This window comes from Gossypium arboreum, chromosome 6 (genome assembly GCF_025698485.1).
Source record: "Gossypium arboreum isolate Shixiya-1 chromosome 6, ASM2569848v2, whole genome shotgun sequence".
NCBI classification, from domain to species: Eukaryota; Viridiplantae; Streptophyta; class Magnoliopsida; order Malvales; family Malvaceae; genus Gossypium; species Gossypium arboreum.
In genome coordinates, this window is record NC_069075.1 from 122,693,364 (window position 1) to 122,765,452 (window position 72,089).

Consider the following 72,089-nt stretch of genomic DNA (forward strand, 5'->3'; position numbering starts at 1 on the left):
TATATACGATAAAATGAGGTTAGCATAAAGAATGTGTGAAAGAGTGAAATTAGTATTAAAACTGTTTTTAGATGGCAGCAGTGACGTGATTTTGAAAAATCACCAAAAATAGGAGGAATATAATTAGAGGTTGAATGAGATGTGAAATTAAAGCTTAATGAGTCTACTTTCATATAAAAGAAGCAGGGCAAGCAAAGGAATTCTATATTTTGAGATATTTACAATTGTAACTGACTTGCTCAGGATGAATACGTGATCCCTATTTCCACTTTGAAAAATCATTAAAATTGTACAAAGCAAACTAAGAAATATAGTTTACATGCCTAAATTCCTTATTGAGACTAGTTTTAAATACAACAGACTTCAGGGTTGTTTGAGTTATGTACTGAGAGAAATTCAATTCGTAGTGGACGAGAGGTCAGGCCGGTCGAAATGTAATATGGGGAGACTTTAACTAATAAACTGTACTAATCTGCTGAACCAAAATTAAAAAAATTTAGCAAGAAGCTTTATGAGTCTAGATTCAGGAAATTTTACGGATATGAATTTCGAGTTTTGTAACTCGAGTTATGATTTATTTAGTGAATATGACACAGCAGAGACAGCTTAATCAAGTGGAATAAGTAGTGAAGTTAAAGTAGACATACTTGAATTGTTGTGTAAACATGTTAGATTCTTAAATTAGTATTTACATACTACTTACTAAGCTATAAGCTTACTTCGTTTTCTCTCTTTTGTCTTATAGTGTTCTCCACTTGCTCAGAGTCAAGGATCGTGAAGATCTACCCGCACTATCATACTTTGGGGTATTTGAACTAAATGTTTTGAATTATGGCATGTATAGTAGGCAAAAATTATTTTGTTATGTGTCATATTTGTCTAGGTTTAAAATATTAGTTACTGAGACTCGACCGACGATTACTTTGTACAAGCCATAAAAGTTGGCTAATATTGTTCAAGATATATGTTATCGATGCATTATCAAATGGGATGACATATTTCTATCTTGGTATATGTTATGTTCTGGTAATACCTTGTATCCTGTTCCGGCGACGGTAACGGGTAAGGGGTGTTACAGAGTCGAATTTGTGCTTAGAAACTGGAAGACTTCTAGCCTTCGACTTGTACACTGCCAAATCAAAACTAACCCGGATCTGATTTTCACGAACACGGTTCTAACTTTTCAAAACACGCATCTAAAGAGAACCTCTCTTCAACGAAACAGTCATACCTTTTTCCCTCCTATGACCAAGTTGCCTCCGCTCCAAACAAGTTGACTTCAACTCCATAACGGACGAGGGACGTCTGATTTCACCGGTTACTGTATAACCTTCCAGAATATAAAGACTGCCGATTCTTTTACCTTTTAACAAAACGAGAGCTCCACGAGATACTTTAATACCGCTCGACTCGATGTTGATTTTGCATCCTTTCAAGTCTAAAATACTTAAGGAGATGAGATTCTTTCAGTAAATCGGTACATATCGACATCCGAGAGTGTCCTAATCATCCCATCGTGCATCTTAATTTTAACAAGTACCAATACCAATTACCTTACTAGATGAATCGTTTCCTATGCGCACAACTCCACCTTCAATTGAACTGTATGTGGAGAACCATTCTCTATTGGGACACATGTGGAAAGAACATCTGAATCTAGGATCCACTCGGACGTGAGCTTGGTGTTATCACTTGTTGACACTAACAAGAAATCATCCCCATTTTCATCGGCCAAATTAGCACCCACTACATCTTCCTCGTTACTCTCGTGACTTTTTTATTTCGCAGATTTATAACAATCGCTTTGGCGTGACCTAACTTTTTACAATAGCGACACCTTTTATCTCTTTTCTTTAATGCTACCAAAACGAAAGCTTGCCTATCTGTCTTGCTATCCAAATGAAGCTCATTGTCGAGTTTGTCTCTACTCAACAAATAACCCTTCACATCTTCGAACGAGAGTTTGTCTCTGCCATAAATCAGGGTCTCCCTGAAAGACTTGTATGAAGGGGGTAAAGAGCACAATAATAGCATAGCCTGATCTTCATCGTCAATATGAACCTCAACATTCTTTAAATCATTTAAAAGAGTAATGAATTGACTGATGTGATCTCTAACAAGCTCACCTTCGTTCATGCGAAACGTAAATAGACGTTGTTTCAACACTAAACGGTTAGCCAGAGACTTAGTCGCATAAAGAGGTTTTAACCTTTTCCACAAGGCAGATGAGGTCTTCTCCATCAATACCTCCTGCAATACCGTATTTGTGAGGCACAACTGGATTGCAGATAAAGCCTTTTCATCAAGCTCTTCCCATTCTGTTTTATTTAGATTCTCAGGCTTTTTCCCGATAACAACCTTTTTCAAACCTGATTGAACTAGAATTGCCATCATCCGAACTTGCCACAGATTGAAATTTGTCTCACCATCGAACTTCTCAATTTCAAACCTTGTTGTTTCCATCTCTGAATGGGCTGATCTATGAAAATTGAACTAGCTCTTGATACCACTTGAACTAGGATTTCGACCCGATTAAGCAACGAACAAGAAAATAGCGGAATAAATTGAGAAATTGAACACACAAATTTAACGTGGAAAAACCCCTCCAAAGAGGATAAAAAACCACGGGCAAAGATAATTTTACTATAATGGCAAAAGAACGAAGAGTACAAAAGATGGAGATAAAAACTAAACCCTGAAAACCCGAAAACAATGAACCCACAAAACGTAAACACAAAATTCTCTAAATGTGTTATGAGTTCTAATCTCTAATGGGTGTAATTTTCTAAGGTTGTAAAAGAGCCTATTTATAGGCTAAATTCATAAGTCAAATAATAGTAAAATAATCTAAACTAATCAGTGTTTGATTGAAACAAGTAAACAGAGTTTAACTGAAAGACTATTTTTCAAATTTGACTGAAAATAGGAGTCATATTTAACATCATCTTTTCTTTCCTCCTCATTGTGGCATCCCCTCTTTTAGCTTTCCCTCCTTATTTTGTTTTCTCCTTTATTTTGTTTTTGCCACCTTGCACCACTGTCATTGTTACCCCTTCTTTCTCTTTCTTTCTTCTTTGACCGCCGCTCCTCTTCTCCCCTCTCATCCATTTATTTTTTTTCCTTCACTACCGTTGTCCCCTTTGGTATTATCAGCATTCCCTTTTTGTGCCACCATTTTGCCACTATCGTCGATCTCTTCTCTTCTTCTCTTTTCCTCTCTTCTTGTCCTTCATCTTAGTCTTGATCACTCTTTTTTCTCCGTTTATTTTCTTTTTAGCCAAAACTCACAATACTTTTCTTCATTACTATTGTGGCAGAATTGTTTGCTAAAGTTTCTATTGATTTACCATTCTCGATCTATTTTTCATTGTTGTGTAAGTACTATTTCAAACCTAGATCTCACTATGTTTTTTTTTCAGTCTTATTATTGATCAATTTTTATGAACACTTTTTACATGATCAATGTTCAAGGTTTGAATCTGAAAAAGATTAGTCTAGATCCGATGGGTAGGAATACAACCAATTCTAGTCTATAGTTAGATAAGGGAGCAAGTGTTTCTCATCTGTGTTGCAATCGGATCTTTTAATTACTTTATCAGATCTAGCATTGATTAGTCCTAATATGATGATTTATGTGTTTAAGACACAGATTTGAACGAAATCTGTCGAGATCTAAATTTAGAGAATGCTACTATTTTCGATTGGAAGTTTGTGGAAAAAGATCTATAGTGAGAGGGGGTTGCATATTAGATATAACATTTCCAGATGTACTACTTAAAGGTGTGTGTCTTAATTAGGTCTCCATGTGTGTTTGGTAATATTTGAATGATTAAACATATATTAATTATGACTGGGCAATGGCATAATTACCTTTGGAGTAATAATTGAATGGAATCTATGCCCTTATCTAAGGATGATTGAATGTAAGCGCCTCTAACTAAAATTTGTTGAAACCGTTGAAATGGTGTGTACTGTTGTAGTATGTTTTGCTCCAAATAACATGTTTTGTGATATTAAAATGTGATATAATTACTGATATTCTGGTTACATGTTTATACATGGTTACTAACACTGTTCTACAACTCTTACTGATAGCATGTTTAAATTTAATAAATCTAAATGCATGTTGAAAACATGCCCACTGTTTATGATAAATCTAATCGTATGTTAAAATCATGCCTATTGTACTAATTCTATTTTTGTAATTGTATGTCATATGACATTGCATTAGGATTGGGATGATTATGTAAGGAGGAAGATCTGATAGTTTATATGCAATACTGATGGCTTGTCTGCGATACTGTCAATTTATTCACAATACTGATGGCTTGTCCATAATACTGACAATTTATCTGTAATACTCGTGACTTGTCCACATATTTTTGGCAACTTGACTGCAAAGACTGGCGGCTTGTCCACATATTTGTGGTAGTATATCTATAATTACTAGTGACTTGTCCACAAACTGGTTTGTTTTTAGATGAATAAGTCCTGGAAAAACTCTTACCATGGTGTATAGCGGTGATAGGTTGGAAATTGTTCCTGAAATTCCAAAACTGCACAGTTAAATATGAGCATGCACATTTTTGACATAATCTGTGCTATCTATGATATTATGATTCTGAATTACTATTATACTGTATCTATTTTGATTATGTGTTAAGAGTCACACTAGGCTCTATAGCTCACTCCTTAGTTTATTGTTTTTTTTACAGATAACCCTCGAGGTTAGGGCTTGGACTCAACATTCGGAGGATTCATCTCGGATAAATTTTAAATAAAAAGAACTTCAAACTTATTTTTGTGATTTCGTTATTCGGGATTGTATTAATTTTGTTGGTCTATGGCATCAGGTTTTTATATTGGGATTATTTTGATTTCATGACATTAAAGTTTTAAAATTGCTTAAATTGGTATTTGGAATGATTATGCATGAAACTTGGTTTTAATAAAAAAATGTCAATATCACACTTTTCCGCTACAATACTAAAAACAAGTTTTTAATAAACATTTGAGTTAGTTTTCAAAATAATTAATAATTACATATGCAATACTAAAATCATCGATCTTAAAAATTAACATATTTTTGAGAAAATAAGAGAAATATTCGATTTCACTAGTTTGAATAAATAAGAAAATGATTTAAAAAATTATATTTGAAATACAAAAGTTTAATTAGGCCATTTTAGTGACCAATGTAGCCTTCAGAATTCGGCCAGAACGTCTAGGTTGGGTTAGGGAGGTTACACCCAAACTTAGTAGTGATGGAAGGGACTTTCCACCATCATTCCCATGCATTGCAGAAAAAGTACTTGAATTTTTTAATGAGTGAATGAATGTAGTTTTCGTCTACCTAATGTTTATTGTCAACCTACTAATGAAGAAAAATCTAGTCCTATGTTTTGTCATTTTCATAGGATCGTTGGACATCCTACACAGGAGCACGATTCTTTAAGAAAAATTTACCATAGTAAGATGAAGAACAATTAAGTGATGACAAAAATATGTGTATTTCATTTTAGTGAATTATACCTTACTTATTGTTTTACATGTGTTTGAGGGTTATTCTATAATGATATGTAAGCATATCTTTTACAAGCTTGAATTGTTAGTTTGCTTTTTTTATTTTTCATATTTGGCCAACTCAACTAATTATTTGACATAAGTAGATTTAATAGTGAAGTCAGTCATTGTGGTCAAAGCACCAATTCTGTTACTATCCCAAATACAAATTCTTTCATAGAGAAGTCACTTGTTGTGGTTATGCCTCACTTTTATTTCTCTCACAAAATACAAGTTATCTTAATGCATAAATTGATTGTTGTAGTCAAGATGCCACTTCCATCACTTTTTCATAGAGAGGTCGATTGTTGTGGTCAATGCACCACTTTCATTACACTCCTAAATGAAATTTATCTTAAAAGAGAAATTGATCATTATGGTCAAGGCTCCACTTTCATGTAGAAGTCAACCGTTATAGTCAATGCACCACTTCTATTACTTTCTCAAAATAAGAATTATTTTAATGGAGAAATTGGTCATTATGGTCAAAGTGGTTATTTTTACCTTACATACAACCTCGCAAGATTAGAAGATATTCCTACCTTACATTCTACCTCACGGGATATATCCTATTAATATTCTTCTTACCTTGCGAGAATGTTCCTCTTTGGATGTAATAATGCGTATATCTAGAGACATACTTAATACTTTATATTCTTTTTATTTTTTATAATAATATATGAAGATAAACCTATCATGCTTGGTTTTCTTTGAAATAGGTATCATTGGGGGATTAACCCATATAAACAATGAGATAGTAAAAGTGAAGAAGAACGAACACAAATTTTTACGTAGAAAACCCTTAAAGAGGGAAAAACCACTAGAAAAGGAGGCTTTGAATTTTCACTAAATGAGTAATAAAATGAGAGTACAATATGGAGAAAATAACCTAATTTTATAACATGTACATTACCCAAAACCCTGAATACAAAGCTCAAAATCCCAAAGAGCAAATCGATAAACAAAACCTTAAATCTTATAAGGCACTCGCGAAAAGGGTACAAAATACTCTCCATAATTACCACAAAACTCTCACCAAAGCTCATATGCGACTACATCTTTTCTCCATCAAAGAAAAAGCCTACGGTTACATCTTGATTGGCTTGTTAAAATAGGGATACAATAGCTCCTTTAAATAGGCTAAGATTAGAGTTCTAATCATACTAAAATATCTCTAGAATAATCAGAGTCTAACTAGGAGAAGAACTCGTGCTTGAAGTCTAAAATGGAGTTGCCAAATAGAAAACATTGTGACGTCACAATGTCCCATTCTCCTCATCACGACATTGTCCATTGTGTCATTTTGATGAGCTGACTCTTCTCATCTCGACGTCGGGCCAAATTCATTTATATATCATCATAGCTCATCTCAGTCTGATTTTAAATTTAAAATTTATTTCAACATTCAACATTTTCACATATACTCGATTTGATCCTCAACAATATCATTCAATTCAAATCAATCTAACACCATTCATTTCTAACAAGATGTCTCACCTTACAATCTTACCATGAAAAATCAACTCATTATACGACAATGCAAAGTAATTCATCTAAAAATACAAATTGTAAATTGTGAGCTATTCATTGACGATTTTGTCTTTTCCTTTCTTTTCGAGGATTTCGGGTCGACGTTAGCTACGAATTAAGACAAAAAAATTTTATCAATACACAAATAATTTCACATTCAATTATTAATTTAAGCAACTTTTGCATTTGATCCAATTTAGTCCCTAAACCAGGACTGATAAACTGTAATTTATACATATTTTTATAAATATTTTTATTTGCGACACGGACGTGGGGCGAATGTCAGACGCGCCTAAATTTCAAAATCCTGAAACACACGGGCAAAAATTAGGGCACACATGCATGCCCCACGATCGTGTGCCTCAGAGTCTATATAAACCCCTTACTATTCATCATCCCCCTCTCCAAAAATCCCTAACCCTAGCCGCTGCAAGTCCACACGCCCTACCTGCCACGCCCATGCGCCGCCTACAACACTATTTTTGACGACCCAAGCTTCTCCCTTTTGCGTATACAATGTCATCCTTACGTGGTAAGAAAACTGTTGTCCCTGCCTCGAAAAAATAGGAAAGGAGCAGCGTCATCCTCGAGTCTTACCGCAGAGATTAGGCACCCTTTCCTCGAGTTCCCCTTGGGACCTCAGGAGGAGCTATTTCATATATTACGGGCCCGAGCCCTAGGTGTGGGCCGCTGCATTGATTGGGCTGTACTTGAACAAATTTAGATGGTTGACGCGGTGCGAGCCCTCCTGACGACTGAATCTTGGGGGCTCTTCTTTGAGATCATCGAGCTGATATTCCTTGAGCTCACGATGGAACTATGCTCGACCTTTGATCTCCAAGTCGTCATGACAAACTTCGACGATCCTGGAACGGTCCAGTTCTACCTTGGTGGTCTAGTGCGCCAGTTGAGCGTACCTGAGTTCAGGATTGCACTAGGGCTGTACAAGGAGGAGTTCATGGACGGCAATGAACTCGACATCCTCCACCGCCACATCCACTACTCTCCCTCAAAGTGTTAGAAGGACCTTGTCCCTGCCTCGGCCTCCTATGATCCTAGTCGCTCTAGGGCATCAGCCCTCGCCCCATCCCTGCGATACCTACACGCCATCTTGGCTCACACTCTGACGGGACGGCGAGAGAGCACTGGCATCGTCAAAACTCATGACACCTATTTCCTATGGAGCATTGCGAACGGGCATGTCTTCGACCTTGCTTACTTCATCGCCCTTGCCATCCGCCATCAGACTTAGCGACATAGGAGAAGAGTTATCTCTGTCGGGCCCTATGTGACTTGATTAGCACAGCACTTCGTGCTCCTCCACACAGCGGCACAATCATCCTCCCTCACTCTCATCATTCAGATGTCCCTACAGGGCATCTCGAGCATGCTAAACATGAGGATGATCAAGAAACGACGTGGCACCTACCCTCCTCAGTACTGCCTCGTCCAGTCCACCGAGAAGGAGAACCCAGAGGTCATTAATGATGATGTCCCTCTACGTCATGAGGACCCACCATCTCAGCCACCACCCATCCATCGTCCAGTTCATGCGACAGCTTCATACTCTGACATCTCTGAGCGCCTTACTCGATTTGAGCAGCAGTGTTTTCAGCGTTTTGATCACATTGATGCTACACTTCATCAGATTTGTCAGCACCTTCACATCTCATCGCCACCACCACCTCGCGAACCATCCGGCGATGACGATGTTTAAAAACTTTTTATTTATTATATTTATTTTCACTTTTATCTTGAATTATCTTATTTAAGTACTTTTTTATTTCATTTTCCTTTATCATTATTATTATTTTAATTTTAGTTTTTATAATTTTTATTGAATAATTTATAGTTTCGGCTATTTCATTACGAGTAATTATGCTTCCTTATATTTCCTAAAAAGTTCCTGATTCTATCATAGTTATAAAGAGCTCTAAAGCTCATCATCGCATAGGAACTAAAAACTCCACTGGCAAAGGTTCTCCACGACTGCCATGTCCTGCTCGACCACGACCATAGCTACCACCAGATATAATATTATTTTGGTGCAGGACTTATGGACTAATGAACCTCTACCACCACCGAAGTATCCACCTCCACTCTCATCATTGCCGTGGCCGATTATTCTCTATAACTCCAAATCAAAGAGTTTATTCATCATTTAGGAAGTTTCACTTCTCTCCATATCTTATGATTATTTATTTATATTTTTCAATAAATCTATCTTTGTACATTGAGGGCAATATACATCTTAAGGGTAGGGGGTATTTCATATCATCATTAGAAATCCCTGAATTTTGTCTTATTCTCACGTGAATCACTCATATCACTATTAGAATGAATTTTAATTAATTTATGATTTTCATTGATATGTCTTGAATTAAAACATAGGCATTTATGCATTGATTGTTTAAACTTTAAGACATTAGGGAATCAAGCATGATAAGTTGATTTTTGAAGAATTAAAAACTTTTAGGTTGCTTCCCTAAGTTTAAGTATTATCTTGAGTTGAAATTCACAAGTTTAAACATCAAAATGCCATAATTTTTTGTGAGATCTTGAACCTTTAAAGCATATTTTATTTCTTTCATGCTCACTTTTATTATGAGTGCATCAGTATTGATTTGTTATTCTAGAACTTGCTTGATTTTGCATGTCCAGACCACACCATTTTATTTGATATGTCAAGATGATAAAGGCACTTAGGCTTAACCCACTCAATCCACAAAAGCCTACCTTCATAATTAACCCTTAGTGAACCCTTTTGAGCCTAACAAGCCATGAATTGATTTACCCTCAATATTAACCCATAACCTATTATTGTTGAAATCCCCTAATTTGATCCCTATTTTTGTCGAGATTTAATTTGAACAAATTGCTTAGCTATGATTTGTTCTTCTATGTATTTGAATTGTTCTTAAAAAAAAATTACTTCAATACATATTAGTAGTAATTCGTCGTTTCTAAGTTTGAGTGTTAATTCCATATTCTGAGAAGAAGCGCATTTGTATTCCACTGATGACTAGTTATTTTTCTAGCTAGGTAAATTTTCAATTCAATCTCGATTCTAACCTTTTCCTTCAGTTTGTGACAACATCCCCTAGCCAAAGCGACTACAACCCTCTAAAGACCTTTTTGATTGATGTATCAACTCAATATATAGTGGTGGAGATTTGATTTTCAAGCAAGCCTATGGTAATAACTTTTCATATTGAATAATGAGTGCTTTAATTGATGTCCTTAAACACCAAGAGTGATTTGAGTGAATCTTTAGTGAGGATGTTAAAATTTGTGATTTTTTGATCAAAGGTAATCACTTAGATAAGGGGAGACACTTATGTTTTCGTGATAAAATGCTCAACTTGGAATGTTTGAAACTTGGATGTACTTAGTTGAATTTTCAATGTATGAATCCGTATAGATTATTTTGAGATATTATTGATAGGGATTATAAATTGAGAAGAATTTATTTTGATTGTGAGTTGAGGATTTTGCTTGAGGACAAGCAAACGCTTAAGTGTGGGGGTATTTGATAAACCGTAATTTATACATATTTTTATCCCATGCTGAGCACATTTATGGATGGTTTCTCCTTAGATTTGGTGAATTTGATGCCCCTAATCCTTTAATTTCATGTCTTATACTTAGGTGAGCATAGAAGAGTAAAAAGAGCGAGAAACAGGCCGAAAACGGAGAAAATAGACCCACATGGGAAATCAACACGGCCTGGACTTCCTCAAATGGACGTGTCACACGGCTGTATCCTTTTGGCAGGATAGAAGCACGACTTACACGGGTAGACTACACGCCTGTGCCTATTCAACAGCCTTGACCATGGGCTGGAGTAATCACACACGGGCGTGTCACACGGGCATGTCCCTGCCGAGCCCAAGTATAACCCTATTCGAAAAAGGCTAATTTTAAGGGCTCTTAGGCATTCTAAAGCCTATTTAAACACTTGATAAGGCTCTTAGAAAGGGAACGAAGAGTAGGAGGAAAGGAATTACTCAAGGGAAGCTGATTGGTCCATCTCAGAAGCTGGATTCATCATTAAGACTGAAGATCTCCTTTTAATTTCCATTCAGGGGTTTTGGGTTTTCTTTATGTTTTGTATTCATTATTCTTCTGAGATGTTTTCTTCTATAATTATGAACTAAACCCCCTAAATACCTAAGGGGAATGAAACTTAAGACGGATCTTGTTATTATTATCTGAATTATATGATAAAGATTTGACTTGTTCTTAATTATGTGTTCTTAATTCTTGTTTTAATATTCCAGGGTATTGATTCGAGTTAATGCTCTTATTTAGAGGAGGAATAGACCCTGTTTAAGAGTCAATTTGTCATAATTAAGCGGAGTTGATTGTACACCTAGATATAGGGTGATAAGATTTAGCCGGATTAGGGTGAACCTAATAAGGGGATCCATAGATCGAGTTAATGCAACACTAGGTGTTAATTAGAAAGAGATTTCAATTAATCAACCTAGGGTTAGACATTATTAGTCTCGAGAGAAATAATAATATAACTTAGGGATTTCTACGGATTAAGTCAAATGAATAAATTGTCTGATTCAGAGTCAAATAACAAGTGAAGTCTAGGTGGATTTTTCCTTAGGTATTGTCTTCATCAATCGAATTTTCCCAAAAGCTTTTCCCTAATTTCTCTCTGTGCACTCTTAGTTTAGTTAATTAATTTAGATAAACAAATCCCTTAATTTTTAGGCTAGATAATAAAAAGAACATAATTACTAGTACTCTTGGTTCCTTTGGGTTTGAGAATTCGGTCTTGCTAAATCTATACTACTATTCGATAGGTACACTTACCTTTATCGTGATAATAGTTAGTTTCAAGAACGCTTAATTATAAATTTTTAAAACCTGTCGCGAATATCACGTATCAAGTTTTTGGCGCCGTTGCCAGGGAACTAGGATATTAGGAACACTCGATTTTTATTACTTTAGCCATTTTACTTTTATTGCAATTTAAAATTTTTTTTCTTTTCTAATTTTTCATTTATTTTCTTCTAACAAGTTTTTCTAGTTTATGACCAGAAGAAACCCGTCAGGACCATTACTGTTTGATAGTGAGATCGATTGCACAGTTCGCAGAAACCGAAGAGAAATAAGGAAAAGCTTAAGATACACAGAGGAAGAGTAAGAGGACGATAATGGCTGAAAACCAAGAAAATCCGCTACCTCCTGCGATTGCTGCTAATCAAAATCCTACTTCACGTACTCTGTATGATTATGCTAAACCTTCTTTAACAGGAACTGAATCAAGCATAGTTAGGCCTACTATTGCTGTAAATAATTTTGAACTGAAACTTAACACCATTCAAATGATCCAACAGTTTGTTCAGTTTGATGGTTTGCAGGACGAGGATCCCAACGCTCACTTGGCAAATTTCTTAGAGTTTTGCGACACTTTTAAAATCAATGGTATTTTTGATGATGCCATTCGCCTTCGGTTGTTTCCTTTTTCGTTGAGGAATAAGGCTAAACAATGGTTGAACGCATTGCCACAAGGGTCAATCACTACATGGGAACAAATGACCGAAAAGTTTTTATTCAAATATTTTCCGCCTGCTAAAACAACCAAATTACGTAATGATATCTCTTCTTTTGTGCAGATGGATTTAAAAACACTCTACGATGCATAGGAGAGATACAAGGACCTTTTGAGAAGGTGCCCTCACCATGGGTTACCACTTTGGCTACAGGTTCAAACGTTTCATAATGGCCTGAATCCTTTGACTCAACAGATGATTGACGCAGCCGCTGGTAGAACCATCAATAATAAGACACCCGAATATGCTTATGAATTTATAGAAGGGATGTCACTGAATAATTATCAGTGGCAAGTCATGAGGACAAAGCCAACGAAAAAAGTTGGCATTTTTAACGTCGATTCGGTCACCATGCTCTCTAATCAGGTAGAAATTTTGAACAGAAAAATTGACGGTTTTCTTGGTTCTTCACAGGTTCACCCAGTAATGCAGTGCGAAGCAAGTGGAGGTGGATCAAGCAATTCAGATTACCCACCTTATGGCCACAACATGGAGAACGAGCAGTTAAATTACATGGGTAATAATTATCGATCTCAAAATAATCCTTATAGTAATACTTACAATGCAGGTTGGAGGAACCACTCAAATTTCTCATGGGGAGGCCAAGGGAATCAGCGACCACCACCACCTCTAGGCTTCCAACAACCACCCTACCAACAAGAGAAAAAGTTGAACCTTGAGGAGACTTGAGGAGAAGCTAACAAAATTCAGCTTAGTGTTAGAAACTCATATTCAGAATATCGAGACAGTACTTAAAAGTCAACAAACGTCGATCCAAGGGCTCGAAACTCAGATAGGTTAGCTCGCTAAATTGATATCTAATCGACCACAAGGTAGTCTACCGAGTAACACTGAATCTAACCTAAGGGAGAAAATCAATGCAATTACCATTCAAGATGAGGAAGGGTTAGTTGCACCTGAACCAGAACAGAGGCAAGAAAATGTGGTAAGAAAAGGTAAGGGTGAGGTGGACCACAATGACTAGAAACCGGTAAGTAAAGAGTACAAGCCTCATGTGCCATACCCAAACGCGACAAGAAAAGACCGCACAGAAGAACAATTCAATGAATTCCTTAAATTACTAAAAAAGTTACATATTAAATTACCGTTTATTAAACCTTTTTCGCAGATGCCAAACACAGTCAAATTTCTAAATGAGCTTTTAACAAATAAGCAGAAGTTGGATGAGGTGTCACAGCTGAATGCGGTTTGCTCATCCATACTACAAAATAAGCTAGCCAACAAATTAAAAAATTTAGGGAGTTTTACGATTCCCTGTTTAATTGGTAGCCTAGATGTTAATAATGCTTTGGCTAATTTAGGGGCTAGTATCAATGTCATGCCTTACAAAATGTTTAAACAACTAGGTCTTGGGAAACCCAAACAAACTAGGATGAGTATTCAATTAGCTGATAAAACAATCAATTTCCTAGAGGGATTATTGAAGATGATTATTGAAGATGTACTCGTTAAAATTGACAAATTTATATTCCCAGCTGATTTCGTTATTCTAGACATAGAAGAGGATAGTAACGTTCCTTTAATTTTAGGGAGGCCTTTTTTAGCAACCACTAGAACAATAATTGATGTTGGCACAGGTGAACTCACACTTCATGTGGGAGACGAAACAATCACCCTTCAAGCTCATAATTCGAGTAACACATCAAAAATTGAAGGTGGTTGTATAAATCATTCTACTAAAACTGACTATGTGGTGCAACCTACTTTGCAGGAAATAGGTTCGAAGAACCTACACGAGCCATGTTCAAGCAACAACAAAGGACCTATCTATGAAGAATGAAGGCTACAAATCGAGGAATTAGATGAATGGAGGACACAAAAATCGAGAACACCTGATAAACCAAAACCGGGCCAGGACGAGCTCAATACATCACCAAATCAACTTAAGGTTGGAGACAAAGTACTACTAGATGCAGTAGATCCTCGCATTACCACTTCTAAACCTAATGAAGAAATTCCTCTCATAGTACTCAGTATTTTCCCATATGGTACAGTTGAGGTAATTCACCCCAAATTCGAAACTTTTAAGGTAAACAATACTCGTCTTAAACCTTATATTGATAAAGTGATAGCAGGGATGAGGAGTGTAAACTCCTCGAGCCATCATGATCACACACTAGAGTGGTAAGACAAGCTTAGACTATAAATAAGCGCTTCCTGAGAGGCAACCCGAGCACTAACAGTAATGATTTATTTAAATTCTAGTTTTTCACATTTAACATACTAATTGAGTCTTGAAACACAGGGTTTTCCCATCCACACGGCTAGGCACACGGGCATGCCTTAGGCCGTGCTCGCACCACAGGAGGAGACACGACCGTGCGATACGGGTGTGTGAAAACAGGGCAAAAATTTTTCCCCAACACGGGATGCGATAAGTTGCCATGGCCGTGCAACATGGCCGTGGGCAAAACTGCCAAAATAACACGGGCGGGAGACACGCCCGTACTTTGAAACTGTGGTTGAAACTGAGAATTTAACACGGGCATGTGACATGCCCGTCCCATTCACCCGTGGTTGACACTGTCAAACTAACACGGGCATGGGCTATCATACAAGGACATGGGAGATGCAAACAAAGTAAGACACGGCCGTGCGACACGGTCGTGTACACCCACACGCCCAAGGAATACGGGCGTGGGGCTAATGTCAGATGCGCCTAAATTTCAAAATCCTGAAACACACGGGCAAATTCCCTAGAATCTATATAAACCCCTCACTATTCATCATCCCCATCCACAAAAATCCCTAACCCTAGCCGCTGCAACACCACACGCGCTACCTGCCACACCCGTGCGCCGCCTACAACACTATTTTCGACAACCTAAGCTTCTCCCTTTTGCGTATACAATGTCATCCTCACGTGGTAAGAAAACCCTGTCCCTACCACAAAGAAAATGAAATGAGCAGCGTCATCCTCTGGTCCTACCGAGGAGATTAGGCACCCTTTCCTTGGGTTCCCTGTGGGACCTCAGAAGGAGCTAATTCAGATATTATGGGCTCGAACCCTAGGTGTGGACCATTGCACGGACTGGGCCACACTAGAACAAATTCAAATGGCTGACGCGGTCTGAGCCCTCCTGACGATTGAACCGTGAGGGCTCTTCTTTGAGATCATCGAGCCGACATACCTCGAGCTCACGATAGAACTATGCACGACCTTTCATCTCCAAGTCATCATGACAAACTTCGATGATCCTGGAACGGTCTAGTTCCGCCTTGGTGGTCTAGTGCACCGGTTGAGTGTACCCGAGTTTAGGATTTCACTAGGGCTGTACACGGAGGAGTTCATGGACGAAAATGAACTCGACACCCTCCACCGCCACATCCCTCAAAGTGTTGGAAGGACCTCGTCCATGCCTCGGCCTCCCATGATCCTAGCCGTTCTAAGGCATCGGCCCTCGCCCCATCCCTGCGATACCTACACGCCATCTTGGCCCACACTCTGACGAGACGACGAGAGAGCACCGACATCGTTAACACTCACGGCACCTATTTCCTATGGAATATGGTGAACGGGCACATCATCGACCTTGCCTACTTTATCGTCCTCGCCATCCGCCATCAGACGGAATGACATAGGAGAGGGGCCATCTCTATTGGGCCCTATGTGACTCGATTAGCACGACACTATGGGCTCCTCCACACAGCGACACAATCATCCTCCCTCACTCTCATCGGCCAGATGTCCCCACAGGGTATCTCGAGCATGCTAAACATGAGGATGATCAAGAAACGGCATGGCACCTACCCTCCTTAGTACCGCTTCATCCAGTCCACCGAGGAGGAGGACCCAGAGGACATTACTGATGATGTCCCTCTAGGTCATGAGGACCCACCATCTCAGCCACCACCCATCTATCGTCCAGTTCATGCGGCGTCTTCATACTCTGACATCTCGAGCGCCTTACTCAATTTGAGCAGTAATGTTTTTAGTGTTTTGATCACATTGATGCTACACTTCATCAGATTTTTTAGCACCTTCACATCTCATCGCCACCACCACCTCGCAAACCATCCGGCGATGGTGATGTTTAAAAACTTTTTATTTATTATTTTTATTTTCACTTTTATCTTTATTTATCTTATTTAAGTACTTTTTATTTCATTTTTCTTTATTATTATTTTAATTTTATTTTTATAACTTTTATTGAATAATTTATAGTTTCGCTATTTCATTACGAGTAATTATGCTTCCTTATATTTCCTAAAAAGTTCCTAATTTTATCAAAGTTATAAAGAGCTCCAAAGCTCATCATCGCATAGGAACTAAAAACTCCACTGGCAAAGGTTCTCCACGACTGCCATGTCTTGCTCAACCACGACCATAGCTACCACCAGATATAATATTCTTTTGGCCCAGGACTTATGGACTAATGAACCTCTACCACCACCGGAGTATCCTCCTCCACTCTCATCATTGCCTTGGCCGATTATTCTCCATAACTCCAAATTAAGGAGTTCATTCATCATTTAAGAAGTTTCACTTCATTCCCTATCTTATGATTATTTATCTATATTTTTCAATATATCTATCTTTGTACATTGAGGGCAATTGATGCGTGATATTCGTGACAGGTTTTAAAAATTTATAAACGAATCGTTCTTGAGACTAACTTATTATCACGATTAAGACAAGTGTACCTATCGAACAGTAGTATAGTTCAGTAAGACCGGGTTGTTGAACCCAAAGGAACCACGAGTACTAGTATTTACTTCCTTTTTATTATCTAGCCTAAAAATCAAGAGGTTTGGTTATCTAAACTAATTACTAAATAAGAATGCACAGAAAGAAAATTTGGGAAAATACTTTTTAGAAAATTCGATTGATTAAGACAATACCTAAGGAAAAATCCACCTAGACTTCACTTGTTATTTGACTCTGAATCAAACGATTTATTCGTTTGACTTGATCCGTAAAAATCCTTAAGTTATATTATTATCTCTCTTGAGACTAATAATGTCTAGCCCTAGGTTGAATAATTGAAATCTCTTTCTAATTAACACCCTAGAATTACATTAACTCGATCTTTGAATTCCCTAATTAGGTTTCATCGTAATCCGACAAAATCTTGTCACCCTATCTCTAGGCGCGCAATCAACTCCGCTTAATTATGACAAATTTACTCTTAGACAGGGTCTATTCCTCCTCTAAATAAGAGCGTTAACCTGAATCAATATCCTGGAATATTAAAACAAGAATTAAGAACACATAATTAAGAACAAATAAAATATTTATCATACAATTCAGATAATAATTATAAGATCCGTCTTAGTTTTCATTCCCTTTAGGTATTTAGGGGTTTTAGTTCATACTCATGAAGGAAAACATCCCAAAATCATAAAGATAACAAAACATAAGAAAACCCAAAACTACTGAGGGAACTTGAAGGGAGATCTTCAGTCTTAATGATGAATCCGGCTTCTAAGATGGATCAATCGGCTTTCCTTGAGTAATTCCTTGCTTCCTACTCTGTATCCCCCCTCTTAAGTGCCTTTTCAAGTGTTTAAATAGGCTTTAGAATGCCTAAGAGTCCCCAGAATTGGCCTTTTCCAAATAGGGTTATACTTGGGCTCGGTAGGGACATGCCCGTGTGACACGCCCGTGTGCGATTACTCCAGCCGGTGGTCAAGGCTGTTCAATAGGCACAAGCGTGTAGTCTACCCATGTAAGTCGTGCTTCGATCTTACCAAAGGGACACGGCCGTGTGACACGCCCGTGTGAGGAAGTCCAGGCCGTGTTGATTTCTCATGTGGGTCTATTTTCTTCGTTTTCAGCCCGTTTCTCGCTCTTTTTACTCTCCTATGCTTACCTAAGTATAAAACATGAAATTAAAGGATTAGGAGCATCGAATTTCACCAAATATAAGGAGAAACCATCCATAAATGTGCTGAGCATGGGATAAAAATATATATAAATTACAGTTTATCAAATACCCCCACACTTAAGTGTTTGCTTGTCCTCAAGCAAAATCCCCAACTCACAATCAAAATAAATTCTTCTCAATTTATAATCCCTATCAATAATATCTCAAAATAATCCATAAGTATTCATACATTGAAATTTCAACTATAAGTACATCAAAGTTTCAAACATTCCAAGTTGAGCATTTTGTCACAAAAACATAGGTGTCTTCCCTCATCTAAGTGATTACCTTTGATCAAAATCTCACAGAGTTTAACATCCTCACTAAATATTCACTCAAATCACTCAAGGTGTTTAAGGACATTAATTAAAGCACTCATTAGTCAATATGAAAAGTTATTACCATAAGCTTGCTTGAAAATCAAATCTCCACCACTATACATTGAGCTGATACATCAATCAAAAAAGTCTTTTTAGAGGGTTGTAACGTGGCTTTGGTTAGGGGGTGTGGTCACAAGCTGAAAGAAAAGGTTAGAATCGAGATTGAATTGAAAAATTACCTAGCTAGCAAAATGACTAGTCATCAGTTGAATACAAGTGAGCTTTTTCTCAAAATATGGAATTGACACTTAAGCTCAAAAACTACGAATTACAACTAATATGTATTGAAGTACACTTTTTTTTTGAAGAACAAATCAAATACCTAGAAGAGAAAAACATAGCTAAGCAATTAGTTCAAATCAAATCTCGACAAAAATAGGGTTCAAATTAGGGGATATCAACAATAATGGGTTATGGGTTAATATTGAGGGTAAATCAATTAATGGCTTGTTAGGCTCAGAGGGGTTCACAAAGGGTTAATTATGAAGGTAGGCTTTTGTAGAGTGAGTGGGTTAAACCTAAGTGCCTTTATCATCTTGACATATCAAATCAAATGGTGTGGTCTTGACATGCATAATCAAGCAAGTTCTAGAATAACAAATCGATACTGACGCACTCATAATAAAAGTGAGCATGAAAGGAGTAAAATATGCTCTAAAAGCTCAAGATCTCATAAAAATTATGGCTTTTTGATGTTCAAACTTGTGAATTTCAACTCAAGATAATACTTAAACTTAGGGAAACAACCTAAAAGTTTTTAATTCTTCAAAAATCAACTTATCATGCTTGATTCCCTAATGTCTTAAAGTTTAAATAATCAATGTATAAATGCCTATGTTTTAATTCAAGACATATCAATAAAAATCATAAATTAATTAACATTCATTCTAATGGTGATATGAGTGATTCACATGAGAATAAGACACAATTCAAGGATTTCTAATGATTATATAAAAGACCCCCCACACTTAAGATATACATTGCCCTCAATGTACAAATATAGATATATTGAAAAATATAGATAAATAATCATAAGATAGAGAGAGAAGTGAAACTTCCTGAATGATGAATGAACTCCTTGATTTAGAGTTATGGAGAATAATCAGCCAAGGCAATGATGAGAGTGGAGAAGGATAATCCGGCGGTGGTAGAGGTTCATTTGTCCATAAGTTCTGTGCCAAAAGAATATTATATCTGGTCGTAGCTATGGTCGTGGTTGAGCAGGACATGATAGTCATGGAGAACCTTTCCTAGTGGAGTTTCAAGTTCCTAAGTAATAGTGAGCTTTGGAGCTCTTTATAATTGTGATAGAATCAAGAACTTTTTAGGAAATATATAAAGAAGAATAATTACTCGTAATGAAATAGTCGAAATTAAAAATTGTAAAATAATAATTATAAAACCAAAAAATAAGCTTAAGGAAAAATAAAAAGTAGTCTTAAAATAGAATAAAAGTAAAAACATAAAATAATAAATAAAATTTTTTAAAATCTTCATCGCTAGATGGTTCGCGAGGCGAGGTTGACGATGAGATGTGGAAGTACTGACAAATCTACTGTGGAGTAGCATCAATGTTATCGAAGTGCTGAAAACACTGCTACTCGAATCGAGTAAGGCGCTCAGAGATGTCAGCGTATGAAGTCGCCGCATGAACTGGACGAGAGGGGGTGGTGGCTGAGACGGTGGGTCCTCATGACGTGGAGGGACATCATCAGTAATGTCCTCTAGATCCTCCTCCTCTGTGGACTGGATGAGGTGGTACTGAGGAGGGTAGGCGCTACGTCGTTTCTCGATCATCTTCATACTTAGTATGCTCAAGATGCCCTGTGTGGACATCTGGCTAATGAGAGTAATGGAGGATGATTTTGCTGCTGTGTTGAGGAGCTCGAAGTGCTAAGCCAGTCAAGTCACATAGGGTCCGATAAAGATGACCCCTCTCCTATGTCGCTCCGTCTGATGGCGGATAGCGAGGGCGATGAAGTAGGCAAGGTCGAGGACGTGCCCATTCGCCATACTCTATAAGAAATAGGCGTCGTGGGTGGTGACAACGCTGGTGTTCTCTCGTCTCCTTGTCAGAGTGTGAGCCAAGATGGTGTGTAGTACCTCAAGGATGGAGGGAGAGCCGATGCCTTGGAGTGGCTAGGATTGTAGGTGGCTGAGGCAGAGATGAGGTCCCTCCAGCATTTTGAGGGGGAGTAATGGATGTGGCGGTGGAGGGTGTCAAGTTCATTGTCGTCCATGAACTCCTCCGTGTATAGCCCTAGTGCAACCCCAAACACGGGTACGCTCAACTGGCATACTAGACCACCAAGGCAGAACTGGATTGTTCCAAGATCGTTAAAGTTGGTCATGACGGTCTGAAGATGGAACGTCGAGTAGAGTTCCAATGTGAACTCAAGATATGTCGACTCGATGATCTCGAAGAACATCCCCTACGGGTCAGTCGTCAGGAGGGCTCGGACCGCATCAGCTAAATGAATCTGTTCAAGTGCAGCCCAGTCAATGTAGTGGCCCACACCTAGGGGTCGGGCCCGTAATATTTGATATAATTCCTCCTGGGGTCCCAGGGGAACCTGGAAGAATAGGTGGCGAATCTCCGCGGTAGGACACGAGGATGACGCTACTCCTTTTCTCTTCTTCGAGGCAAGAACAACGATCTTCTTACCACGTGAGGACGATATTGTACCTGTATTGAAAAATCAAAGTTCAACCAATATGCCCCTATGAATATTTCATGAGATTTACGTACTAGATGATACAAACTAAAACAACTAAATATATGAAGTTATAAGATTATGGGAATAATGTAACGGGAATATGAATGAATGCATATGGGTAAGCATAAATTTCATGGAAGCAAGGAAAAATGAAAGAGTATAGCATAATGTAGTAACTAGAATGACAAAAAATTTTATAAAACAAGCATGAGTATTTTAATATTCTAACTATGAATATTTATTCAAAATAGTTCAATAGAGCAGAGAAATCATGAAATAAGCAACATATTTAAAGAAAAATAGAGAGAAAAGAGTAAAAAAACGCAAAAGCAAGGAGCTTGGGGCGTCGGAATCGGTGTTGTAGGCAGCGCACGGGCGTAGGGGTAGGGCATGTGAAGTTGCAGCGGCTAGGGTTAGGGATTTTTTTGGGGAGGGAGATGATGAATAGTGAGGGGTTTATATAGATTTTAGGGCACACGGTCGTAGGACACGCCTGTGTGGCCTAATTTTTTCCTGTGTGTTTCGTGAATTTTGAATTTGGACGCGTCTAACATTCGGCCCACGCCTGTGTTCTGTGGGCTTGTTGGTGCACACGCCGTGTCGCACGGCCGTGTCTTACTTTGTTCGCTTCTCCCACACCCGTGTACATAGGTCCACGCCCGTGTTCATTTTGATAGTGTCGACCACAGTGTATTGCACGGGCGTGTCTCACACCCGTGTTATTTTGGCAGTCTCGCCTACGGCCATATCACACGGCCATGGCAACTTATCGCACCCCGTGTTGGGGAAAAATTTTGCCCTCTTTTCACATTGTCGTATCGCACGACCGTGTCGTATCGCACGACCGTGTCTCGTTCTATGGTATGAGCATGGCCTAAGGCACGCCCGTGTGCCTGGCAGTGTGGATGGGAGAACCCTGTGTTTCAAGACTCAGTTAGTAGGTTAGATGTGAAAAACTAGAATTTAAATAAGTCATTATTTTTAGTGCTCGGGTTGTGATCGTGTGATTCGTAACAAGTAATAAATATTTATAATGAAGATCAAACCTAGACTAACTATTATCACGACGAAAAGGCAAGCGCACCTATCGAACAATAGTATAGTAATGGCAAGACCGGGATATCGTACCCAAGGGAACCAAAAGTACTAGTAATAACTATCTTTTTATTATCTAGCCTAAGAATAAAAGGGGTTTGTTTTAATTAACTAATTATTTAAACTAGGAACGTACAGAGAAAAGAATTGGGGAATTGCTTTTGGGAAAATCAATTGACTTGAGACAATACCTAAGGAAAAATCCACCTAGACTGTACTTGTTATTCTGGCTCCGAATCGAACGATTTATTCATTCAACTTGTTCCGTAGAGATCCCTAAGTTATGTTATTATCCCTATTCAAGACTAATAACATCTAATCCCTAGATTGAATAATCGAGACTTTTCTCTAATTAACACTCTAGGGTTGCATTAACTCGATCTATGGTTCCCCTTATTAGGTTTCACCCTAATCCGGCAAAATCTTGTCACCCTATTTCTAGGCGCGCAATCAACTCTGCTTAATTATGGCAAATGTACTCTTAGACAGGGTCTATTCCTCCTCTGGATAAGAGCGTGTCTTGAATCAGTATCCTGGGATATCAAAGCAAGAATTAAGAACACATAATTAAGAGCAAGTTAAATATTTATCATACGATTCAGAAAATAATAAACAAGATTCATCTTAGGTTTTATTCCCCTTAGGTATTTAAGGGATTTAGTTCATAACTAAATAAGAAAACATCTCAGAAGAATAAAGAATACCAAACATAAAGAAAACCCAAAACTCCTTAAGGGTAATTGAGGAGAGATCTTCAGTTTTGATGATGAATCCGGCTTCTGAGATGGATCAATCGGCTTCCTTGGGGTAATTCCTTACCTCTCTTCTCCGTCTCCACTTTTCTCCTCCTCTTGTGCGTATTTATAGGCTTTGGAATGCTTAGAAACCCTCCAAAGTGGCCTTTTCTGAATTAGACTTAACATGGGCTTAGCAGGGACACGCCCGTGTGACACAGCCATGTGACGTGATTGCCAGGCCGTGTTCGATCTGTTAAATTGCACACGGCCATATGGGTCAATGGCTAGGCCGTGTGAATCGTGAAAGCCTTGGTCGACACCCTCAAAAGACACGGGCGTGTGAGCTACCCGTGTGGCAAGGCTTAGGCTATGTCATCTTCTCGATTTGGTCCATTTTGTCCCTTTTTGGCTCGTTTTTGGCTCCTTTTGACTCTTGGTGCTCTCTTGAGTACAAAACATGAAATTAAAGCATTAGGAGCATCAAATTCACCAATACTAATGAGAAATCATCTATAAAATGCATTAAACATGGGGTAAAAATATGTATAATTTGCGGTTTATCAAATACCCCCACACTTAAGCATTTGCTTGTCCTCAAGCAAAATTCTCAACTCATAATTAAAATAAATCCTTCTCAACTTACAATTTCTATCAATAATATCTCAAATTAATCCATAGGTAATCATACATTGAGAATTTAACTAAAAGAACATAAAAGTTTCAATCATTCCAAGTTGAGCATTTTATCCCAAAAATATAGGTGTCTTCCCTCATCTAAGTAATTACCTTTAATTTAGAATATCACAGGGTTTTACATCCTCACTAAAGATTTACTCAAATTACTCGAGGTGTTTTAAGGACAACAAAGGAAGCACTCAATAGTTAATAATGGAAAGTCCTTACCATAGGCTTGCATGAAAATCAAATCTCCACCACTTTAATTTTAAGATGATACATCAATCAAAAGGTCTTTAGAGGGTTGTAATGAGGCTTGGTTAGGGGGCGTGGTCACACTTTGAAAGAAAGGGTTAGAATTGAGATTGAATTGAAAAGTTTCCTAACTAGAAAAAGAGTTAATCTTCACTTACGTATAACAGAGCTTCTCTCAAAATATGAAACATAGTTGTGTTTTTTTTAAAGAAAAAGTTAATTAATATTGACTAAATATCAATAACAAAACATAGCTAGACAATCCATTCAACTCAAATCTGGATAAAAATAGGGATTAATTTAGGGGATTTCAACAATAATGGTTTAAAGGTTAATATTAAGGGTAATACAAGAATTGGTTTGTTGGGCTCAAGGGGGTTTACTAGGGGTTAATTGTGGAGGTAGGCTTTTCATGGCATGAGTGGGTTAATCCTAAGTGCCTTAATCATTTTGATATATCAAATCAAATGGTGTGGTCTCGACATTCATAATCAAGCAAGTTCTAGAATAACAGTTCAATCTTGGCGCACTCAAAGCAATAATAAAAGTGAGCATGAAAGGATGAATAGATGCTCAAAAGGCTAAAAATCTCACAAAAATTATGGCTTTTGATGTTTAGACTCGTGAATTCTAATTCAAAGTAATACACGGACTTGGGAAACAACCTATAATTTAATTTCTTAAAAAAAAATCAACTTATCATGCTTGATTCTCTAATGTCTTAAAGTTTAAATAATCAATGCATAAATCTCTATGTTTTAATTCGAGATATATCAATCAAAATCATAAATCAATTAAAATTTATCCTAAATATGATATGCAAGTTTTTCATGAGAACAAGGTGATTATTCAGGGATCTTTTTCTGATAGTGAAATAAATATCCCCCCCACAGTTAAGATGTATATTGCCCTCAATGTACAATGATAGATGTTAGAGAATAAAAATAAGATAGAGAGAGAAGTGAAACTTCTTGTATGATGAATTCCTCGAAATTAGAGTTTTGGAGAGTAATCGATTTGAGAGTGGAGGAGGATACTCCGGTAGCCGTAGAGGTTCATTAGGCCATAAGTCCCGCGCCAAAAGAATATTATATCTAGTGGTAGCTATGGTTGTGGTCGAGCAAGACATGGTAGTCGTGGAGAACCTTCCCCTGTGGAGTTGTAGTTCCTACGTGATGATGAGCTTAGGAGTTCTATATAACTGTGATAAAATCAGGAACTTTTTAGGAGATATTAGGAAGTATAAGGATTCGAAAGGAAATAATCGAAATAAAGAATAAAAATAAAATTCTAAAATCTAATAAAAATAATAGAAATAGTTTCAATAATAAGTAAAAACAGAAAGTAATAAATAAATATTTCTAAACATCTTCATCGCTGGATGGTTCGCGAGGTAGGATTGACGATGAGATGGAAAGGTGCTGACAACTCTGCCGTAGAGTAGCATCAATGTCGTCAAATTTTTGAAAACATTGGAGCTCGAATCCAGTGAGGTGCTCAGAGATGTTAGCATATGAAGCTGCCATATGAACTGACAAGAGGGTAATGGCAGCTGAGAATAAGGATCAGGGAGTGGAGAAGGGGAGATTTCGGCTAGGGCTTTGGAAAGGAAGAAGAAAATGAATAGTGATTTGCTTATATAGGGGGGCCACACAGCCTAGGGCCACGCCCGTGTACTTATGAGGGTGAGCCCATTTATTTCGAATTTTGTAATTTTAGGTCGTGATTGGTTATTCTCCTACGCCTGTGTGTCTTGGGCGTGTGTGGTACACGGCCATATTGCACGGCCGTGCCTAGTTTTGTTCGCTTCTCCCATGCCCGTGTGTTATGGTAGCACGCCCGTGGATTGTTGTACAAGGCTGAAGGGCACAGGCGTGTTGCACGCCCGTGTCGAAGAAACAGAATTGAGCCTTGTCCCTGGCACGCCCGTGGGTTTTCATTCCCACACCCATGTGTTCCTATCAAGTTCACCCATGGCCATGTCGCACGGCTGTGGGGATTTATCACACCCTGTGTTTTGGGGAAATCATGTCCTATTTCAACACGGCCGTATCGCACGGCCGTGTCTCTTCCCTTGTTTGGCCACGGCTTTAGGCACGCCCGTGTGCCTGGCCGTGTGTGCTGAAAAACTTTACAATTCAAAAATTCTATTAATTGATTCGAAGTGTGAGAAAATAAAAAAAAATAAAGAAATTAAAATATGTTACTGCTCGAGTTGCCTCTCGAGAAGCGCTTATTTATAGTCTAAGCTCGACTTACCTCTCCATTGAATGATCATGATGGTTTGAGGAGTTAATACTCCTCGTTCCCACTGTCAATCTTAAAATAAGGTTTTAATCGGGTGTTGTTTACCTTAAAAGTGCCGAACTTAGGATGACTCACCTCAACTTTACCGAATGGAAAAATACTAAGTACCGTAAGAGGATTTCCTCATTTGGTGTGGTAGTGACAATGTGAGGATCAACAGTATCTAGTAAGATTGTATCACCGACCTGAAGTTGATTAGGGGAGGTATCGGGCTTATTTTTGTGTAGTTTCGGTTTATCATGTGTTCTCGGTTTGTGTTCTTGCCATTCGTCTAGCTCTTATATCCGTAGTATTCGTTCTTCATGGTCGTCTTTGTTCTCTTCATGATAGTAGCACACTGTCTCTGTTGTCTTTGTTCGAGGAAGTTCCTGCAAGGACGATTGAATATTAGTATTATCATCAACAGTTTTTATAGCATTATCTTGAGTATTAGAGGTTTTGACTGAGTCGTGTGCTTAGAGTGTTACTGCGTCGTCACCTGCACGAAGTGTTAGCTCTCCTGTGCCTACATTAATAATGGTTCTAGCGTTAGCTCTCCTGTGCCTACATTAATAATGGTTCTGGCAGTTGCTAAAAATGGTCGTCCTAAAATTAGAGGTACCTCGTTGTCCTCATCCATATCTAAGACAACGAAGTCTACTGGGTAAATAAATTTATCAATTTTAACTAGAACGTCTTTAATAATACCCTTAGGAAATCTAACTATTTTGTCAGCCAATTGTATGCTCATCCTAGTCTATTTGGGTTTACCGAGACCTAGTCGTTTAAATATTTTATATGGCATAACATTTATACTTGCCCCCAGATCAGCTAAAGCATTATTCACAGATAAACTACCAATTAAGCAAGGAATTGTAAAACTCCCTGGATCTTTCAATTTGTTAGGTAGCTTATTCTTTAGAATAGCTGAGCAGACTGCATTGAGTTCCACATGCGATGTAGCGTTTAATTCCTTTTATTGGTCAGAAGTTCCTTTAAGAATTTTGCTGAGTTGGGCATCTGCGAAAGAACTTCAATAAAAGGTAAGTTAATATGTAATTTTTTTTAAGAGTTTGACAAACTTACTGAATTGTTCTTCTGTTCTGTCTTTCGTCATCGCTTTAGGATATGGCACACGAGGTTCATGATTCGTACTTACCTGTTTGGGATCATTATTGTTTACCTCTTCTCGTCCTTTATTCATCGCGTTGTCTTGTTGTATTTCTGGTTCGGGTGCAATAAGTCCGTCCTTATTTTGAGTGCTAATTGCATTGAGGTGTTCCCTCGGATTAGGTTCAGTATTACTTGGTAAGCTATCTTGTGGTCGTTCGGAGATTAGCTTGGATAGCTGGCCTATCTAAGTTTCGAGTCCTTGGATTGATGCTTGTTGATTCTTAAGTGCCGTGTCGGTATTTTGAAAATGGGTTTCTAACACCGGGATGAACTTAGAAAGCATCTCTTCAAGGTTTGGTTTCTTCTCTTGTTGATAAGGTGGCTGTTGAAAACCTTGAGGATTTTGTGGCTTTTGATTTCCTTGACCACCCCAGGAGAAATTTGGTTCCTCCAACCTGCATTATAAGTATTACTGTATGGGTTATTTTGAGATCTAAAGTTATTATTACCCATATAGTTGACTTGTTCCTCTTCGGTTGTAGGATTAAAGGATTGGTATTCTGTATGCACACCTCCTCCGCTTGAGTCACACCTCATTACTGGATGTACCTGCATAGAACCAAGTAAACCGTCAATCTTTTTATTGAGAAGTTCTACCTGATTAGAGAGCATGGTGACTGAATCGATGTTATAAACGCCGGCTGTTTTTGTTGGCTTTGTCCTCATAACTTTCCATTGATAGTTATTCATTGACATCTCCTCTATAAATTCATAGGCATCTTCCAGTGTTTTATTGTTGATGGTTCCGCCAGCAGCTGCGTCAATCATTTGTCTTGTCGAGGGATTCACACCATTGTAGAACGTTTGAACTTGCAGCCAAAGCGGTAACCCATGGTGAGGGCACCTTCTCAGTAAGTCCTTGTATCTCTCCCATGCATCGTAAAGTGTTTCTAAATCCATCTGTATAAAAGAAGAGATATCATTACGCAATTTAGCCATTTTAGTCGGTGAAAAATATTTTAGTAAAAATTTCTCGGTCATTTATTCCCAAGTAGTGATAGACCCTCGTGGTAACGAGTTCAACCACTGTTTAGCTTTGTTTCTCAGTGAAAAGGGAAATAACCGAAGACGAATGGCATCATCAAAAATGCCATTGATTTTGAATGTATCGCAAAATTCCAAGAAATTTGCTAAGTGAGCGCTGGGATCTTCATCCTGCAAACCATCAAACTGAACAAAGAGTTGTATCATCTGAATAGTGTTAGGTTTTAATTCAAAAGTATTTGCAGCTACAGCAGGTCTAACTATGCTAGATTCAGTTCCTGTTAAAAAAGTTTTAGCATAATCATACATAGTACGTGGAGCAGGATTTTGATTAGCAGCAATTGCAGGAGGTGGCTGATTGCCTTGGTTTTCAGCCATCTCATCGGTTGGGGTTTGAGTATCGTCTTCTCGCTGGTTCTCCGTGTATCATAAGGCACGCCTTATTTCTCTTTGATATTTGCGAATTGTACGATCGATTTCTTTGTCAAAAAGTAATGGTCCCGACGGGTTTCTTCAAGTCATAAACTATAAAAACCTGCCAAGAGAGTGAAAAAGTAAATTAATAAATAATAAAATAAAATAAAATTAGAAGAAAAATAAATGGCTAAAGTAATAAAATCTAGTGTTCCTAATATTTCAGTTCCCCAGCAACGGTGCCGAAAACTTGATAGCGTGATTCGTAACAAGTAATAAATATTTATAATGAATATCAAACCTAGACTAACTATTATCACGACGAAAAGGCAAGCGCACCTATCGAACAATAGTATAGTAATGGCAAGTCCGAGATATCGTACCCAAGGGAACCAAAAGTACTAGTAATAACTATCTTTTTATTATCTAGTCTAAGGATAAAAGGGGTTTGTTTTAATTAACTAATTATTTAAACTAAGAACACACAGAAAAATGAATTGGGGAATTGCTTTTGGGAAAATCGATTGACTTGAGACAATACCTAAGGAGAAATCCACCTAGACTGTACTTGTTATTCTGGCTCCGGATCGGACGATTTATTCATTCAACTTGTTCCGTAGAGATCCTTAAGTTATGTTATTATCCCTATTCAAGACTAATAACCTCTAATCCCTAGATTGAATAACCGAGACTTTTCTCTAGTTAACACTCTATGGTTGCATTAACTCGATCTGTGGATCCCCTTATTAGGTTTCACCCTAATCCGAAAAAATCTTGTCACCCTATTTCTAAGCACGCAATCAAATCTGCTTAATTGTGGCAAATGTACTCTTAGACAGGGTCTATTCCTCCTCTGAATAAAAGCGTGTCTTGAATCAGTATCCTGGGATATCAAAGCAAGAATTAAGAACACATAATTAAGAGCAAGTTAAATATTTATCATACGATTCAGAAAATAATAACAAGATTCATCTTAGGTTTCATTCCCCTTAGGTATTTAGGGGATTTAATTCATAACTAAATAAGAAAACATCTCAGAAGAATAAAGAATACAAAACATAAAGAAAACCCAAAACTCCTGAAGGGAATTGAGGAGAGATCTTCAGTCTTGATGATGAATCCGGCTTCTGAGATGGATCAATCGGCTTCCTTAGGGTAATTCCTTAGCCCTCTTTTTCGTCTCCTTTTTTCTTCTCCTCTAGTGTGTATTTATATGCTTTGGAATGCCTAGAAACCCTTCAAAGTGGCCTTTTCCGAATTGGACTTAACTTGGGCTTAGCAGGGACACGCCTGTGTGACACAACTGTGTGATGTGATTGCCAGGCCGTGTTTAATCCTTTAAATTGCACACAGCCATGTGGGTCAATGGTTGGGCCATGTGAATCGTGAAAGCCTTGGTCGACACCCTCGAAAGACATGGGCTTGTGAGCTACCCGTGTGGCAAGGCTTAGGCCGTGTCATCTTCTCGATTTGGTCTGTTTTGTCCCTTTTTGGCTCGTTTTTGGCTCCTTTGACTCTTGGTGCTCTTCTGAGTACAAAACATGAAATTAAAGTATTAGGAGCATCGAATTCACCAATTCTAATGAGAAATCATCTATAAAATGCATTAAACATGGGGTAAAAATATGTATAATTTACAGTTTATCAGGTTGCCTCCCGAGAAGCGCTTATTTATAGTCTTAAGCTGGACTTACCTCTCTTCTGCATGGTCAAGGTGGTGCGAGGAGTATACACTTCTCATCCCTGCTATCAACTTTATCAACTTAAGGTTTAAGATGAGTATTGTTTACCTTAAAAGTACAGAATTTGGGATGAATTACCTCGACTGTACCATATGGGAAAATACTGAGTACCGTAAGATGAATTTTTTCATTAGTTTCAGGAGTGGTAATGCGAGGATCTGCTACATCTAGTAGTACTTTGTCTCCAACCTTAAGTTGATTTGGTGAGGTATTGAGCTCGTCCTGGCTCGGTTTTGGTTTATCGGGTGTTCTTGGTTTCTGTGTCTGCCATTCATCTAGCTCCTCAATTTGTAGCCTTCGTTCTTCATAGATAGGTCTTTTGTTGTTGTTTGAACACGGCTAATATGTGTTCTTCGTAACTGTTTCCTGCATAGAGGGTTTCACCACATGATCAGTACTAGTAGAATGATTTATACAACCACCTTCAATTTTGATGTGTTACTCAAATTACGAGCTTGAAGGGTGATTGTTTCGTCTCCTATACGAAGTGTGAGTTCACCTGTACCAACATCAATAATGGTTCTGGCAGTCACTAAAAAGGGTCATTCTAAAATTAAAGGTGCGTTACTATCCTTTTCCATGTCTAGAACAACAAAGTCTACTGGGTATATAAATTTATGGATTTTAACAAGAACATCTTTAGTGATAACCCTAGGAAATCTAATGGTTTTATCAGCCAATTGAATGCTCATCCTAGTTTGTTTGGGTTTCCCAAGACCTTGCTGTTTTAACATTTTATAAGGCATAACATTAATGCTTGCCCCTAAGTCAGCCAGTGCATTATGAACATCTAAACTAGCAATTAAACAATGAATCGTAAAACTCCCTGGATCTTTCAATTTGTTGGGTAGCTTATTGTGTAGAATGGCTAAGCAAACTGCATTCAACTCCACATGCGATGCCTCATCCAACTTTCATTTATTTGTTAAAAGCTCCTTTAAGAATTTGACTGCGTTTGGCATCTGCGAAAAAGCTTCAATAAACGGTAAGTTAATATGTAATTTTTTTAATAATTTAAGAAATTTACCGAATTGTTCTTCTGTGAGGTCTTTCCTTGTTGCGTTTGGGTATGGCACACGAGGTTTGTATTCTTTACTTACCAGTTTCTGGTCATTGTGGTCCACCTCACCCTTACCTTTACTTACCCCAATTTCTTGCCTCAGTTCTGGTTTAGGTGCAACCAACCCTTCCGCATCTTGAATGGTAATTGCATTGATTTGCTCCCTTGGGTTAGATTTAGTGTTACTCGGCAGACTACCTTGTGGTCGTTCAGAAATCAATTTGATGAGTTGGCCTATCTAAGTTTCGAGCCTTTGGATTGACGCTTGTTGATTCTTAAGGGCTGTCTCAGTATTCTGGAAACGAGTTTCTGACACCAAAATAAATTTTGTCAACATCTCCTCAAGGTTCGGCTTCTTTTCCTGATGGTAAGGTGGTTGTTGAAAACCCAGAGGATGTTGTGGCCTTTGATAAGAAATTGGGATTGTTCCTCCAACCTGCATTATAAATGTTACTATACGGGTTATTTTGGGGTCTAGAGTTATTGTTACCCATATATTGGACTTGTTCCTCCTCGATGCTAGGGTTGAAGGGTTGATATTCTGTGCATGCCCCTCTTCCATTCGAATCGCACCTCATCACTATATGTACCTGAGTAGAACCACACAAATCGTCAATCTTTTTATTTAAGAGTTCTACTTGGTTAGATAGCATAGTAACCGCATTGAGGTTGAAAACACTGGCTGCTTTCATCGGTTTTGTCCTCATAACTTGCCACTGATAGTTATTCAGTGACATCTCCTCAATAAATTTGTAAGCCGCCTCAGGTGTCTTATTATTGATAGTTCCACCTGCGGCTGCGTTAATCATCTGCCGAGTCGAAGGGTTCAGGCTATTGTGAAATGTTTGGACCTGTAGCCAGAGTGGTAAACCATGGTGGGGGCATCTTTGCAAAAGGTCATTGTATCTCTCCCATGCATCGTAGAGTGTTTCTAATCCATCTGCACAAAAGAGGAGATATCATTACGTAATTTGGCTATTTTAGCCGGCGAAAAATATTTTAATAAAAATTTTTCAGTCATCTATTCCCAAGTAGTGATTGATCCTCGTGGCAACGAGTTCAACCACTGTTTAGCCTTATTCCTCAACGAAAAGGGAAACAACCAAAGGTGAATGGCGTCATCAGAAACGCCATTAATTTTAAAATTGTCGTAAAACTTTAAGAAATTTTCCATGTGAGCATTGGGATCCTCGTCTTGCAAACCATCACACTGAACAAACTATTGGATCATTCGAATGGTGTTAGGTTTCAGTTCAAAATTATTTGCTGCAACAGCAGGCCTAACTATGCTCGATTCAGTTCCTATTAAACTAGGTTTAGCATAATCATACATAGTGCGTGGAGCAGGATTCTGATTTACTGAATCAGTAGCAATCGTAGGAGGTAGCGAATTTTCTTGGTTTTTAGCCATCTCCTCGGTTGTGGTTGAAGTGTCATCCTCTTGCTCGTCCTCTATGTATCTTAGGCTTCGCCTTCTTTCTCTTTGGTTTTTGCGAACTGTGTGGTCGATCTCACGGTCAAAAAGTAGTGGTCCTAACGAGTTTCTTTTGGTCATAAACTAGAAAAACTTTTCAAAAGAAAATAAATGAAAAATTAGAAAATAAAATAAAAATAAAATGACTAAAGTAATAAAAATAGAGTGTTCCTAATATCCTAGTTCACCGGTAACGGCGCCAAAAACTTGATGGGTGATATTTGTGACAGGTTTTAAAAATTGATAAATGAATCGTTCTTGAGACTAACTTATTATCACGATTAAGACAAGTGTACCTATCGAACAGTAGTATAGTTCAGCAAGACCGGATTGTCGAACCCAAAGGAACCACGAGTACTAGTATTTACTTCCTTTTTATTATCTAGCCTAAAAATCAAAAGGTTTGGTTATCTAAACTAATTACTAAACTAAGAATGCACAAAAAGAAACTTTTGGAAAATACTTTTTAGAAAATTCGATTGATTAAGACAATACCTAAGGAAAAATCCACCTAGACTTCACTTGTTATTTGACTCTGAATCAGACGATTTATTAATTTGACTTGATCCTTAAAAATCCCTAAGTTATATTATTATCTCTCTTGAGACTAATAACGTCTAGCCCTAGGTTGAATAATTGAAATCTCTTTCTAATTTACACCCTAGAATTGCATTAACTTGATCTTTGGATTCCCTTATTAGGTTTCATTGTAATCTGACAAAATCTTGTCACCCTATCTCTAGGCGCGCAATCAACTTCGCTTAATTACGACAAATTTACTCTTAGACAGTGTTAACCTGAATCAATATCCTGGAATATTAAAATAAGAATTAAGAACACATAATTAAGAACAAATCAAATATTTATCATACAATTCAGATAATAATTATAAGATCCATTTTAGTTTTCATTCCCTTTAGGTATTTAGGGGTTTTAGTTCATACTCATGAAGGAAAACATCCCAAAAGCATAAAGATAACAAAACATAAGAAAACCCAAAACTACTGAGGGAACTTGAAGGGAGATCTTCAGTCTTAATGATGAATCCGACTTCTAAGATGGATCAATCGGCTTTCCTTGAGAAATTCCTTGCTTCCTACTTTGTATCCCCCCTCTTAAGTGCCTTGTCAGGTGTTTAAATAGGCTTTAAAATGCCTAAGAGTCCCCAAAATTGGCCTTTTCCGAATAGGGTTATACTTGGGCTCGGTAGGGACACGCCCGTGTGACATGCCCTTGTGCGATTACTCCAGCCCGGGGTCAAGGCTGTTGAACAAGCACGGGCGTGTAGTCTACCCGTGTAAGTCGTGCTTCGATCCTGCCAGAGGGACACAGCCGTGTAACACGCCCGTGTGAGAAAGTCCAGCCCGTGTTGATTTCTCACGTGGTGATAAACATGTCAAATTGCATATTTTTTATGCTTAATTTGGTTTATTGATGAACTGAATCCTGCTAATTAAGTGTTTTTATGATTTAATTCTTGTCAGGGATGCAATTGATCAAAAGCAAGCTGAAAAGGGGCCAAATTAGAAGAAAATTATTAGAATGGGCCAAAGCGAAAAGATGGAGCAAGCCAAGGACTAGTCATAAATTTGACTTTGTAAAAAGCCAAAAATAGGAAATTCTATTTTAAGTTTATTTTAATTTTATTTATTTTTAATTATTATTATTTTAGATTTTATATTAATTTCTTAAGCTATTTTTAGTAAACCCTATCTATATAAATAGGGGTTTTAGTTCTTAGAAATGATCCATTAATCAATTGTCTTTACATTCCTATTTCATTTTGGAATTCCATTATCCACTTTGTTTTCTTTTTCTTAATTCAATTGAGCATTAGATTATTTTTCTTCTTTTTACAAAATTTGTCTAATTCTCTTTGCAAATATTTTTCCGATCCATTTCCACTACATTTTTCATATAATTTCTATCATTTCCATAACCTTCAAGCATGATTAAATTCATGCCACACTAAACCCCTTTCAGCTTTAAGCCAGTGTTAACCCCGTCAAAATACCCGTGAGTTAAGAACCCGAGCTGTTTAACTCCCAACTTTTGATATTTATTATTTCTCCGGATTAAGAGTATGACTTCGTCAACTCACAAAGTCAAGTGAATACTAAGTCAAAAAAGACGTCGTTTGAGTTAGTGTGGCTAGACGTACAGTTGGAATTTCGAAAGGATCGATTGTCTAATTGGTCTTCCATGAACACATTGGCGTGCCAAGTGGGGATTGCTATTTGGTTCCGTCAAGGGAAGTAGTAACCGGATTTAAATGTCTCAACGTTTGAGGGCATTGGTTCGAGCTAGGCATTTCTAGAACTCAAAGTTGCCGGAGTTCTAAATCACAAACATTTCGTAGGTTGTTCGATCGATAAGGGTTAGTTATAGGACGTTCCATAACTAATTTACACAAGGAAGAGTTGGTGTCCGAGGCGTCCTTGGTAGCTATAACTAGCTTATCAAAAAAGAGGAGTTCACCTAATTTCGAGAAACGGGTCAAAGACGGGAAAACCCGTGCTTAAGGCTAAGCTAAGTTTTATTGATTTTCCTTTAAATCATTTTGTTATTTATTTTTATTTCATCTTTTACTTTTTACTTTTTACGTGTCTTGTGTTTATTTCAGGTTTCATATTTTATTTCTCCCCTAAACGTCGCGGGCACGACAATTGCCCAGACACTAATCTGGTCAAGAAACAAACAATTTTAAGTAATTCTAGTCTCTGTGGGATCGACCCTACTCCCTATACTGCTTTAATTTGCAAACTAGGTGTAGGTTTATATTGGTGGAATCGACAGTCATCAGTTTTGGCGCCGTTGCCGGGGACTGGCAACACTTACAATTGTTTAAATCGTCTTCATGACCATATCTTCATCAGGAGATCTCGAATACGACCCAGAGATCGAGAAATCGGCGCGAGCATGACGAAAAGAGACAAAAGCTCTTAAACGTGCAAGTAAAACAGGAGTAGAGCTAGGACAAGGAATCCTAGAATCCGACGTTGAAAAGTTGAGCGAAGTAATTCGTACAGAGGCAATTCGACGTGGGAAACAAGTCAAAGAGGTTGAACCTGAGACTGAACCACTCTTTGAAACAAAAAACAACCTCTGTGAACTAGAAAGAATGGCAAACCGAACCATTCGTCAACTAGCCGCTGCTCCCAACGAGCAAACACCGTTATGCATCAACTATCCAACCGGAGGAACCCCTTTTGAATTGAAGTCGAGCTTGATTCACCTTTTGCCCACTTTTCGAGGCTTGAAGAACGAAAATCCACACACTCACTTGAGAGAATTTCACATGGTCTGCTCAAGCATGAAACCTCAGGGAGTACCCGAATATGAGATCAAACTTCGGGCCTTTCCTTTTTCTTTAGTTGATACAGCAAAATAATGGTTATTTTACTTACCTCCCGGTTCTATCACAACGTGGGATGACTTATCTCATGTATTTCTTGACAGGTTCTTCCCAGCGTCACGAGCAGTCGAGCTTAGGAGGGACATAGTGGGAATTCGCCAATTGGAGAGTGAATCTGTGACAGCCCTAAATTGACCCTAGTCGGAAAGTGGTCTCGGGACCACTAAACCGAGTCATAAAAATAATTAGCCATCATAGTTGATGCTCATTATATGTACATATGCATGTGTGAAAAATTCATGTTTGAATTTTGTTAATTGTAAGTGAATTTTATCAAATAGGACTTATGTGAGAAAATTTAGAAATGTGCTAGGCAAATGTAAAGTGGCCTATTAATGCATGATGTGAAAATGATGGGCTTGCATGTCAAATTTCCTAGATTAAAGCCTAGTGGCGGCCATGACAAAGGGGATAGGCAAAACATGTCATAAAACATGTTGTGTAAGTGGTTTATGTTGGAATAAATAAAATAAGGAGTATGGGTAATAAAGAAATGAAAAAAGGAAAGAAGGTGTGTGATTCCCCCATTGCCGTGAGTTGAAGAAAAGAGAAAAAAAAAATTTGTTCATCCTTTTCATTTTCTTTTGGCCGAAAATTCTAAGGAAGAAGGAAGGAATTCTTGCTCCATGTTTGGTTTAGAAGAGGATTAGGAGGAGGTTCGGCCATACTTGTATCAAGATTAAGGTATGTTTGATGTTGTGCCATGAGATTCATGCATGTTTTTAGTTGCTAGCTTGATGTTCTTATTAGCCCATGGTTCAAATCTTTGCTATGTCATGGGGATGGTATTCGGCCAAGGTGGATTTTGTGTTGATATCATTGCATGCTAAATGTGAAGCTTGTTAATGATGCATGTGATGGTGGATTGATAACTCTTGAATCTCCTTTTTAGCATCCTTGAGTGAGACATTAAGTTCCTTGTTCAACCATGACCAAAAATTGAAATGGTAAGGTGTTGTGATGCATTTGGCCATGGTAGGATATAGAAGAGAAATAAGGTTGTTGTTAGATGAAGTAGAGTCTAACAAATGAGCTCGTATGTGCATTGGTTGCTAGATGGAGAAGAATCGGCTAGCAAGTTGTGTGCTAAGGCCGAATGTAATTTGGTATATTATGGGTAATGCATGTGTTGAATTAGTGTAAAGAGAGAGGATGCTTTAATAGTGTATATATGTGTATTAGCCAAGTTTTGAACTTGAAACAAATGGTGTTTAGTCAACACAAGTGACCATACTTGTAGAATGTACTAAGTGTTGCAATCGGCCTTAGCATAGATGTGTATGTTCGGCCATTGGTAGCCTATTGATGGCTTTAGCTTGACTTAAAAATTCGCTAAGGGAAATATTAGCTAGTATGTTGAATTCGATTCGTGATTTCGTACATATGTGACTCTAATGTCTAATGTATATATATGGGCTAAGTACCTTGAGCTTCTCTTTTGATGTTCGAATGAATTGTATTAAATTGTTGATGTGATTAAAAATGCATATGATCATTGTGTATTTGAGCTAAAGGGTGGCCATATGACCTATCAAACTCCTTGTCATATTCAGCCATAAGCTAGCAAAATGAGACTTTGATAAGTTAAATTTGTTTGAATTAGCTCAAGAGCTTAGGGGACCACAGTTGGATAAGGGAAAGGAAAAAGTGATCGAATAGCCGTTGAAGCCGTTCGACAACATCCGAGGTAAGTTTTCGAGTAATGGAACTTAAATTATGATTCGATTAGATTATGTCTTAAGTAAATCAAAATCATGCCCTTTGTATGTGGCTATTGAGCCGAAATTGTAAATATGATAAGTGTCTTGTGTTGAGCTTTGGTAATGAAAATGAAATATGGATGTGTCATGATTTATTGATATATGTGTGCATGGTTCTTCGAATGATGTCCGGGCTAAGTCCCGAAGGCTTTGTGCTAAGTGACTAAATCCGGACTAAGATCCGAAGGCATTTGTGCGAGTTACTAAATCCGGACTAAGATCCGAAGGCATTTGTGCGAGTTACTAAATCCGGGATAAGTCCCGAAGGCATTTGTGCGAGCTACTATCTCCGGGCCATGTCCCGAAGGTATTTGAACGAGTGGCTATATCAGGTTAAACTCCGAAGGTACGTGATTCGGGAATGAATGAACTTGCTGTAAAAATTTCAGTTAATATGCTTGTGAAATCCCGACAATGAGGTATGTTTCGTATGTGCTTTGAATTAGTCGAGCCCTTACAAATAAGTATTCGCTCAGTTGATAAATGAGCTACCGGCCTTTGGCTAAGTTGATCTTTTGTGTATGAACATAAGGGTTGGTAATGTGAAGTAAGTATGATATTGAGAATTTGTGCATATGAAATTATCCGTTTAGCTATCTGAATGCTATGCTTTTGTTGTCTTGGAATCCCTTGCTCAAAACTTACTAAGCATAAATTGCTTACTCCGTTTCTTTGTTTCTCTGTTTTATAGATTTTGGCTCGTCACCATCGGACTCGGGATATTTGGAAGTCGAAGTCTCCCACACTATCAAAGCCCCTTTTGGTACAATTTTGGTTGAACTTTGAAATGGCATGTATAGGACTACCCTTTTGTTGTTGGTCATGCACCCATGGATTTTGTGTAAATTTGGATAGCCATGCGAAAATAGCTTATATCGTTTTAGCATAGTACTATAATCGTTTTGTATGTTGATCACTAAGAGGTATGGAAATGTTTAGAAACGATTAGCCATTGGAATGGTTAATCATGATTATACTTTGTGCTATGTATGCAAAAGGGCTAATTGAATCATGGAAACTATGAAATAGGTAAAGTCTACCTTAAAGGCGAATCTTTGACAGCAGCAGCGATGTGGATGTGAAAATCACTAAAAATAGTAGGAATGGAATTAAATAGTGAATAAATTATGTAAATTAACCTTGATGAATCTACTTTCATATGGAAGAAACGAAATGGTCATATGAGTTGTATGTTAAGAGATATTTGGGTTTTAGTGAAGCAGGGGCAGAACGGTTTCGGATTCCTGTTCGACTTTGGAAATTCATTATAAATTAACCAGAGATAATTAGGAGTCATTACATATATGTATAGATTCCTCTTTGAGTCTAGTTTCTATAGAAACAAACGGCATCAGTATTGAAGCTGTAACACCCCTAACTCGTGACCGTCGCTGGTGTCGGACACGAGGGGTTAACGGCCAGATCCTCTCAAGGTACCAACCAATTTGACATTACCAGTCAGGCTGGAAAACTGCATCACCTTTGCCTTAAAAATCATATCTCGAGTTTCAAAACTCGGAAACTGGTTTTGTAAATTTTCCCTGAATTTAGACTCACATACCCATCCATGGATTTATTTCTAGAATTTTTGGTCGGGCCAATTGGTACAGTTTATTAGTTAAAGTCACCCATGTTACAGGGATCGACTGCTCTGACCTTCGTACGTTACAACTGAATATCTCTCTGTACAGGGCTTTAATACTGGTGACGTTTGTTTCTAATGAAACTAGACTCAAAATGGAATCTGTACATATAATGCATGACTCCTAATTCTTTCTGGATAATTTATGGTAAATTTTCAAAGTCGCGACAGGGGACCCAGAAACCGTTCTGGCCCTGTCTCACGAGAACTTTAATATTTCTCAGTATACTGCTCATATGGTCGTTTCGTTTCATCCATATAAAAATAGATTCATCAAGGTTAAATTTCGTAATTTACTCACTATTTAATTCTACTTCTACTATTTTTAGTGATTTTTCAATCTCATCTCACTGCTGCTGTCCGCAACAGTTACTGCAGTAGACTATGCCAATTTCATGAATCTTTCCTTGACCTTAATCATCCATCACACATGACACAAATTATGGGCACCATATCAAAATTAGAGTTTCTAAGACTCGTGGCTATAGGTTCTAGCATCCCACTCGACGACCACATAGGCCATTTTCACATGGCTTAAAGTTTACAACCCACAATTCGACAAAATATAATAGCCTATACATGCCAAATGTTCTTCAACAACGAAAACAATACCACAAGATTTCAGTCGGTGTGATGACTTCAACGACGGTCCCGATCACGCAAACAATACGAGTCCGAGAGACCTAAAATGGGTGACAAGAAAACACCGAGTGAGTTTACAACTCAGAAGTCATAAGCATTCATCAATCCATCGATAAAGTTACTACAACATGTACAACAAACGAGGCTAGGTACTCATCCATATCGAATCTATACCATAATACCTCGGACCTTTCGGTCCAATCTCGTACCAAGTCATACATCCACATTTCATATTCTACACAACAAGATAATCGAAACATTTTACACATTAACTCATTTTCCAGCACAACCATACAATTTCAATCATCACATAGATTTAAGGCTTACCAAATTCAACCCCAAGCATGAACGTATTCTCTATTCGTCATGAGCTCGAGGTACTTACCCGATCTGCTGTCCATACTCAACTCGATGGAGACACACCCTCCATATATATAGAGTACGCACACACAGTGCTTAATACTCGATTCGCACACTTAGTGCCACGCAATTTAAGCCCGCACACACAAGTGCCATACCCTCCGAGCTCGCACACCCAAAGGTCAGTATTTTTCCAGCTTGCACACATAGTGTCATATTTTTCCAGCATGCACACTTAGTGCCTTATATTTCCAGCACGCACACTTAGTGCCAATCTCGTCACCATACACACGTATTGCCCGCACACACAGTCTTGGAAGCAAACTTTCTACACATTCCACTATTTCTTTTACATTCAACAATTATCCTCACTCCATACACATACAATTTCATTTATACATATATAGCATTCCATTAAATGTAATTTCATAGATTTTCCAATCATTTAAGCAATATCAAACATATGTGCTTAATGACTTACCTAGTGTTGGGCAAATAATTCCAAGTCGGCTACTCGTTGACCTTCGATTTCCCTTTGTTGGACGCCTCTCCTTTAGGATCTTGAGCTTAAACAAATAAATCAACTCATTCAATCGCTTGGGTACATATGTTGGTATCCACATTCTAATGATAATATAACATGCGAAACGACATGGTAAAATTTTTATCTTGCTACCTTATGTTCTTGGCTATTCGGCCAATAGCCTTATGCAATTTACTATTCTATCAATAATCCAATCGTACATACACGTATACATATTCGTATATTAGATAACCATCCTTACTAACCACCCATTTTAGTTGATTTCATACAATCAAAGGCAAAATCATAATTGGGTATACTTATATAGCCGAATGTGCTAAAATTGGTCTAACATCACCTATACCCTTGATTGAATGGCCGAATACTTATACTAGCAATTATAGTATCGATTTTATTCTTTCAAACACATAGTCCCATTCGGCCCTAACCATTTACTTAACGTATGTGTACAAATTCCATCTCAAGATTTGGAGTTGCAACTACAACTAGGTTACAACAATGCTCATCAATGACCGAATGCCTAAGCACAACTCTACTAAAAATTTATCCAACATCATTAACTTTGCCTTTCACTATTTTTTTTTCTAAACATCAAATACAAAGTAACTTACATGTATATATTAAACCAACCTTGCTAGCACAATATCCCTTAACCGAATATCATAAACCCAAGCCACATATATAGTTCATCAAGGCCTTTCATTGGCCACATTCGGCACCCCCCCTTCCCCATGAACAACCAAATTTCAACCTCCATTTAAAAGTTTATGTACCAAGAGCTTCAACTACTTGGCCAAATACCAAGCCTCCAAACACCCAAATTTAATCCATGGGATGAATAGAACTTGAACTAATCACCTCGTTTATATCTAAATTTCCAAGGATTTCAAAGTGCTTACCTCTTCCTAAGCATCAACCAAGCGAATCATGCACAAAAGAAATCCTTCTTCTTCCTCCTTCAAGTCACGGCAATGGAGAATAGAATGAGCAAAATTTTCTTTTTTTTTTGTTTTCCTTGTTCAATACACGGCAATGGGGAGGGGTAACCACACACACACTTTTTTTTTTGTTTCTCTTCCTACAACACCAATATAATAACAATTCTAACATCAACCATTAGCAAAACATGTTGGAAACATGTTCCCTTGCCCATAACCTTGTCATGGCCGGCCACTCACCTTAGGAAGTGGGTTATTTGACATGCAAGGACAACTATTTTCCCACATGTATTAATAGGCCACCTTACAATTGCCTAGCACATTTCTAAATTTTTTTCACACAAGTCCTTTCTAGTGAAATTCACCTTTATAACACTAAATCAAATCATCAAAAATGTCACACACAATTTAACACATATCATAGGCATCAAAATAAATTTTAAATTATTTTTATGCCTCGGTTTTGTGGTCCCGAAACCACATCCCGTCTAGGGTCAATTTTGGGCATCATGAAGCCCCAGAAGGGAGATATCTAGGTCGTAATGCATTAAGGTCAGTAGTAGTCGCACCTGTAATGGGGAGACTTTAACTAATAAACTGTACTAATTGGCCGACCAAAAATTCTAGAAAAAAATTTGTAGATGCATATATGAGTCTAGTTTCAGGGAAAAATTACGAAACTGATTTCCAAGTTTTTGAACTCAAGATATGATTTTTAAAGTGACAGTGACGCAGATAGCCAACTGCCTGGAAAATTTTTAAAATGTACCGTGAAAATGAATGGTTTAAGCCGTTAACCCCTCGTGTCCGACTCCGGCAGCGGTCTCGGGTACGGGGTGTCACAGAATCGCTCTACGACTATTGAGAGTGGTACAAAAAACTGTGTGCGAGTTGTCCTCAACATGGGTTAACCGAACAATCACTTCTTCAATATTTCTACGAGGGTTTGCTCCCTATGGAAATGAAGATGATTGACGCTGCTAGTGGAGGAGCGCTTGTCAATATGACCCCTCAAAGGGCAAGAGAGCTAATATCCACCATGGCGGTAAATTCTCAACAATATCGGCCAAATTCAGAACCGATAAGACGGGTTAATGGGGTAAACGTTTCAACTTTAGAAGATAAATTAGATAAGCTTACGAATGTTGTTCAATCTTTGCTTACAAAAAAGAAGAGTTTGACCTCACTACGTGGAATTTGTACTACGTCTGAACACCCGACGGATTTGTGCCCAATCCTTAACGACAATTCAACGGCACATGTTGACTCTATCGGAGGTTTTCCAGGACCTCCGCAAAGACACTATGATCCTTTCTCCAACACCTACAATCCCGAGTGGAAGGATCATCCCAACCTGAATTACGGAGCTAATCCCCGATATAATCTACCATACCAACCGAGACCTCTGGAACCACCACCACAACACAAGCCGAGCACATCTCTAGAAGCTATCATGGAAAGTCTTGCTGACGATGCTGCAAAATATCAACAGAGGACAGACGCATCAATACAAGAGTTAACTAATCAAGTTAGTAAACTCTCAATGGTAGTTAATCGCTTGGAGTCTCAAGGTAAACTACCTTCTCAAACAGAGCCGAACCCTCGGCAGAATGTCAATGCAATAACTCTTCATAGTGGAAAGGTTCTAGAAACAGTTCCAGCCAAAAATCATGGGCAAGAAAAGGAACGGGAAAAGCAGATCTCAGATCCAACAGCAAGGCCAAAATTGGAAGTTCAGAAACCAGTTGTGATGCCACCTCTTTTTCCAAGGAGGCTTGCAAGGGATAAGAAAGAGAAGGAGGAAAAAGAAATCCTCGAGACATTCAGGAAGGTGAAGGTAAATATCCATTCACTCGACGCTATCAAACAGATCCCTCGTTATGAAAGATTCCTCAAGGAATTGTGTACTAGCAAAAGGAGATTAATAGGTAATGAAAGAGTAAATGTAGGAGAAAATGTCTCTGCAGTGCTACAAAAGAAAGTTCCACCCAAATACAAGGACCAAGGTATGTTTGCTATTCCTTGTGAGATAGGCATTAAGAAAGCCATGTGCGATTTAGGAGCTTCCATTAATGTTATGCCTTATTCTATTTATAAACTGATTAACGTGGGTCATTTAAAAGAGACAGGAGTAATAATCCAGTTGGCGGACAGGACAGTCGTCTATCCTGAAGGGCTGCTTGAAGACGTCCTTGTTAAAGTTAACGAATTAGTTTTCCCTGTAGATTTTTACATTATCGACATGGAGGATGACAATTCAGCTAATTCGTCTGATATAATTCATGGGAGACCATTCTTGGGTACTGCACGAACAAAAATTGATGTTTGGAATGGAACACTTACCATGGAATTTGACGGTGACGTGGTTAGGTTTAGTGTTTATGAGGATATGGGACATTCAAATGATAAGTTACAAATTGTGCCTTGCAGGAATATGGATCTCAATTTTAAGCAAGAGGAATTATCGATGATCCAAAAACCAATACATGAAGATGTGATGAAAGCCTCGAAATTGGAAATTAAACCGCTTCTAGAACATACAAGGATTCCAATAGAGGAAAATGTAAAGATGAACGAAGAAGATCAAATGATAGGAGAATCCGAGAAATGCTTCAAGGATAATGGAAAAAGGTCGAAACCTTTCTACAAGAACATCCAAGTGCACAAGATGGGAAAATTAATTCTCAATAAACCCAAAGGATAACATTTAAGGTTGTCGAGCTAACGACGTTAAACAAAAGCGCTTTTTGGGAGGCAACCCAAATTTATTTTCATTTATTTAATTTTGAGTTTTAGTAAGATTTAGGTTGTAAATAAATAAATTTTTATTTAATCTAGTGAATTTTCTATTTTTAGGAACGTAATGGAGGTTTTTCAGAAGTCAGATAATGATGGTAGCGTGGGCACACAGTGCTAAATGCTGACAATTATTTCCCAATGCCGACAACATTAGTTGAAACACATGGGGAGAAATCTTAACCTTTCTCTTTGCTTTTTGAGTTACTAAACTTTATTGCATATAACACATGCTTGAGGACAAGCATAGATTAAGTGGGGGGGTTGGATTGATATGTTAATTTTTACTGCATGTCTTTCTCTTTTGCATGTGTTCAATCTTACGATGAATTCTTTCGACAATTTATTCAACATTTGAGCCTTAAAACCTCATACTTAGTCGATTTAAGCAATTAGGAAAATTACGAACTAAATGTTTAAGTATATAGATTGGTCGACATTTAGGTTTTAAAATTGGTATATGTAGCTACAATTTTTTCGCATGAATTGATTGATTGAATAAAATATGTTTGCTTGTGCATAAATAAATTAATAAAGGTTCGGGCTATGAATGAAGTTTCAAAACGTGACCGAATTGAGTAACAAGGCGAGGTGCTTGGGTTGTCATCTTGTCTCGCGTAAAAGGTTCGAGTGACAAGTCGATAACTTACAAACATTCCGCTAGTGAACACCCCATAAAATAAAAAAAGAGAAAAATAATACATAATAAATAAAGACTGTTTGAACCGAGTAAAGGGATAGGGTGCTTGGGTTGTCATCCTAGTTCGCGTAAAAAGGTTTGATCTTGTCTATTAATTTTCTGATGCATAGTTATTAATAATGCCGTGAAAATTATGGGATTCAATCTCAATTTAGCGAAATTGTTTAGTTGACATATTTCAATTTTATGACACTTGTTGATTAAAATGTATATTTTGAACATTTATTTCTTTTTGCCTATGTTGTTTGCATTGATTGAGGATATGGAAAAGGGGCTCAATTTTTAATAAATTGTGGAATTGATTCTAATGTTTGAAAGAACAACATGCTTGAGGCAAGCATGAGCTAAGTAGGGGATTTGATAAACATGTCAAATTGCATATTTTTATGCTTAATTTGGTATATTGATGAACCTGAATCTCGCTAATTAAGTGTTTTATGATTTAATTCTTGTCAGGGATGCAATTGATCAAAAGCAAGCTAAAAAGGGGCCAAATTAGAAGAAAATTATTAGAATGGGCCAAAGCGAAAAGATGGAGCAAGCCAAGGACTAGTTATAAATTTGACTTTGTAAAAAGCCAAAAATAGGAAATTCTATTTTAAGTTTATTTTAATTTTATTTATTTTTAATTATTATTATTTTAGATTTTATATTAATTTTCTTAAGCTATTTTTAGTAAACCCTATCTATATAAATAGGGGGTTTTAGTTCTTAGGAAATGATCCATTAATCAATTGTCTTTACATTCCTATTTCATTTTGGAATTTCATTATCCACTTTGTTTTCTTTTTCTTAATTCAATTGAGCATTAGATTATTTTGTCTTCTTTTTACAAAATTTGTCTAATTCTCTTTGCAAATATTTTTCCTATCCATTTCCACTACATTTTTCATATAATTTCTATCATTTCCATAACCTTCAAGCATGATTAAATTCATGCCACACTAAACCCCTTTCAGCTTTAAGCCAGTGTTAACCCCGTCAAAATACCCGTGAGTTACGAACCCGAGCTGTTTAACTCCCAACTTTTGATATTTATTATTTCTCCGGATTAAGAGTATGACTTCATCAACTCACAAAGTCAAGTCAATACTAAGTCAAAAAAGACGTCGTTTGAGTTAGTGTGGCTAGACGTACAGTTGGAATTCCGAAAGGATCCATTGTCTAATTGGTCTTCCGTGAACACATTGGCGTGCCAAGTGGGGATTGCTATTTGGTTCCGTCAAGGGAAGTAGTAACCGGATTTAAATGTCTCAACGTTTGAGGGCATTGGTTCGAGCTAGGCATTTCTAGAACTCAAAGTTGCCGGAGTTCTAAATCACAAACGTTTCGTAGGTTGTTCGATCGATAAGGGTTAGTTATAGGACGTTCCATAACTAATTTACACAAGGAAGAGTTGGTGTCCGAGGCGTCCTTGGTAGCTATAACTAGCTTATCAAAAAAGAGGAGTTCACCTAATTTCGAGAAACGGGTCAAAGACGGGAAAACCCGTGCTTAAGGCTGAGCTAAGTTTTATTGATTTTCCTTTAAATCATTTTGTTATTTATTTTTATTTCATCTTTTACTTTTTACTTTTTACGTTTTCTTGTGTTTATTTCAGGTTTCATATTTTATTTCTCCCCTAAACGTCGCGGGCACGACAATTGCCCAGACACTAATCTGGTCAAGAAACAAACAATTTTAAGTAATTCTAGTCTCTGTGGGATCGACCCTACTCCCTATACTGCTTTAATTTGCAAACTAGGTGTAGGTTTATATTGGTGGAATCGACAGTCATCACGTGGGTCCATTTTCTCCATTTTCGGCCTGTTTCTCGCTCTTTTTACTCTCCTATGCTCACCTAAGTATAAAACATGAAATTAAATGATTAGGAGCATCAAATTCACCAAATCTAAGGGGAAATCATCCATAAATGTGCTAAACATGGGATAAAAATATGTATAATTTACGGTGTATCAGCAATGTACATCTTAAGTGTGTGGGGCTCTTTCATATCATCATTAGAAATCCCTGAATTTTGTCTTATTCTAACGTGAATCACTCATATCACTATTAGAATGAATTTTAATTAATTTATGATTTTCATTGATATGTCTTGAATTAAAACATAATCATTTATGCATAGATTGTTTAAACTTTAAGACATTAGGAATCAAGCATGATAAGTTGATTTTTGAAGAATTAAAAAACTTTTAGGTTGCTTCTCTAAGTTTAGGTATTATCTTGAATTGAAATTCACAAGTTTAAACGTTAAAAAGCCATATTTTTTTGTGAGATCTTGAACCTTTAGAGCATATTTTATTTCTTTCATGATCACTTTTATTATGAGTGCGTCAATATTGATTTGTTATTCTAGAACTTGCTTGATTATGCATGTCAAGACCACACCATTTGATTTGATATGTCAAAATGATAAAGGCACTTAGGCTTAACCCACTCACTCCACAAAAGCCTACCTTCATAATTTACCCTTAGTGAACCCCTTTGAGCCTCACAAGCCATTAATTGATTTACCCTCAATATTAACCTATAACCCATTATTGTTGAAATCCCCTAATTTGATCCCTATTTTTGTCGAGATTTGATTTGAAAAAATTGCTTAGTTATGTTTTGTTCTTCTATGTATTTGACTTGTTCTTAAAAAAAAATTTACTTCAATACATATTAGTAGTAATTCGTCGTTTTTGAGCTTGAGTGTTAATTCCATATTCTGAGAAGAAGCTCACTTGTATTCAACTGATGACTAGTTATTTTTCTGGCTAGGTAATTTTTCAATTCAATCTCGATTCTAACCTTTTCCATCAGCTTGTGACCACACCCCTAACCAAAGCCACAACCCTCTAAAGACTTTTTTGATTGATGTATCAGCTCAATATATAGTGGCGGAGATTTGATTTTCAAGCAAGCCTATGGTAATAACTTTTCATATTGACTAATGAGTGCTTTAAATGATGTCCTTAAACACCAAGAGTGATTTGAGTGAATCTTTAGTGAGGATGTTAAAATCTGTGATTTTTTTATCAAAGGTAATTACTTAGATAAGGGGAGACACCTATGTTTTTGTGAATAAAATGCTCAACTTGGAATGTTTGAAACTTTGATGTACTTTTAGTTGAATTTTCAATGTATGAATACTTATGGATTATTTTGAGATATTATTGATAGGGATTATAAATTGAGAAGAATTTATTTTGATTGTGAGTTGAGGATTTTGCTTGAGGCCAAGCAAACACTTAAGTGTGGGGGTATTTGATAAACCGTAATTTATATATATTTTTATCCCATTTTCAGCACATTTATGGATGGTTTCTCCTTAGATTTGGTGAAATTAGATGCTCCTAATCCTTTCATTTCATGTTTTATACTTAGGTGAGCATAGGAGAGTAAAAAGAGCGAGAAACGGGCTGAAAACAGAGAAAATAAACCCACATGGGAAATCAACATGGCCTAGACTTCCTCACACGGGCGTGTCACACGGCTGTGTCCCTTTGGTAAGATCGAAGCATGACTTACACGAGTAGACTACATGCCCGTGCCTATTCAACAGCCTTGACCACGGGCTGGAGTAATCGCACATGGGCGTGTCACACGGGCGTGTCACACAGGCGTGTCCCTACCAAGCCAAAGTATAATCCTATTCGGAAAAGGCCAATTTTGAGGGCTCTTAGGCATTCTCAATCCTATTTAAACCCCTGAGGAGGCACTTCGAAAGGGGATTCAGAGTAGGAGGCAAGAAATTACTCAAAGGAAGCCGATTGGTCCATCTCAGAAACTGGATTCATCATCAAGACTGAAGATCTCCCTTTAATTTCCATTCAGGGGTTTTGGGTTTTCCTTATGTTTTGTATCCATTATTCTTCTGAGATGTTTTCTTCTATAATTATGAAATAAACCCCCTAAATACCTAAGGGGAATGAAACCTAAGACGGATCTTGTTATTATTATCTGAATTGTATGATAAATATTTGACTTGTTCTTAATTATGTGTTCTTAGTTATTGTTTTAATATTCCAAGATATTGATTCGAGTTAATGCTCTTATTCAGAGGAGAAATAGACCTTGTCTAAGAGTAAATTTGTCATAATTAAGCGGAGTTGATTGCATGCCTAGAGATAGGGTGATAAGATTTTGCCAGATTAGGGTGAAACCTAATAAAGGGATCCATAGATCGAGTTAATGCAACACTAGGTGTTAATTAGAAAGAGGTTTCAATTAATCAACCTAGGGTTAGACATTATTAGTCTCGAGAGAGATAATAATATAACTTAGGGATTTCTACGGATCAAGTCAAATGAATAAATCTTCTAATTCAGAGTCAAATAACAAGTGAAGTCTAGGTGGATTTTTCCTTAGGTATTGTCTTAATCAATCGAATTTTCCCAAAAGCTTTTCCCCAATTTCTCTCTATGCACTCTTCGTTTAGTTAATTAATTTAGATAAACAAATCCCTTAATTTTTAGGCTAAATAATAAAAAAGAAAGTAATTACTAGTACTCTTGGTTCCTTTGGGTTCGACAATCCAGTCTTCCTAAATCTATACTACTGTTCGATAGGTACACTTGCCTTCATCGAGATAATAGTTAGTTTCAAGAACGCTTAATTATAAATTTTTAAAACCTGTCGCGAATATCACGTATCAAGGACTTACATAACTTTCAATTCTAACTTCAATTTTTCATGTTGGTTCACCTTTATTGGACTTCATATTTCTAATTTCTACAACAAATTTTGAAATTTGTACATTTTAGTCGTTATTGAACAAAATCGTCTATTGACTTTACAATTTAGTCATTTTTCAACTTTAAGTTTAAATTTATAAATTATTACCTAAAACTCCAAATATCCAACAAAGGAAAATCCTAAATCTTTCACAGTTACAAAAAAGTACATGGACTAATTTGTAGTAACCAATTTTAGAATTGAAGTTGGAAACCCCTAGGTCGAACATTCTCTTTTCTTTCTTCTCACCTCACGGTTGCATGAACAATTTGTGGAAAAATGTTTTGTTCTCCACTAAGTTTTTTCTTTATATTTATTATTAACTTATTTTATTTATTTTAATTTATAATGTTATAATATTTTCAAAGATTAAAACCTATGTTATCATCAACTATTATTAAAACAATGGTTCAATTGCCTCATAAGTCCCTTAACTAAGTTCTACATAGTGATTTACTAACAATTGAACTTTTGACAATTTTACGATTTAGTCTTTTTATCCCAATAAAACACTAATTCGAAAAAATTACTTGACCGAAATTCAATTCAATTTTGATATGACTCCGTAAATATTTAATAAAAATATTTACGAGTTTGGTTTATGGAAATGGTATCCCAAAATTGCATATTTTGACACCACTGACTGAGCTGTTACATATAGCTTCCAACTCAATTGGTTTCTAGCTTAAAGCATCAACAACAACATTCACTTGACAGGGATAATACTAGATCACAACAATCATAGTTCTTCATCAACTCAATCCGATGCCTCTATCTCAAGTTAAACTCCTTCTAGGTAAGGAGATACTAAAGACACTTGTAACCAATGTAGATAATATATCTATCACCATACAAATAATGACGTCAAATCTTGAGCACAAATGCCACACCAGCCAACTCCAAATCACAGGTCGAGTAATTATGCTCATGTGGCTTCAACTGTCTCGAGGCATATGCCACAACCTTACCACCATCCTACATCAAAACACACCAAAGTCTCGTATATGAAGAATCACTGTAGACCACTTACTCTTTCCTAGTCTCTGGTTGAATCAATACTAATGCTTCAGTCAAAACTGTCTTGAGCTTCTTGAAGCGCCTCTATCTTTCATCTGTTTTCTCAAACACGACATTCTTCTATAGTAGCTTCATTAAGGGTGCAACTATAATGTAACACCCCTTAATGAACCTACGATAATATCCAACTAAACCCAAGAAACTTCAAACCTTGATAACACTCTTCAGCGGTTTCCACTCTATAATTGCCTCAATCTTCTTCGGATAAACTCTGATTCCTTTTACTGACACCACATGTCCCGAAAACATCACCTCTTTCAACCAGAACTCGCACTTACTCAACTTCTCTGACAATTGCTTCTCTTGTAAAATCTGAAGAACAATCTATAGATGTGTATCATGATCATCTTTAGTGTAGGAATACACAAAAATATCATCTATAAAGGCAATTACAAACTTATCTAGATACGAGTGAATAACATGGTTTATCATATCCATAAATGTAGTTGAGGCGTTAGAAAAACCAAACGGCATGACCTAGAACTCATAGTGACCATACCGAGTGCTGAAAGCTGCCTTTAGAATATCCGACTCTTTCACCTTAAGTTGATAATATCCATGCTTCAAATCAATCTTTGAGAGCACAACCGTTCCTCTAAACTGATCGAACAAGTCATCAATCCAGGGCAATGGATACTTTTTTATGGTCAACTTATTCAACTATCGGTAATCGATGCATAGCCTCAAAGTACCATCATTCTTCTTGACAAACAAAACTGACGCACCCTAACGTGACACACTCGGTCAGATGAAACCTTGACTAAGAATTCATGCAACTGTATCTTCAATATCGAACTCTATTTCCTATTTTGGAGATAAACTAAGCAACTCCTACGGAAACGTATTAGGAAAATCCCTTACAGTGTGGATATCCTGAACTCTCAGCTCCTTACTTCCTCAATTTAGCACATGGACTAGGTATGCCTCACAACCTTTTCCCATCACCTTTTAAGCCTTAGTTGCTGAAACCACGTTGGAAAGAAATTCAGGTCTCTCCCCATCAACCACGATCTCTTGATTTGTAACCTCTCAAACCCGGCCTAAACATTATGGTCAAATCGGGAAAGCCATATTGAACATCTTAGTGTCAAACTTACCCTAATGATAGTTAAAAACCTTCAAGTACTTCTTTTTATAAAACATTGGTTTCTATTGTTAACTTTCGAAAACAACCATTTACTTAATCCAACCATGCTTAGGTCAAATTAATGAATTTGGTGAGTTTTTGTAAAACCTTATTGATGGCGTTGCCTTTGAAAAATCATTTTGTTATCTTCTTAGCAGCAAAAATGTTCCATTACTAGTCAAATTATTTATTTAGTCATAGATCATGCATAGTCCATTTCAACGTATTTATAAAAACCATGTATCTATACCAGATATGTGTGTCATGCATGCATGAAAAACCCCAAAATCTCGAACAGTCCCAAACCATAATTTAAAGAAACTTTACAATCCAAAACCAAATAATAATAAAATAACCTAAAAATATAATTAAGTTAAAATAATATGATGAAGTAAAGTCCGAAGTCCACTGTACATCCGTATGCCAATTCCGATCCTAAATTCGACCATTGCCTAAGAAGTTGAGATAATGAGGTGAGCTTAACAAGCTCAGTGTGAGTCTAAACAAGTATTAAGCATTCATACAGGCAATTTCATAGTGGTACTAATAGCAAAACCAAACATTAACAATAATAATTTTCAAATGCACATGATCATGAAAAATGCACATGCGAAATCCTACCCATACCATCCACTACACACCATGAGTTCCTTAGAACCCGTCTGCCAAACTCCATGTATGTGAGCAATGCTTGATGTGGTAAAACCACCAATAATCAATAATGCAGTGAAATTTCCAAATAAATAATGCGATTTAATCGCCAATCCCCTTGGTAATCCAAATGTAGTGCACTAACTAAAAATATATGCAGACTTTTTATGCTGCTGATACTTAACGGAACTCCTTCGTTGTAACAGCTCAATTTAGGGCCTAGTCAGAATAGTGGTCTTGGGACCACAAATTTGAAGTTGGAGAAATTATTTTATTATTATTTTGGACTCATAGCATGTTTATATTAGTACATGAAAAATTTGTTGAGTTAATTTTGACGTTTGTAAGCCTGATTGTGAAAAGGGACTAAATCGCATAAAGTGTAAAAGTCCTAAATTGATAGCTAAAGGTGTTAAATAGCTAGAGAACCTAAATTTGGGGCCTTTAAAAGGAAATTAGACCCCTAGAAATAGAGTGGCCGGCCATAGGAGACATGTGTGGTCAAAAATTTCAATTTTTGGTGGGATTAGGTGACCAATTTTGACTAAAATAGAAAATAGAAAAAGGAAATGATATCACCCTATTTTCCATTTCTTCTTAGCTGAAAATATCAGCCATTTTTGAGGTTTTAAGCTTAAAAAATTTACAGCAACTTGAAGCACTCACAAGTAAGTGATCCTAATGGCTTTTCTAAAATATTTTTGTACTTTTGAGAGCCTTGAAGCATGAGTTTTCAAATGAGGTTGCTATCTTGCAAAATGATCAAGAGTTTAGGATTTTGACATGAAAGAATTTGTATTGTTTTCTAAGTTTTTATGGAAGAAAATGAGTCTTGGTTGTCTTATAAACAACTTTTGTGAAAGGTGTTAGCATGAAAACATTTAAAGGGACTATTTTGCATAAGTTACAAAATAAGTGATAAGTGTGTGAAATAGTGGGAATTTTAGGTTGCTATAAGAGTAAAAAGAGTTCAGCTAATCTTAAGAGGCAAATAAATTCGATAAAAATCAATTTTCGGGCATAAGGGTAAAATGGTCATTTTGCCAAAGTTTAGGGGAAAAATGGTCCTTTATCGAAAATGTGAATTTTCAATTGCCTAATTGTAATTAGTGACTAAAAGAGTGTATTTTGCTAATATAGATAAAGAATTGTCAAATCTGGACCAAGACCGGGGAAAGGCCAAGCAAATCGACTAAACCGTATAGTCGCTACATTTTGAAATCCGAGGTAAGTTGTATGTAAATAATATAACTACATTGCTACTATCTGTATTTAAATTGTTATTGAATAGATGTGGCATGAATTACTTGATTTCGAGATTGAGAATGTGTAATGATCATTGAGATAGTAGAATTCTCGTTGGGACCTTAGGAAGTAAACCGGATATTCATGCCGTATCACTTCGGTCATTTGTGTGAGCTAGTGTAAGACATGTCTGGGACATGCATCAGCCACATTATGAGAGCCAGTGTAAGACCATGTCTGGGACATGGCATTGGTATTGAGACGAGTGCTAGTGTAAGACATGTCTGGGCCATGCATCAGCCTCGAGACGTAAGCCAGTATAAGACATGTCTGGGATATGCATCGGCTATGAGATGTGTCAGTGTAAGACCATGTCTGGGACATGGCATCGACACGGGTAAGTGATAACTAGTGTAAGACCATGTATAGGACATGGCATCAGCCTCGAAGATGATAGTCAGTGTAAGACCATGTCTGGGACATGGCATCGGCACTTTACCCATGGTTGAGGCCTATGGAATATTTAGTAGTGTTTGAAATGGTTCAACGGTGAGAGTTATAAATTTAAGTTAATAAGAAAATTATAACCGTATTGTGAGTATTACAAGTACCTAAGTGATACATATGTATAAGTGTGAACTCATTGTATATGCTATGTGATTTGTATGAAGTAAAGAGTAAGTCATGCTTATGCCCACTTTGGTATCATAAGTTGTTGGTAAATTGTAGACTTATTGTTGTATATTTATTTATATGCAACTTACTAAGCTTTATGCTTACTCCCTTTCCTTTCCATTTCTTTCAGTGCTGCCTAACTAGTTCAAGGATCACCGGAAGTCAGAGATATCAATCACACTATCAGCCGAAAGATTCGGTATAGTTGGATTTATATATTTGAATATGGCATGTATAGGACTAGAACTTATTATTTTGATTCTAAGAGATTTGGCCAAATGTGTTGGCTTGGGATAGATCCCACACTTTGTATTAAGCCATGAATGATAGCTAATATTTATTTTGAGTTTATAAAAGTTGCATCTATATGGTTGAATGAATGTCTAGTGTGGCTGATTTGATTTTGGAAATTATGCTTGTTTTGGTATTGGTTGGTATTTGCATGAAAATAAGTATGCAAGAGTGGTAATTAGGTTTGGTAAATAACCTTATATTGCCCACACGAGTAGACACGCGGGCATGTGTCTAGGCCGTGTGTGACACACGGTCAGCCCTATGGGTGTATAGTCCAGCCGTGTGACCCTTGCACGTTAAAATTTCAAGCCAGTATGCATGATAATAAACACACAGGCAGAGACATGACCGTGTCTCTCATCCGTGTAGAGGACACGGCCTAGTGCACGAGCGTGTACCTTGGCCGTGTGACAATTTAGGAATGCTGACGTCAGAAACAGAATACCCAAGTTTTTGCACACGGGTTAAGACACTGGATTGTCGTGGCTGTGTGAGGAACACGAGAGATTGACACGGGCGTGTGTCTGGCCGTGTGAAAACCCCTGTAGGTGTGAATTAGAATTTAATTCCACATGGGCGCGTCCCAGGGTGCTTCGGCCTGTGAGCCACACAGACCACCAGCACGACCATGTCGAAATGGTCACATGGGCGTGTTACACTTCCACATGGGCGTGTGCCCTATTTTAAGGCAAATTTCTTGAGGATGGTTTAAGGACCCAAAATGGTTCCGAATAGTTTTAACGGTCGATTTGGGTCTCGTAGGCCCATAATAAGAAGTTTAAAGTAGAAATTGAAAATTTTTTGATTTGGACTAAGTCTCGGTGATTTGAGGCTATTTGTATACATGAGATAAATGTAGGTAATGCCTCATACTCCAACTCAGCGTGGGTTATGGGTATAGGGTGTTACATTCGTCAACCACAAAATCCCAACCCAATGCACATGCAATATGTCATACAAATTCATACACAATCACATTTCAATACTTTTCACATTTATTCGACATGCTTAACATGTCCTCAATAATCACATACTTTTAGAGAAAGGAAAAAATGTTCCAATTTTCAAATTACCATTAAGATGGTATCTATCGATATCACTCAATTCACATACTTTACGAATTTCATTGTGCACCAATATCAACCTCACGTATATATATCCTAGTAAATATTTCATGCATTTAAATCATGCATAAAACCAATATCTCAACATTTCATACCATTCCATCAAGCATTCTCATATCACATAATATAACTATGCATAACAATCTCAATTTCACATTCATATAGTCAAACTAGCAATTTTGCTAACACATCAATCTTTTAAGGCTCGAAATGTACCTGGTTCAGCCAGTCACAAAATTAATATTTTGGCTACTATGCTAAACCAATCAGAAAGCTAATTACCAAATATAACATAACATTTATTATTATCAACCAATTTTTATAAGTTTATGACCCACACATTATTTTTCACTTGTTTGCAACACCCTAGTGAATCTTCCAATTTTCCTTAGTAAACCTTTCTACGATCCTAAACCCAAATTCAGTATAAATTAAATAAATTTACCACTTAACCAACTCCCAATTACCCACTTATAGTTTCAAACCAATTTTGGAATTAATAACTATTTTACAAATTCAACTAGTTCGATTCCTTACCTTATATCGATGCGAACCGTACGTACGATTGTTCTTCGGCTTTACGGTTGATTCAAGGCGTTTGGGCCAGCACCTAATTCTATAATATATTTTAAAATCAGTAGCTTTTAATTATTCAATTCTTTCATTTAATCAAACCATAACATTTACCCTACAACTATGTCAAAGCAACAATTAATTTTACACTTAACCACACTTATGCTTCCCAATTTGTGAGTTTTGAATGCCCAGATGATCAAGAACGTTTTTTACCTAATTGACATGGGTTTAATAGATGATTAGAAGAGTTCAAGAACTCAAATTAAGGCTGAAATTAATTGGGCAAGATTCACGAAACAAAATAGCCCCCTATTTTACACATTTGCACACGCACCACCGCCCATGGTGGCCGAAATTAGGGTAGAATTTAAAAATGATTTGAAACCTCATTGAAATCTGGAAATATAAATTTAAAAACATTAAAAATCCCATAAATTCCAGATCTGGAAATTTAGGTTTTTAATAGGCAAGATTAATTAAGAAATTGAAGAGAGAAGAGACCTTACACAAACTAGTAGAGAGTAATGACAATGGCACTTTCTAGGTGATGTTTGAGATTGATCTTGGAGTTCAAAATTTCAGATTTAGAACTAATTTAATTGAGGAAAAATTGCAACAATATAGAAAAGAAGATGGTTGATAAGTCGTAATTTATACATATTTTTATCCTATGCTTAGCATATTTTTGGATGAATTTTCATCATATTTGTGGAATTCGATGCTCCTAATCCTTTAATTTCATGTTTTATACTTAGTTGAGCATAGGAGAGTAAAAAGAGCAAGAAACGGGCCAAAAACGGAGAAAATGGGTCAACATGGGAAATCAACACGACCTGGACTTCCTCACACGGGTAGTTCACACGCCCGTGTCACTTTACAGATTGCAACACGACCTAAGGCACCTCACACGGGCGTGTCCCTGTGGAGCCCAAGTCTAGTCCTATTCGAAATGGCCACTCTTGAGGGTTTTGAAGCATTCTAAAGCCTATATAAACACCCTAGGAGGTACCTAGAAGCGACACACGGAGTAGGAGGCAGGGAATTACTCGAAGAAAGCCGATTGATCCATCTCAGAAGCCGGAGTCTCCTTCAAGACTGAAGCTCTCCCTTCAATTTCCTTCGGGATTTTTGGGTTTCTTTATGTTTTGTTATCATTATTCTTCTGAGATGTTTTCTTTTACACATATGAACTAAATCCCCTAAATACCTAAGGGGAATGAAACCTAAGACGGATCTTGTTATTATTTTCTGAATTATATGATAAATATTTGATTTGATCTTAATTATGTGTTCTTAATTCTTGCTTTAATATTACAGGATATTGATTCAAGTATTGATGTGCTTATTCAAAGGAGCAAAAGTCCCTGTCTAAAGAGTAGATCTAGCATAATTAGGCGGAGTTGATTGCAACCCTAGGCATAGGGTGACATAAATCTGCCGGATTAGGGTCAAACCTAATAAGGGAATCCATAGATCGAGTTAATGCAACACTAGGGGTTTTAATTAGAAAGAAATTTCAATTACTGAACCTAGGGTTAGACGTTGTTAGTCTTGAGAGAGATAATAATATAAATTAGGGATTTCTACGGATCAAGTTAAATGAATAAATCGTCTAATTCAGAGTCAAATAACAAGTGAAGTCTTGGTGGATTTTTCCCTTGGGTATTGTCTAAATCAATTAGTTTTCCAAAACGTATTTCCCCAATTTACTTTCTGTGCATTCTTAGTTTAGTTAATTAGTTTAGATAAAACAAATTCCCTTACTTTTAGGCTAGATAATAAAAAGAAAGTTAATACTAGTACTTTTAGTTCCTTTGGGTTCGACATTCCGGTCTTGCTATAAACTATACTACTATTCGATAGGTGCATTTGCCTTCATCGTGATAATAGTTAGTTTTCAAGTACGATCAATCATAAATATAAAACTTATCACGAGAAATCACATCAATGGTGCACAATCTTGGTGCAAAAGAAGAAGAAGATGGTAAAAGGGGAGGAGTAGGCAACGACAATAATGGAGGAAAAATGGAAAAGAAAAAAAATATAGATGAAGAGAGGAAGAGGGGGTTAGGGGCAGCTAAGGTAGAAGAAAATGGGTTAAAAGATAGATTATTTTGATTAAAAAAATTGTATTTATACCTAGGTTTACTAAGCTTGGATGCCAACACAGAAAAACATTGAGGGAATTTGCAAAAAAATATTTTATTTTGTAAAAGTTGAGACTTGAACTTGGGACCTCCATCTAACCTTCAAGCTTTCACATTTAATGACTAACAATGGGGTCAATTTTGGAGGTGTTCATGGGCAGGCCGGTCTGAAATGTGGGAGGGTTTGGTCAAAATTATAGGCCCGAAAAATGGGCTTGGACAAAAAAATAAGGCCCATTTAAAAAATCGACTGAGCCTCAGGTAAGGTATTTTTAGCACGTTCGGCTCGGCCCGAATTCACTAAAGGACAAAAAAAAATATGCATTTTAATTTTTATTTTTGAATGTTATTTTCTTGTTGTTTTCTCCTTATTTATACCAGTTTAATATTATGTTGCTACTATTTTGTTGTTATTGTTTGGATATTGTATAAAACTTATTTTATTATTAATTTTGTTATTATTTTAAAGGATTTGTTAATTTTTTTTATTATTTTTAAGGTATTTTCTTGTTAAGTTGTGTGACACCCCGAATGTGACCCTAGTCGGAGAGTGGTTTCGGGACCACGAAACCGAGTCACAAGAATAATTAAGTGTTATATTCCGTGCTTATTGTATGTGGAATTGGTATGCGTAAATATTTCGTGTCTCGATTTTTATTAATTAGGTGCTAATTTATAAGAAAGGACTTAGTAGTGAACTTTGAAAGTACGATAGGGAAATATGTGATGACTAATTAAAGCATGCATGCAAAATAATGGACTTGCATGTCAAATTCCCTTTTTACAAGTGATGGCGGCCATGACAAAGAGATATGGGCTAAACATGTCATGAAACATGTTTTGTTGGGCATTAGGGAGAAATCATAAACAAATAAGCATGGGTAAGAAAAGAATGAAAAAAAAATGTGTGAGAGAGTAGCATTCCCCATTGCCGTGCAACCAAGAAGAGTAAACAAAAAATTTGTTCATCCTTTCTCATCTTTTGGCCGAAAATCATAAGGAGGAAGAAAGGATTTTGCTCCATTTTTGGTTTAGAAGAGAACTAGAAGGAGATTTGGCCATACTTGTACCAAGATTAAGGTATGTATGAGGTTGTGTTTGGAGTTTCATGCATGACTTGGTCACTAACTTGATGTGCATGTTAGCCATGGCTCAAATCTTTGTTATGCCATGGAAATGGTATTTGGGCAAAGTTGTTATGGTGATAAAGCCATTGCATGCTAAGTGTGAAGCTTGATGATAATGCATGCAATGATGGATTTTCTACTCATGAGTAAGATTTTGAGTTTTCTCTTTGTTTTATCATGATTAAAGTTGAAAAGGAGCATGATTGTCATATTTGGCCATGATGCATTCTTGAGCATGATTCATGCTTCTTGCATGTTAGTTAAAATTTGTGTTTTGGATGGCTATGGACACCTTGAAAATTCGCCATGCTCATATATGCATATATATGATTGCACATTATGTTTGGTTATGAACTAAGTGATGAATATATTGATTTAAAGAAGAAAATGTGGAAGAATGCTTGTGAAATTGCAAGCACAATTCGCCTAGCACACATATAAGTGCTTGATGCTATATTATAAGTTTTGGGCCACAATGTGCAAAGCATCAATTAGTAGATTGCATGCTGTTTTTGTGAGGTATTAAGTGTAAAATTGACCTCAACATGTACATGAATATTCGCCTTGGGTAGCCTATTGAAGGCCTTAGCATTTCCTTGATGCTCAAATAAATTGTATTGAATTGCTTGATGTAGTATAAAATGTGCATGACCATTGTGTATTCAAGCTAAAGAGTGGCCATATGACCATTTAAAATCCTTGTCATATTCGCCATAAGCAAGCACAATGAGGTTTTAATAAATTGAATTTGTTTGAATTAGCTCAAGAGCTAAGAGGGCCACAATTGGACAAGGGAAGGAAAAGGTGATCGAATAGCCGAAAAAGCCGTTCGACAACATCCGAGGTAAGTCCTCAAGAAGTGACCTTACTTGAATTATGTGAGATGAAGTATGGATGTGTATGATTATTGATTATGTGTGTATGAGTATTTGAATTCCACGGGCTAAGTCCCAAGGCTAATATGCTAATGATTATAATTGTGTTTGAGCCTTAGTAACGAAAATGAAATATGTATGTCCAATGATTATTGATGTATGTGTGCATGAGAAATTGAATGATATCCGGGCTAAGCCCAAGACAATTATGCTTGAAATTATATCCGGTTAAGACCAAGGCAATTGTGCTAGTGGCTATATCGGGCTAAGGCCGAAGGCATTCGTATGAGTTATTCTATCCGGGCTAAGACCAAGGCATTTGTGCACGTGATTATATCCGGTTATATTCGAAGAATCTTGGGCTGGAGGTGAGTGTTGGTTGCTGAAATGAATTTAATTAGTACACTCGGAAAGCCCAAAGGATAAGGTACGTTATATGTGCATTGGAAAGTCGGCGTGTTTGAGCAACATTCGCTCAATCGACTAATGAATTTCAGTTATTGAATTGATTGATGCTTTGCGAACTTATATAATGATGAAGCATGAAGTAAGAATGTGTATTAATGAAATGATGCATTTGGCTATGTGAATGTATTGCTGTAAATTATAGTTCATTATATTCCTTGAGGCTTACTAAGCATAAAATGCTTACCCGTTGCTTTGGCTCTTAGTTTTCTAGATTTCGCCGAGGCAATCGGATTTGGGATCGTTGAAGTCGAAGTCATCCACACTATCAAGCCTCCATTTTGGTATAAATTTTGGTTGAACTTGAGATGGCATGTATAGGACTACCCTTGTTTGTTAAATATGTTGTAATGTAAGTATGTACGGCCGTGCGAAAATGGCTCGAAAAGGGAAGCATGAACTTAGACTAATTGTGGGTTGTATGTATATATTTTGTGTCATGATGTGGCTATGGCTTGGAAATGGGAATGTTGGTCATATGATCAGCCATTGGCATGGTTAAAATGATCATATATGAACCTATGTATGGTAAGGCTAGTTGAATCATGGAGACCACCAAATAGGTAAGTCCTATCTTAAAACAGATGCTGCCAGCTGCAGTGGCATGAATGTGAAAAATCACCAAAATTCATAGGAATGGAATTAGATAGTGAATAAGCTATGTAAATGAACCTTGATGAGTCTATTTTCATATGGAAGAAACGAAACGGTCATAGGAGTTACAGGTTAAGAGATATTAAAGCTATTGTGAGACAGGGCCAGAATGGTTTCTGGGTTCCCTGTCGCAACTTTAAAAATTCACTATAAATTATCCAAAAAGAATTAGGAGATATACCTTATATGTACAGATTCCACTTTGAGTCTAGTTTCATTAGAAACAAACGACACCAGCATTAAAGCCCTGTGCAGAGAGATATTCAAGTTATACCGCGCGAAGGTCAGAGCAGTCGATCCCTGTAACAGGGGTAACTTTAACTAATAAACTGTACCAATTGGCCCGACCAAAAATCCTAGAAATAAATCCATGGATGGATATATGAGTCTAAATTCAGGGAAAATTTACGAAACCAGTTTCCGAGTTTTGAAACTCGAGATATGATTTTTAAGGCGACAGTGACGCAGTTTTCCAGCCTGACTGGAAATGTCAAATTGGTGGGCAAAAACATGTGAACTTGGTTTGTTAACCCTCGGGTCCGACACCGGCGATGGTCTCGGGTTTGGGGTGTTACAATTTTATTGGTATCAGAGCCACGGTTTAGTCGATTCTAGGACTACCGTGTTGTGTTTGGGGTCTAGCTATACATGCCATTAAATGATGAATCGATAGTGTGATGAATTCTGACAATTTGACTTCATGTTTGTTTATAGCAATGGATCCCGATCCCAACCGAAGCGATAGCTGATGATGTGGAGAGTGTGGCGCTGCCCGCGCAAGGGACAGCGCCGCGGACTCTCAACCTATGGCCATAATCCTAATGACGAGGCTAGGCAAGCCTTTTATAGTGTGATGAACGAATGGTTTAATCAATACATTCGAACCAACACTACTGTTCCACCACCTCCATTCCCGATTTAATGCAACCCCGCACCTACAATACCTCCGTTGATCGACCAAATAAGGTCGGGTAAGCCCCCATCGATAGGATTCGAAAACATGGGGCCACTGAATTTAAGGCTACGGATGATGATGATGCCGAAGCGAGCTGAATTATGGTTAGATAACACTATCCGGGTGCTTGATGAGCTATCTGCACACCCGATGAGTGCTTAAAGTGTACCATCTCCTTGCTACGCGAGTCCGCCTACTATTGGTGGAGTACTCGACTTGTGGTGCCTAGAGAGCAAGTGACTTGGGAATTCTTTCTAACCGAGTTCAGAAAAAGTATATCATCGAGATTCATCGACCAAAAGCGGAGGGAGTTCCTTGATCTTAAGCAAGGTTCTATGTCCGTTATCGACTACTGAACGAAAGTTCGTGAGGCTTAGCCGATGCGCGAGAATGCATTTCGTCCAAGCTATTATGTGCAAACGCCGAGGATGGGCTGAATGATGATATAAGGATGTTTGTTGGCATTCTCGAGATCGAGAGTTCGTAGTACTTGTTGAGCGAGCTTGTAAAGTCAAGAGCTTAGAAAGGAGAAACAAAAAGCTGATGTGGGGATTGGAGAATTCGAAGAGGTCCTCGGAAAGTCTCTTCAACAAGCATCAAGAGATTTCGAGATGATGCGAGCCGGTCTAGAGGCGTTTGGGCTTTTCTAGACGAGGACGCGATCGACCCCTGTGACCACACGAGTCACCTCGATCGCGGTGGCGGAAATGATCGCCGAGAGAGGCGGAGTGTCCACATTGTGGCAAATGGCATTCGGGAGCTGTTGGTTTCGTGATCGCTCCTGCTATAAGTGTGGATCGGCCGACCACTTTATGAAGGATTGCCCGAGGATGCATGAGCAGAATGCAAGTCGAGTGCAAACCCGGTGCTACCATCGCCGAGGTAGACCACCTAGAAATATGGGCAATGTCGATTGGCGGTCGAGAGGATCTAGAGATGCTACCATCGAGATCGAGGCTCGTGCTCTGCTAGGACTTATGCCATACGCGCACGCGAGGATCTTGCCTCTCCGGATGTTATTACGGTACTTTCACTCTTTTCAATACAAATGTAATTGCTTTGATTGACCCCGGTTCTACTCATTCATATATATGTGAAACCTTAGCATCCGAAGAAGACTTTGCCCATTGAGTCTCTCGAGTTTGTAATTCGGTGTCAAACCCTTGGGTCATTACGTGCTTGTTAACAAAGTGTGCAAGAAAAGTCCCCTAGTGTTCCGAGGTTCTTGTTTTCCGCGGACTTAATGCTTTTGCCATTCGATGAGTTCGATGTTATTCTTGGTTTGGATTGGTTGACCATGCACGATGCGGTTGTAAATTGCAAGAGCAAGACTATTGATTTGAGGTGCGAATAATGAAATAATTCGGGTTGAGTCCACGGACTTAAAGGGGTTGCCATTGTAATATCGCGATGTTGGCTCGGAAATATGTAAGAAAAGGGTGCGGCGTACCTTGCGACGTGCTCGATGACAAGGAATCGAGAAGAAACCCGAATCTGTGCCCGTGGTTTGTGAATACCGGATGTTTTCCAGAAGAATTGCGGGTTTACCACTGTTCGGAATTAGAATTTGGCATCGAATTGGTACCGGTACCACTCCAATTTCGATAGCTCGTATCGTATGGCACCAACGGAATTAAAGGAGTTGAAAGTTCGGTTGCAAGAATTGGTGGATAGAGGTTTTGCTCGCTTGAGTTTTTGCCTTGGGGTGCGCGGTCTTTGTTCGTGAAGAAGAAGGATGGAACCATGCGATTGTGCATCGACTATCGTCGACTTAACAAAGCGACGATAAAGAACAAATATCCGTTGCCACGTATTGATGACTTGTTCGATCAACTGAAGGAGCCTCGGTGTTCTCGAAAATAGATTTGAGATCGGGCTACTATCAATTGCGAATCCGAGATTGAGACGTGCCCAAGGCGCCTTGAGCGAGATATGGTCACTATGAGTTCTGGTGATGCCGTTTGGGCTCACTAATGCCCTGCGGTATTTATGGATTTAATGAATCGAATCTTTAGACCATATTTGGATCGATTCGTAGTCGTGTTCATTGATGACATCTTGGTCTATTCAAGAAATGAGACCGAACATCTTGAACACCTGCGGTTAGTCTTTGCAAATTTTACGGGACAAGCAATTATATGCTAAGTTCAGCAAGTGTGAGTTACGGTTAAGAGAGGTTAGCTTCTTGGGTCATGTGGTATCTCGTGATCGGGTATTCGAGTCGACCGAATAAAATTTCAGCCATACTAAATTGGAAGCCTCAGAAATATTCGAGGTTGAAGCTTTTTGGGGCTTCTTAGGTTATTACCGACGTTTTGTAAAAGGGTTCTCAACGATAGCCACGCCGATGACGGTTACTCCAAAAGGATGTTAAGTTCGAATGGACGGAGAAATGCCAAAAAGCTTCGATCAACTGAAAACTTATTTGGTGAAGCCCCAATTCTAGTGCAACCCGAGTCCGCAAGGAGTTTGTTATCTATAGCGACGCCTCTCTACTTGGGTTAGGTTGTGTATTAATGCAAGAAGGTCGAGTTGTGGCCTGTGCGTCGAGGCAATTAAAGCCACATGAGAAAAATTATCCGACTCATGATCTCGAATTGGCGCCATCGTATTCGCCTTAAAGATTTGGCGACATTACTTATTTGGTGAAAGGTGCCATGTATACTCGGATCACAAAAGTCTCAAATATTTGATGACCCAAAGAGACTTAAATCTGCGACAAAGACGTTGGCTTGAGCTGTTAAAGGATTATGAGGCGATCATTGATTATCACCGGGAAAGGCGAATGTGGTTGCGGATGCCTTGAGTCGTAAATCGTTATTCACTTTACGAGCGATGAATGTGCACTTGTCTGTCCGATCCGACAGTGTGTTAGTGGCTGAATTGAAAGCCAAACCACTATTGACACACCAAATTCGAGAAGCTCAGAAAGTCGACGACGAGTTGGTTGCAAAACGGGCTGCGTGTGTTCCGAACAAGGACTCGGAGTTTCAAATCACCGATGATGATTGTTTGAGGTTCAAAAGTCGTCTGTGTGTCCCAAGGAATTCGGAACTCATTTCGATAATTCTGAATGAAGCCCATTGTAGCCAAATGGCAATCCACCCGGGGAGTACGAAGATGTACAATGATTTGAAACGTCGATTTTGGTGGCATGGTATGAAGCGAGACATCTCCGACTTTGTTTCAAGATGTTTATTATGTCAACAAGTGAAAGCGGAACATCAGGTGCCTTCAGGATTACTTCACCAATCACGATACCCGAGTGGAAATGGGATCGAGTCACAATGGACTTTGTATCCGGACCGCCATTGTCGACAAGTAAGAAGGATGCGGTTTGGGTCGTGGTAGATCGATTGACTAAGTCGGCCCACTTTGTCCCCCAGACGCACGGATTTTTCAATGGACAAATTAGCGGAATTGTACGTTTCTCAGTTGTGAAATTACACGGGTGCCTATTTCTATCGTGTCGGATAGAGATCCGAGATTTACCTCGCGGTTTTGGAAAAAGTTGCAAGAAGCTTTGGGTACCAAGTTGCATTTCAGCACCGCCTTTCACCCCCAAACCGATGGTCAATCCGAGCGGGTAATTCAGATACTTGAGGATATGTTAAGATGTTGCGTCCTCGAGTTTAGTGGTTCATGGGAACGGTATTTGCCGTTGATTGAATTCGCCACAACAACGACTTTCAATCGAGTATTAAGATGGCACCCTACGAGGCTTTGTACGGCGTAAATGCCGTACACCATTGGTTTGACCGAGCTTGGTGAAAGCAAGATTTTCGGTGGATTTGATTAGGGATGCTGAAGAAAGTGAAAGTAATCCGTGAAAGTTTGAAGATAGCCTTCGATCGTCAGAAGTCGTACGCGGATATGAAGCGTAAGGATATCGAGTATCAGGTGGGTGATAAAGTGTTTCTCAAGGTATCGCCTTGGAAAAAGATACTCGAGTTCGGTAGTAAGGGCAAGTTGAGCCCGAGGTTCATTGGGCCATATGAGATATCGAGCGAGTCGGTCCGGTGGCATATCGTTTGATTTTGCCCCGAACTCAAAAGGTTCACGATGTCTTCCACGTTCGATGCTTGACGTTATAGATCCGATCCATCGCACGTGATTAGCCCATCGAAATTGAAATTCAAGCTAATATGAGTTATGAGGAAGAACCAATTCGTATCCTATCACGAGAAGTGAAAGAGTTGCGAAACAAGCGGTTCCGCTAGTGAAAGTGTTATGGCTCAAGCACGGGATAGAAGAAGCTACTTGGGAGACCGAGAACTCTATGAGAGAGTGATATCCGAACCTATTTACGGTAAGCTTTTAGGGACGAAAATCTCTTGAGTGGGGAGAGTTGTGACACCGAATGTGACCCTAGTCGGAGAGTGGTTTCGGGACCACGAAACCGAGTCACAAGAATAATTAAGTGTTATATTCCGTGCTTATTGTATGTGGAATTGGTATGCGTAAATATTTCGTGTCTCGATTTTTATTAATTAGGTGCTAATTTATAAGAAAGGACTTAGTAGTGAACTTTGAAAGTACGATAAGGAAATATGTGATGACTAATTAAAGCATGCATGCAAAATAATGGACTTGCATGTCAAATTCCCTTTTTACAAGTGATGGCGGCCATGACAAAGAGATATGGGCTAAACATGTCATGAAACATGTTTTGTTGGGCATTAGGAGAAATCATAAACAAATAAGCATGGGTAAGAAAAGAATGAAAAAAAATGTGTGAGAGAGTAGCATTCCCCATTGCCGTGCAACCAAGAAGAGAAAACAAAAAATTTGTTCATCCTTTCTCATCTTTTGGCCGAAAATCATAAGGAGGAAGAAAGGGATTTTTGCTCCATTTTTGGTTTAGAAGAGAACTAGAAGGAGATTTGGCCATACTTGTACCAAGATTAAGGTATGTATGAGGTTGTGTTTGGAGTTTCATGCATGACTTGGTCACTAACTTGATGTGCATGTTAGCCATGGCTCAAATCTTTGTTATGCCATGGAAATGGTATTTGGGCAAAGTTGTTATGGTGATAAAGCCATTGCATGCTAAGTGTGAAGCTTGATGATAATGCATGCAATGATGGATTTTCTACTCATGAGTAAGATTTTGAGTTTTCTCTTTGTTTTATCATGATTAAAGTTGAAAAGGAGCATGATTGTCATATTTGGCCATGATGCATTCTTGAGCATGATTCATGCTTCTTGCATGTTAGTTAAAATTTGTGTTTTGGATGGCTATGGACACCTTGAAAATTCGCCATGCTCATATATGCATATATATGATTGCACATTATATTTGGTTATGAACTAAGTGATGAATATATTGATTTAAAGAAGAAAATGTGGAAGAATGCTTGTGAAATTGCAAGCACAATTGCCTAGCACACATATAAGTGCTTGATGCTATATTATAAGTTTTGGGCCACAATGTGCAAAGCATCAATTAGTAGATTGCATGCTGTTTTTGTGAGGTATTAAGTGTAAAATTGACCTCAACATGTACATGAATATTCGGCCTTGGGTAGCCTATTGAAGGCCTTAGCATTTCCTTGATGCTCAAATAAATTGTATTGAATTGCTTGATGTAGTATAAAATGTGCATGACCATTGTGTATTCAAGCTAAAGAGTGGCCATATGACCATTTAAAATCCTTGTCATATTCGCCATAAGCAAGCACAATGAGGTTTTAATAAATTGAATTTGTTTGAATTAGCTCAAGAGCTAAGAGGGCCACAATTGGACAAGGGGAAGGAAAAGGTGATCGAATAGCCGAAAAAGCCGTTCGACAACATCCGAGGTAAGTCCTCAAGAAGTGACCTTACTTGAATTATGTGAGATGAAGTATGGATGTGTATGATTATTGATTATGTGTGTATGAGTATTTGAATTCCACGGGCTAAGTCCCGGCGAATATGCTAATGATTATAATTGTGTTTGAGCCTTAGTAACGAAAATGAAATATGTATGTCCAATGATTATTGATGTATGTGTGCATGAGAAATTGAATGATATCCGGCTAAGCCCAAGACAATTATGCTGGAAATTATATCCGGTTAAGACCGAAGGCAATTGTGCTAGTGGCTATATCGGGCTAAGGCCGAAGGCATTCGTATGAGTTATTCTATCCGGGCTAAGACCAAGGCATTTGTGCACGTGATTATATCCGGTTATATTCGAAGAATCTTGGGCTGGAGGTGAGTGTTGGTTGCTGAAATGAATTTAATTAGTACACTCGGAAAGCCCAAAGGATAAGGTACGTTATATGTGCATTGGAAAGTCGGCGTGTTTGAGCAACATTCGCTCAATCGACTAATGAATTTCAGTTATTGAATTGATTGATGCTTTGCGAACTTATATAATGATGAAGCATGAAGTAAGAATGTGTATTAATGAAATGATGCATTTGGCTATGTGAATGTATTGCTGTAAATTATAGTTCATTATATTCCTTGAGGCTTACTAAGCATAAAATGCTTACCCGTTGCTTTGGCTCTTAGTTTTCTAGATTTCGCTCGAGGCAATCGGATTTGGGATCGTTGAAGTCGAAGTCATCCACACTATCAAGCCTCCATTTTGGTATAAATTTTGGTTGAACTTGAGATGGCATGTATAGGACTACCCTTGTTTGTTAAATATGTTGTAATGTAAGTATGTACGGCCGTGCGAAAATGGCTCGAAAAGGAAGCATGAACTTAGACTAATTGTGGGTTGTATGTATATATTTTGTGTCATGATGTGGCTATGGCTTGGAAATGGGAATGTTGGTCATATGATCAGCCATTGGCATGGTTAAAATGATCATATATGAACCTATGTATGGTAAGGCTAGTTGAATCATGGAGACCACCAAATAGGTAAGTCCTATCTTAAAACAGATGCTGCCAGCTGCAGTGGCATGAATGTGAAAAATCACCAAAATTCATAGGAATGGAATTAGATAGTGAATAAGCTATGTAAATGAACCTTGATGAGTCTATTTTCATATGGAAGAAACGAAACGGTCATAGGAGTTACAGGTTAAGAGATATTAAAGCTATTGTGAGACAGGGCCAGAATGGTTTCTGGGTTCCCTGTCGCAACTTTAAAAATTCACTATAAATTATCCAAAAAGAATTAGGAGATATACCTTATATGTACAGATTCCATTTTGAGTCTAGTTTCATTAGAAACAAACGACACCAGCATTAAAGCCCTGTGCAGAGAGATATTCAAGTTATACCGCGCGAAGGTCAGAGCAGTCGATCCCTGTAACAGGGTAACTTTAACTAATAAACTGTACCAATTGGCCCGACCAAAATCCTAGAAATAAATCCATGGATGGATATATGAGTCTAAATTCAGGGAAAATTTACGAAACCAGTTTCCGAGTTTTGAAACTCGAGATATGATTTTTAAGGCGACAGTGACGCAGTTTTCCAGCCTGACTGGAAATGTCAAATTGGTGGGCAAAAACATGTGAACTTGGTTTGTTAACCCTCGGGTCCGACACCGGCGATGGTCTCGGGTTTGGGGTGTTACAAGTTGCATCTATCTTAGTGTTATTTAAGCCTACATATTTTTTAAATTTATTTTCAATTTGTTGAGAAATATTTATTTTGATGTTTTTATTATTTTTGATGTATTATATATATTTAAAAATAATATAAAAATGAATACGGGCGGGCCGGGCTTGGCTCGAGTTTTAGTATTTTTGTCTGAGTCGGGCTTGGGCAAAATTTTAGGCCCGTTTTTTGGGCCCGGCCCTACCCGAGCCCAATAAATGGGCATGACTTTTTAGTTGAGCCCGGCCCAAGCTCGGCTCAGCCCGGCCCATGAACACCTCTAGGTCAATTCCCTATTTTTGATATATTTCTAAATTTTATGAAGCTAAATTTGGTATGTTACAGCTTTACCCCCTTAAAGAAATTTCATCCTCGAAATTACTTGTTTCAAAGATATGAGGATACTGAAATTGAGTCCTTCGACTCCTAAGTAGCCTCTTCGATGCCATGATTTCTCCATAGTACTTTAACCAATGGCATTTTCTTTTGTCTTAG

At 37.7% G+C, this 72,089-nt stretch overlaps 1 protein-coding gene and 3 non-coding genes across 4 annotated transcripts; 3 read left to right on the forward strand and 1 right to left on the reverse strand.

Annotated features, from left to right (window-relative positions):
* Positions 1-12,692: 12,692 nt before the first annotated feature.
* On the reverse strand, positions 12,693-12,799 carry LOC128294377 (small nucleolar RNA R71). Its single transcript, XR_008284689.1, has one exon. It is a non-coding gene; the product is annotated as a small nucleolar RNA R71 (small nucleolar RNA).
* A 15,895-nt stretch (positions 12,800-28,694) lies between these two features.
* LOC128294740 (small nucleolar RNA R71) lies at positions 28,695-28,801 on the forward strand. The gene has a single exon (XR_008285047.1). It is a non-coding gene; the product is annotated as a small nucleolar RNA R71 (small nucleolar RNA).
* Positions 28,802-32,935: 4,134 nt separating this feature from the next.
* LOC128294376 (small nucleolar RNA R71) lies at positions 32,936-33,041 on the forward strand. The gene has a single exon (XR_008284688.1). It is a non-coding gene; the product is annotated as a small nucleolar RNA R71 (small nucleolar RNA).
* Positions 33,042-43,804: 10,763 nt separating this feature from the next.
* Positions 43,805-45,547, forward strand: LOC108471937 (uncharacterized). The gene has a single exon (XM_017773477.1). The coding sequence runs from the start codon at positions 43,805-43,807 to the stop codon at positions 45,545-45,547; it is 1,743 nt and encodes a 580-aa protein (XP_017628966.1).
* Positions 45,548-72,089: the final 26,542 nt, after the last annotated feature.

What these genes read in the sequence shown, in the direction of transcription:
- LOC108471937 (XM_017773477.1), top strand. Translation starts at nt 43,805, where the DNA reads ATGAAGATGATTGACGCTGCTAGTGGAGGAGCGCTTGTCAATATGACC.